Source organism: Sciurus vulgaris (genome assembly GCF_902686455.1).
Source record: "Sciurus vulgaris genome assembly, chromosome: 3".
NCBI lineage: Eukaryota > Metazoa > Chordata > Mammalia > Rodentia > Sciuridae > Sciurus > Sciurus vulgaris.
The window spans coordinates 53,570,809-53,640,718 of record NC_136463.1 but is presented as its reverse complement, the minus strand read 5'-3'; the positions used below and the strand labels follow the sequence as shown (position 1 = coordinate 53,640,718).

Below are 69,910 nucleotides of genomic sequence, written 5' to 3'. Positions count from 1 at the left end.
GCCCTTCCTCATGCTCAGGAAGCAGCCTGTGACTTGGGGCAAAGAGCTGACAAGGGAAAGTTAGGGTGCAGGGGGATGGGTTCTGTTGCCTTCCCACCCCTGCACTTCCTTAGCAATCACCATGTTGTGCCTCATTTCATTCCTGGGCTCTGAGGGAGGTTTTATGTCTCCCTTTCTCATTGGGGTGTCAGATCTGGGAACAGCATGAAAATCAGCCCTGTCCGTCCTTACTGTTAACAGCAGAAGCTTCCTGGATTCCTTTTCAAGTGAGCTGTGCTAGATGAGAGAATTGTTGCTTGCAGAAGTTTTCTCTGACGGGATTTCTGGCTGTGTCTCAGGGATGGCTTGGTGCCAGCCTCAAAACCCAGTCCTCTTGATGTTTCTCCTACCTTAGCTCCCTTTCTGATAGTAGTTGTCACCATCATGCCTAGAACAGAGCCCTTAGTTTTTTTCAAGTACTACCTCTTTGTTCATTTCATTAATGTTTGTTGATTATCTCTTGTGCCAAGCAGCAGTCTGTGATCTAACAGAACTTGAAATAAGCTAAGTGTAGTGGTACACCTGTGATTTCAGTGAGTCAGGAGGCTGAGGCAGGAAGATCACAAACTTGAGACCAGTCTGGACACCTTTGCAAGATCCTGTCTCAGAATATTAAAAAATAATAAAGGGGTGGGGATGTGGCTCAGTGGTAGAGCACCCCTGCATTCCCCATTATTGCCCCAAATGATGATAATACTTGGATATAGCACCACCAGTCTGAACAGGTGTTGGGCATTTTATATGTATCTGAATTAATTCTTAAAAAAATTCAGCCAGGTATTTGATAACCCCTCTCTTTTCTTAGCAAAGAAAGGATTATGATTAACTGAATTGCAAAGAGTTGGTACATAACTTGGAAGCGATGGCCAGGGGGCCATACTCACTCTCCATCTGCTTCCTACCATCCTCCAGTCTTTTGCTGGCAGCTGTTTTCCATTGTCCCTTGTTCCCTTTGCTGATATGTGTAAAGGTCACTTCCTTATGACATTTCTGCTGTACATCATTTGGCCTCCTAAAAAGTTGGGCATCTTGATTAAAGGAGTTTCCTTGAAAGTGGAGACTGGAGTTGAATTAGATTCCTGAGGGCATCAGTGCAGGGAGAGGAGGAAGGCTGGGCACAGATATTAATGATAGGGGATAGTACCTTAAGAGATTGATGATGAGACAATGTAAATGGTAAGTGTGGGGATGTAACTCAGTGGAAGAGCACTGCCATGAGGCTCTGGTTTTGATCCTGACACCCCCTCACCCATGCACACACTGAAAAAAAAAAAAAAAAAGAGGGGGTTATGCATATGGAGAAATAACATCTTTTCATTGTTTTGCAAAGTGACCTGCCCTGAGTTGTATGACTCCTAAGGATCATTTTTGACATTTGACGGTTTCCTTCTGGTTCTGAGAAGGAATATATATTTAACCTTGTAACATTGAATGTGCAGTTTGGGGGCTAATACCAAGGATTAGAGTCTGGTGAGGCGAGAGTTGGACAACCTGTGTGGTAGCCTGCTGATTGGTTCTAATGGGTAAACTTGTGTTTTTAGAGGTGGAGCCATTTTTGGTTTGGATCACCCTGGCCAAGCAAGACCTACGTGCCTCATATGGTCAAGACGAAGATCATTTAGCTTCTCTTTCCTGCTTTCATCCAGTAGGCATACAAACTTGTCCTTGCTGGTACTCACCCAACTCTTGTGTCCCTCCCCCAACCCAGAGTCCTCTAGCAAACCACTATGGGTAGCTCTTTTGTGCTTCTTCTGCCTTCATGGGAAACCACTGTTGAAGCCCCTCCAACTAGTGGCTTTTATCCTCAAACCACATGCCTCACCTTCCCCAGGCAGGGAGCTGAAGTTAGATTTCTCTGTATAATATTTCCAGATTTTTTCTCCACCCACTTCTACTCGATTCTCCTGCCATTCTGCTGTAATCACCATCACCTTGTTTTTTGTTCTGCCCCCATCATTCCCTGTGGGAGAGGCTGCCAGTTGATCCTTAATATCTGTTTTTCCCCTTCTAGAAGTAAAATCTCCAGAATTGTAGCTGGGGATGTGGCTGCTGTGACTAAATTCTGCTTAAAGAAAGAGATGATGTATATGTACAGTTTCCAAGTGTTCTTAAAAGGAGGTGTGTTCTCTTGCTTCCTGCTCTGGAGTGCAGGCCTGATGGTTAGAGGTCCAGCAGCCATATTGGACCATGAGGTAGCTTTGAGAATTGTTGCCATGAAAAGCAGAGTAACAGGGTAGGAGACTTGTTTCTTGACACCGAAGTGGGCCATTCAGGCCTTGGACAGACTACATGTAATGAGTGTAGGAAATGAACTTTTCCCTTGCTTAAGTCCTATTAATTTTGATGCTTTCTATCTCTTACAGACAAACAATCCTACACAAACATTCCTACCACCCACCACTTTTTTTTTTTTTTTATTGTTGAGATGGAACTCATGACCTTAAACATGCTAGATAATGCTCTACCACTGAGTTACATCCCCAATCCTAATTCCCTTTTTCTTCATGTGTATTAGTCCCTAATTCCTATTCTTGCTCTCTACCCTTAATGAACTTCAAGTGTTCTAGAGTATGGCAATGACCAATGCCCTGAACTTTATAGTGACTGCTATTCTGCTTTACCAACCGTCACATCTTGGATTCTGTCATCTCGCAGATCTCTTCCACCTCCAGACTCATTTTATTCAAGCACCTTACATTTGACCATTAACCTCTGTTCTTTCTCTTTGCTGCTTTGAAGTCATCAGGATCTCAAATCCAATACCTACTTCCCCCGAGTCCATTCCTTCTTCCCTTTTCATCCAACTTTCCTTTTCAGTGCTCTTTAACTTGATCCAATATCTTGTCATCATACCCATCTGGCAACATAACCTGTCAGCTCTCTGAAAGCCAGAAAATAGCAAATGGTCTGATAAGTTCATCTTTACCTGCCTTTGGGGAAAATAGAATAAGAAATAGAGATAAAGGATACTAAGTGAACTTTTACAGTAGTGTGCTGTGGAGGGATCTGATGCCCTCAGCTCTCTACACCTGAGATCTAAAAATAAAAACTTGACAAAAATGCCCAAATCACATAAGCAAGTCCTTTCCTTAAGGTATCAGCTGAGTCAGCAACTCAAGTCAAATCACTGGTTAGCTAGGGCTGTGGCAGTAGCACTACGTGCTTCCCTTCTCAGCCTGTTTCTGCTGTCTTCCCAGACCATTGCAATCTTGCACTGACCTATCTCCACAATACAGGGTGAACAATTTTTGCTCCCCACTGTATCCTTTTTTTTTTTTTTTTTTTTTTTTGCGGTGCTAGGGATACCAGGGCCTTGTACTTGTAAGGCAAGCACTGTACCAACTGAGCTATATCCCCAGCCCCTCCACTGTATCCTAACACAGTACCTGGCACCTCCTCCTAGGAGGTCACTGAACAAATAAATATTGAAATTACTGAAAATTGATAAAATTATTTTTCCATAATAAAAGTGAATTTGGGTACAGTGGCACACACCTATAATCCCAGCAACTCAGGAGACTGAGGAAGAAGGAACTCAAATTCAAATCCAGCTACAGCAACTTAGCGAGACCTGTCTCAAAAAGTAAAAAGGACTGGGAATGTACATCAGTGGTGAAGTGCCCTTGGATTTAAACCCCATTTTCTCCCCTGGCCCCCCACAAAAGAGTGAACTTAGAGATTGAGCTTATGGTTTGGTTTTGTACTTCCCCTCAAGCATTTTCCTTTTGACCTCGTTTGTCCAGCCATTCAGTTATGAGTTCTTCCTCAGGTCAAATGAAAGACACTGGACTGGCTTGGGGTGGTGGTGGAGAAACAGAGAATTCATATGTCTCTTCTTTCTTCCTCTTTTTTTTTTTTTTTTTTTTGTACCGATAATTGAACCCAGAGGCACTTTACCTCTGAGCTATATCCTCAGTTCTTTTTGTTTTTTGAGACAGGTCATGCTGAGTTGCTGAGGTTTTTGCTAAATTGCTAGGGCTGACCTTGAATTTGCAATCCTGCTTCAGCCTCCTGAGGAACTGGGAGGAGCTAGGATTACAGAAGCATGCCTGCCTGTTTTCTTAATTTAGCACCTGCCTAGTAGCCAGCAGGACCCTTTAATTTTTTAAAAAGACAGCACAGAACTGAATACACATTAATATTGTTTTGTTTTCCTTCTGTTCCTCATTACTGGAAGGGGCAGCACTGGCAGGTGTGGCAAGGAGGCAGCAGGCAGGTGCTGGGGTAAGTTTTTTTTTTTTTTTTTTTTTTTTTTTTGGTACTGGGGATCGAACTCAGGTACTTAACACTGAGCCACATATTCAGCCCTTTTTAAAATTTTGAAACGGGGCCTCACTAAGTTGCTTAAGGCCTCACTCAATTGCTGAGGCTGGCCTTGAATTTGGGATCCTTCTTCCTCAGCCTCCCAAACACTGGGAATACAGTTGTGTGCCACCATGCCCTGTAGCAGGCAGGTGGTGGGTCCAGAGAGGAAATCTTGTGAACAAGGGGTCCAGATAGGCCCACCTGGTAGGGGCTGCCTTCTTTAGGGAGGTCTCTAGTCAGGAAACCTTTTGCTCTCTATTATGCCAGTCCCTCACTGTGCTTCCCTCCAATTGTGTCTGGGAAACCACACTCAAGACAGAATGGAAAAGTGGCAGAGACTAGAAAGGAAATAGGTGGGTGTCAGACAGCTGTAAGCCTGTCAAAAGGGAATGCTTTGTTGGGTGTGGTGGTACAGGCCTGTAATTCCAGCAATTTGGGAGAATGAAGTGGAAGGATTACAAGTTCAAGGCCAGTCTGGGCAATTTAGTGAGAACCTGTCTCAAAGTGTTGGAGATGTGTGGCTCAGTGGTAGAATGTCCCTGGGTTCAGTTCCCAGTACCAGAAACAAACAAAAAACATCAAACAATGGAGGGGAGGATGTCTCCACCAGAAGCTGGGCCACCAGAGACCCAGGGTCAGGCTAATAGTATCTCCCTGGCACCCAACGTATTCAAGACCCTGTTTGCAGAAACCTAAGAAAGCTTCATTCTGTCATTGGACACTTGGGGGCAGCAAACAGCCAGATGGTGGAGACCCAAGGACTGCTTCAGGGGCGGGGCAGGTGGGGAGGTCTTGGCGGCTAGTCTGAGGCTTCAGAAAATCTCTCCAAGAGAGCAGCCCACTAGGAGTGCCCAATGCCCATGGCATGGGGTCCTCTTACCCCAAGCAGTTGTGGGCTTATTTAGTTCCATCTGCCTGGTCAGGATGGAGCAGCTGACAGACAGGACAACGTGTTAGGAAACCAAGAGGCATCCAGGTAATATTATCAAGGGCCTTGGCCCTGGGGGCACACATGAGGGAGGCAGACTTAGAACAAGTGATTTCAAACACTTCCCTTTTAGGGGAGCTCAGGGCACCTTGGGTGTTCGTAGCAAGGGATATATCCCAGATTTTTGGAATCAGCAAAGGATTCTCCCGGGTGAGCCAAAACCTGAAGGATGAGTAGCAGTTTGTTACATAAAGAAGCAGGGGTAGTGTTCCAGGGAAACAGAACAAATCTACAAAGTCTCAGAGGCGAGAGACATGGTGAGTTAAGGAACTGAACCAAAGTGAGTCTGTCTAGAACAGTAAGTACAAATGGGAAACAGAAGAAGCCAAGTCAGAGACCTAACAGCATGTTATCCTAAGGGGATATCATTCAAAGGGGTTATATAGGGAGTAGACATGACCAGATGTTAGATTTTGAGAAATCACTGTGGCTGCAGAGAAGGCAGAGGATGGTGCTGGGAGACCAGTGAGAAAGCTATTTGGTGTCCAGGTAGAAATAATGCTGACCCAGACCAGGATGGTGGCACTGGAAATGGAGAGAAATGGAAGGATTCGAGAAACCAGAGGAGATAGAATCACTAGGAATCAGATGTGGGGGAGGAGAGGGAGAAACGGAAAGGAACCCACTATGTTGACCAGGCTTCCTACTTGGAACACTGGATACATGATCATTTAATTAACTGTGATAGGGACAATGTTGGGAAGAAGATGATATGCTTTGCTCAGGACATGTTGAATTTGAGGCATTGATGGGACACACATGTGGAGGTATCCAGGACACAGGCAGAAGGGATCTGGGGTGGAGCTGAAGATCTGAGAGGCACAGGAATATGAATGAGGGAGTGTTTAGGGCCTGGCAGCCCAACATTGAAGGGATTGACAGAAAAAGACAAGCCTGAGCAGGAATAGTCACCATTAATTTAGTTTGACCAGCTGAATGACTTTCCACTGCCTGTAGCCCAGGAGAATTGTGGGATGCTCCTGGGAAGATATGAGCCCACTTGCTCTTCTGTTTTCTGCCATGAGTTGAATCAGTACAAGGCTCTCTCCAGAAGCTAAGCAGATATGTACTTCCTCACCTTCAGATTATGAATGGAATAAACTTCTTTACAACAGAAGGGACTAGTGACACAGCCTTGTTCTCCTTTTCTCCACTGGAGTCTTAGCTCAACTGTTACACAGAGACAGACTCCTCCTCTAGATCCTTTTCCAATGTGGTATAGGCAAACTTGCAAACATCTCACCTATGGGAACTTACAAGGAAATGGACTTGGCTAAAAAAAGCAGATGGAAAGAGCTCAAGTATGTGGTGCTTTGGAGACTGGGATGCGTGGGTTTCCAAGAGGGTGGCACCTTCCAAGAGATTCCAAGGGAAAAGACAAGAATAGAGATTCTAGTGTGGGTCATATATTGATGAAACCCCTTCTCACCCTGCCTATGATGGAGATGCCCCTCTCTGAAATTCACAGAATTCTGAAGAGCTATGATGGGACTCTCCACCCTGGCCTTCCTCAGACTCAGTCCAGGCCACCAGGGTTATATTTGCCACCAACACACCATGTCTCCTATTTGAATGTCCAAATTGCTTCCTCCTTCCACTTCTGAAATATGTGTTGATAGATAGGTATGAAATGCGGGAAAGCACATGTTTGTTGATAAGTTACAACTAAGAGTTGCCAGAATTAAGGAAAATACGTAAATCATTCAGGGGAGGTGGGGACATATGCTCTTAGCCAGTTGCAGGCCCAGGGTCCTTATGGTGAAAGTTATAGGTTCCCATACACTGGTGCTAGTTTGAATATAGCTTGTCCCCACCAAAACTAATGATAAACTCTGGTCTCCAGTGCTGCAATATTGGGAAGTGGGGCCTTGCGGCCGATGGTTGAGTCCTGGGGATAGAACCTTTATGAATGGATGAATGTTTTTTGCCCATCTACTCTTACTCTGGTGGGACTGAATTAGTTACTGTAAAAATGGGCTGTCACTGAATGTGGTGGCCCTTGCCTGTAATCCCAGTGGCTTGGGAGGTTGAAACAGGAGGATCGTGAGTTCAAAGCTAGTCTCAGCAACTTAGCAAAGGCCCTGAGCAACTTAGCAAGACCCTGTCTCAAAATAAAAAAGGGCTGGGGATGTGACTGTGGTTAAGCACCCCTGGGTTCAATTCTCAGTAATAATAATTAAAAAAAGGTTGTTATAGAGCAAGTCCACCCCTAGTGTTTTATCTCTTCCATATGAGCCCACTTGCTCTTCTATTTTCTGCCATGAGTTGAATCAGTACAAGGCTCTCTCCAGAAGAGAGAGCCTTATCTGTAGGAGCAGATATGGCTACCCAATCTTGTACTTCCTCACCTTCAGATCTATGAATGGAGTAAACTTCTTTACAAATTATCCACCTTCAGTTACTCTGTAATGGTAATGGAAAATGATCAACTCTGAAAAGAGATGAATGGAAGCGTTGGAGGCACTGGACTGTATTGTTGGGAAGTGGGGAACACAGGGTCAAGTGCTCAATCTTGTGACTTAGTAGCAAGAATAGAGGCCCCTTTTCCCCTTCTCACCACCAAACTCCAGTTCCCTATTTCCATCATTGGCATCTCCATTTCTTTTGGCCAGGCTACCATCTTTGAACCTGCTCTTTTCTTTTCTCCACACCTTATGTATCATCCATAATTTTGTTTCCCTTGCTTATTGCTTATCTGGCTTCATCTCTTCCTCTCCTACCCGTATAGCCTAGCACAGACCTTCATCACTCCATGCATACCACAGTGCAATTCTGGCACTAACCAACTGAAGTTAGTGTCATATCCCATAAGTTAAAGTCTTAGTCTTCTATCAGACTCCCTCAGCCACAAATCTCAGAGGTCCCCAGGTCACTCACTCTTTGAGTGACTATGGGTTCAGGGGTCCCATCAAACTCTGCAGGTTCATAATCCACTAGAATGATTCACAGAACTCAGGGAAGTGCTATATTTATTATTAGAGTTTTATTTTAAAGAATATACATAGGCAAGGTTGAGACAGGTCCCAGGATCTGAACTTCCATATTCTCTTCCCAGGGAATCCAGCATGCATCATTCTCTAGCATTGTCCTCTGGCACATCAATGTGTTCATCATCTGGGAAGTTCCACTGAACTGTCCAAAATTTCTATTGGAGTTTTATTGGGTTGATATTAAGTAGGCTGAAGCTTCCACTGTCTGATCACATGTTTGGTCTTATTGGTGTGGCCTCCCTAATCCTGATTCATTTCCTTAGCATAAACTATGTAGGAGCCCACTGTGAACCATCTCATTAGTATAAACTATCATGGTCCACCCTGAATAACAAAGAACTCCTATAACTTGGGAAATTCCGAAGACTTAGAGTACCTTTTCAGCATCTGGGGACAAAACCAGTCAAATTCTTTATGAGATACCATCTCTTAACTGGTGTTGGTAAATAACCTCCTGTCTCTTAGGCAACTTTCATTTGATAAATACAGGCAAGCCCTATGTAATTTAGTGAGAAGCTAAAGGTGAAAGATAGATGTGGTTCCTGCCCTACTGGACAGGAATACAGTGAGGTACCTGCAATGATGATAGATGTCCACAGGGGGAACAATTAACCCAGAAATGTTTTCTGGAAGGGTGGGAATGTAGCTCAGTAGTAGAGTGTTTGCCCAGCATGCATGAGGCCCTGGGTTCTATTCCCCAGCGCTGCAAAAAAAGAAAAGAAAAGAACAACAAAAACTTTCTTGACATTTGAGGATGTGCTAACCAGAGGGCAAAGCATGTGCCTAGTGGTATGAAAAGGGTTGACTCAATCAAGGCACTGAGGAAAGTTCAAAGTGGCTATTACAAGTCCTGCATGATGGTATAAGCCTATAGTCCCAGCTACCTCGGGAGGCTGAGGCAGGAGGATCCCAAGTTTGAGGAAGGCCTCAGCAATTTAGCAAGGCCCTCAGCAAGACTGTCTAAAAATAAAAAACAAAAGCTCCTTGGGATTTTTGGTGCTGGGGATTGAACCCAGGGCCTTATGCTTGCAAGGCAAGCACTCTACCAACTGAGCTATCTCCCCAGCCCTCCTGGGGATCCTGAACCCAGGAGTTCATATCTCATATTCTGCTTCAGGCCATGGTAAATAGCCCTCCTGCCTCTTAGGCAACATCCATTCAATTAATTTACAGGCCAGGACTAGTGAAACTTATCAGGAAGCCTGGACAACATAGGAGAACCCCATCTCATTTTTTTTTTTTTAAGTGCCTTATAGAATAGAGTAGGAAAGGAGAATTGTGAGATATGGGGGTGGAAAGTTCTAGAAATGGGTGTGGGTAACAGTTATAGAATGACTCCAAAGACAAGGACACACTGGTCTCCCTCAAATAATGCCTTATGATATCAGGCCTTTGGTTAGAAACCTATTGGGTCCACCACTGATTGTCACACGACCCTGGGCATCTCTCTAAGAGAGATTCCTCAGCTGAGGACTAAGCAGGGACCCTAATGTTTATCTCATTACAGGATGTAAACTGTAGCACACCCTAGTTCCCTCCCTCAGGTTGGGATACCTTTAGGATGAAAGAAGCACTATGTTTCACACAATTTTTTATTTTGTTTGTTTGTTTTGCAGTGCTGGGGATTGAATCCAGGGCCTCATGCATGCTATGCAAGTGCTCTACGACTGAGCCACATCCCCAGCCCTTTTTATATTGAGACAGGGTCTCACTAAGTTGCCCTGGTTTGTGATCCTCCGGCCTAAGCCTCCAAGCCACTACAATTATAAGCATGTACCACTGCACCCCACTCAAGTCCATCTCTTAGTGCTCTCAAAGGGAGGGTCTCTGGGACATTTAGTCCCAAAGCAGAAAGCACCAATTGGATGTAAAACATTGAATAAGGGAATATCCAAGGGGTACAGAATCAACCAATTGCAGGTCTATTACAACCAGAGGGCTGAGAGCTGGAAACACAGATCTCTTGAGAAAAGTGGCAGTGGCCATCTTGGTCTATGGAGATTGGTCTATTGGTCTATGGAGTGGCCATCATGCTAGCCACAGTCAGCTGTATCAAGGATTTCACTAACATCTGACTGGTGGTCTGGGAAGAGATAGGCAGAAAGCGTGTCAAAAATTACTTTCAAATTGGGCAGCTAATTGACCCAATTAGATCCCATCTCTTGGGGAGTTTGGATTTGAACACCTTGGGGAGAAGTTGTTGAGAGGGCCAGCAGAGGTAACAGATATCAAGGGACAAGAGGAAATGAAGCCAAGAGAGATTTGCCAAGTTAGGGTGGCCTTCCATTCCAATTCGCCCAGAGGAGATCTGGCTCTGTGCTCCTGTCATTTCTGCTTTCTACTAGTTGGAAGACCCCTGGCTCAAGAGCTCATAGAACTATGGAGGGATAGGGGTCCCCAGCTGCCCAAAATTCTACAGCAGAACATGACACCTACCAGAGACTCAAAATGAGAAAGTTTGTGTGTGTGTGTGTGTGTGTGTGTGTGTGTGTGTGTGTGTAGGGGATCTTTCTCCTCCATCTTCCTAGTCTATGGATAGCACCTGTGTCCAGTGCTCAGACACTGTTAATGATGATGTCCTTGGAAGTCCCTTTCCAAGGACTTCTGATCTGCCTGACTGCTCATAAAACAGCCAGCATGCTAGTGTTGTGCCTGGCAGGGAGGAGGGACAGATGGCAGGCTGGTAGAAATGGGAGGGAGGGACAGAGAGCATGAAGAGGACCTTCTGACCTGGCTCTCTTCCTAATGGCCAGGGTTCTTCTCTCCCTCTGTGGCCTGCAGTGCTCCCCTCTTCTCTACAGCTCCTCATGGAACAAAATTAGTCCACAATCTTTTCCTGGAAACAGATTCAAATTCAACTACATTCATATCATATTAATACCTAAGAGCATTTTAGAGATAAGGAAAAGAGGCTTAGAAAGGAGGCAATACACGCAACTAGAAATGAGAAGTTCAAACTCCTTAGTAGGGCTCTACAAAAACCCTGAATACCTGGCCATGTTCATACCTCGTTGCCAACCCCCTTCCTCCTTGATGCACTTATGTTCTCCAGAACATGCCCTCTTACCTCCAGGTCTTTGCTCCAGTTTCCCTAGCTAGAACACCACTAGGATCCCCCAGTGACTTCTCAAAACTATGCCCGGCACAGTGGTGCACACCTGTAATCCCAGCCACTTGAGAGGCTGAGGCAGGAAGATCTCAAATTTGAGGCCGAACTCAGCAACTTAATGAGGCTCTGACTCAAAACAAACAAAATTTAAAAGGGAGTTGGGGGTGTAGCTCTGGCAGAGCACTTGCCTAGCAAGCCAGAGACCTTGTGTTTGATTCCCAGTACTGCCAAAACAAACAAAAGACTCAAAGTGTGCTCCACTGTTCCTTGTACATCCTCAGTGAGGCAGAATGTGTGTCCCTTCACAAAGGGCAAAGTAAGAGACCAATATACGCATGCCCCTTAGCTCCACTTCATTAGGGCCTAGATGTCCTTGGGATAAGAACTCCCTTGCCTAGTTCTGGACTGGGAAGTAAGTGCATCTAGAACCCCTGAGGGCATGGGTGGTCTCCAGCCATTGACACTAATGGGTTTGTTTAGTCACAACAATATATTATGCAGGTGCTGGTATCAAAGATGAATAGAGAAATTAACTGAGAGGATAAAGTTGAACAAATACTTAAAGAACACTAGAAATCTGTAAAAGAAAAACAAAGGGTTTAATCCGTGCTTCCGTTCAGGTGTATGGAGGAGGAAGGGCTTGCCCCCACCCCGCCTCCAGGCTTTCCAAAGGCGAAAATTTGAGAGGGATTAGATGTATAATCCTTAGGTTGAGTGTCGCTTTCAGGAAGGTGTGCCTGAATCTTAATCAATACCCACACCTGGACCTACTGTTTCCCTAATTCCCAGCATGGGATGTGATCCGGGAATTAGCGGTCTGGTTGGCAGCCCACTCGCAGTCAAGAGACCCTGGGGACACCCTGAAATCATTCTACCCTGACTCGGGAGACCCAGTCTAGACCTGGGCACCTTAGATGAGCAACTGTCCTTAAGGAGAGTCTCAAGCGACACCTTCAAAAGGAAGAGGCTGGCGGATGCAAGCCCCCGATGGTAACAACGAATTCTAAAACAAGACCTGAATTGCGAGCAAGATCCCATCCAGGGTCTTCGGAAGAGCGTGGCTTCAGAGAGCTGCACCGCTAGGCTCCGCCCCCAAAGCGCCGGCACCGATTGGCTAGCGCGGGCACAGGGCGGGGCCAAACCTTAAAGGGTCCAGAAACTAAGCAAGCCCGCAGGAGGTGGTGGCGGCTGCGAAAGCCGGGGAGGTGATGACACGTATCCCCATATGGGTTTTTTTTAAATCTCTCTAGAGCCCATACCCTCATCCCAGGCCCATGGAGCCCTCAAGAAACTACCCATTGTTCGGGGGCGCCTTCTCCTCCATCCTCCCCGCTGGGGCCATTGATGTAAGGTGAGAAAGCCTCGGCGCCCGCCCGTGGAGGCCGACCGGGTGGGTTACGGGAAGTCAGAGTCAACCAGGGTCTGCCTCTCCTCTCTCCAGTGACCTCCGACCGGTCCCAGACAACCAAGAAGTTTTCTGCCATCCAGTGACAGACCAGAGCCTGATCGTGGAACTTCTGGAGCTCCAGGCCCACGTGCGGGGTGAAGCGGCTGCGCGGTGAGGAAGGGGCACCGAGGCTGGCCAATGGGAGGGCCGAAACCGAGGAAGTGGGCGGGGCCTGTGACTGGACGGTTATTCAGGACGCGAACTCCCAAGGGCAATGCGATACCTCCGGAAGTGAGCAAAGCTTTCGTCTTAAAGATGCTGTGGGGTGGGGGTGGGGGCCATTGAGAGATGCCCCCCATCTTGCTCTCCCACCCCAGGTACCATTTTGAGGATGTTGGCGGGGTGCAGGGGGCTAGGGCTGTGCAAGTGGAGTCTGTGCAGCCCCTCAATTTAGAGAACTTGGCCCTGAGGGGCTACTGTCAAGAAGCCTGGGTCCTCTCTGGCAAGCAGCAGGTAGCTAAGGAAAACCAGCAGGTGAGGGCCAGGGAGTTTGGATGTCCTGGAAAGGGGAGGGGTGACCTGAGGAATCCAGGTAAACATCCTGATTCTGATCCTTCCAGGTAGCAAAGGATGTGACACTGAACCAGGCCTTGCTGAGACTGCCCCAGTACCAGACTGATCTCTTGCTCACCTTCAATCAGCCCCCGTAAGGAAGAAAGAAAGGGCCCAAGTCTCATACTTGGAGAATTAAGCTGGGTGGGGTACAGCTGGATATTGGCTGGTGGGGTTCTTCAAGGAAGCAGAATTGGGCCAGAGGTGTGGGGACACAGATACCTGAGTCCTCTGGGGGCAGGAGATGGGAACTGTCTACCTCAATCAGTCCTGAATGATATTCTTTCTCCCTCCATTCCCCCGCCCCTAAGCCCTGACAACAGGTCATCTCTTGGGCCTGGAAATCTGTCACCTCCACCATGGAACCTGGGTGACTTTGAACAGCTGGTGACTAGTCTGACACTTCATGATCCCAACATCTTTGGTCCCCAGTAAAAATGCTAAAGCACTGCACGATGCTACTGAAGACTTAGAGACCCAGTCCTGGGAGGGGGAAAAAAGAGGTTGAATACCTTGTTTTTTTCTTCTTTCTTCCCTGTGCATAAACACAAGACACACCTTCTCTGCAGAAATAAACTTGCTTTATAACCAATATAATTTCTGTGCCTTTGAACTTTACAGGACACCTAGGTCCCCCCAGTTCCCTTTGGTCTTGGAGGGGGAAGTTTAAAGCTGTGCATGGGAGCAGAAGGGACCCAAGGATGGCAGTGGAAAGAGGGAAGCAATATACTTTGAAATGACTGGTTCAGCCCTGAGAAAGGGGTGTGAAGTGTACAGGGGGATAGGTAGGTTGATTTAGAGCAACACCCAAGGAAGGGAGGGAAACTTACTACTTTTGATTCAACCCTGAGAGAACAGATAGAGAACGGGGTTGGCTGCCCCTCTTGGATGGATAAAAAGTCACATGGTCAGTAATCAACAGGACATAGTAGTGGAGGCAGAAGTGTCCAAGAAGTATCAATTTGGTAGAGTGTGGGACAGTAGGTGTTATTTAGTGTATTTATGATAGAGGAAGCGCAGCTGGTCCCAGAAGAAGAGGGAGAGGATGGTGTGGGGGCCAAGGCGGAAGTAGGAGGCACCTATACCCTTGTACATGCCAAAAATGCCCTCTGTCCGGGCTGTCTGCAGAAGAGCATCAAAGATTCCTCGGTACATGAGGCCCTGGAGCATGTTGAAAAGGGAGGGAGAGCACAGGGAAGGAGCTTGTCAGAGTCCACCAGGGGCTTCGCCTCTGCAGCCTGAATTTGAAGCTCTTCCACCTGTACCCACAATCTGCTTCCCCTGCCTCCCCCCGCTTTCCCTGCCTGCCTGCTTCCCAGAGCCCTCCCTTACCTTGCCCTGACTGTCTGTGGGCTGGTTATAGAGCCTTGTGCTGGCCACGTCAAAGGGTGTCATGGCCAGGACTACTGCGATGCCACTCACCATGGCAGCTGCCAGAGCCACCTTCCAGCTCTGGGGAGGAAAGATCTACAGGGGGAGAGATGAAGAGCTTTATCAATCAGCCAATTATTCAACCACTAGGACAGGACAGGCCCTGCCCTGGGGACACAGAGAGCTGGTCACAAAGGGAGCTTCTACTCCACCATAGTACAGTGTGGTAACACTAAGAAGGAGGAAGACCAGCATGCCCTGAGGACTTGGGTATTCACTCTGGGATGAAGTGACAGGAGAATATTGGGAAGAGTCAAGGAGTTGGTGAAACCCTCAAACCCTCCTGCTACTCCCTCACATCTGAAGGTTTTCACCTTCCCTTCTAGGGCCCACCTCCCTTTACCCACCCTCAGCCCCATTCCCTGATGGTCCCACTCCCTTCCCAGGCAGTACCTCCCACTGGCTCAAGAAGTCCTTGGTGGATGAGAAGGTGCACAGCTGGGTGGAGGAACCGATGATAACTCGGGGCAGGCCGCCCAAAGCCCCACGCCACAACCCCACCAGACCATGTTTCTGGCCAATCTCGGTTAGTGCCTGAAACATGCCCTGGTGGGGGGAAGACCATGGGGATGGGGTTCAGTCACCCCCGCATTAGGGATTTCCACCTCCTAACACTGTCAAGTACCAGTCCTTAACTCATACCTGTTGTCTAAACACTCAGTTCCTGTGGGCTTAGAGCCAGAATATGGGCCCTCAGTTGTCTGCTACCCCTTGCCACCCCACAGCAGGGTCTAGGTGTATAGAAGTGAGGATGTTAGCAAATTGGGAGAATGGGCCAAGAGAAACAGGTATAAAAGATTTGAGGAGCAGGAGTACATGAGAATCTGGGTGGGCTCCAAGGGTAGAGGGGCAGAATTGATGGGTTGGACACAGCAGTGGCCAGGGTGAGAGCTGCAGAAAATTGATAGGATGGTTGGGCACTCTAGTGGGTTTGGGGAACCCTCACCTGATGTTTATACTGGTGCCCTACGGCAATTTCCGAGGCTGCCTGTGCCTGTAGGTGTGTCTTCACCTGGAGACGAGAGAGTATCACAGCTTATGCCCTAGTGGCCATGCTCCTGCCTTAGAGACCCAAATACCTGATCCCCCCCCCACATACTTCCTCTAAGGTGTTAAGCAATGAAACCCTTTTAATCTGGTAATTATTGTTTTTCCCACTTAACAAATTGGTCACGAGACTCTGTGTCCCTTGGCTCCAGGCCCTGGGGAGGGATCTTCAAGCACTGTAAGATACCCCACCCCCTCCACATCCTCCTTCCCTTGGGGTTTGGGGTGGTGGGTGGAGAGGTTAGAGGCTGGCAATATTTCCTAAGACTTCGAGTTAGGCAAGACCTGGGAGTCCAGACTCATACCAGCTCCCATTCCCAGTTCAGGTCTCCAGCTACCACATTGACCAGCCTTCCTATCAGACTCTGGCTAAAATGTGCTCTTTGGCTCACAGGATCCATAGGGGTATATATTCAGCTGACTTCAAAGAGGCCATTGTCTTTGAATCTCACACCCAGGGAGTGAACCCAGGTTGACTCTCTTTCTGCAGAACATACAGCCTCCCACTTTCTTAGCTACACTAATCAGGGCCTAGTCCCAGCTGTGTGACCTTGAAACAGTCACTTTCCCTCTCTGGACTTCAGGCTCTTAACCCTTCACCTACATCTGATAAAAGCAAAGGAATAGACTGTGAGATTTTAATTCTGTGATGCTCAGGACCCCTATACTCACTGATGTATGTTTCTCAAATTCCTCCTCTTCCCCTACACAAATCCAAGTTCCATATCAGGTAATATCATAAAATAATAAAAACAGCACTATCGAATGCTTATTGTTTGCCAGAATTTGTACTAGTGTTTTATGTGTGTTATCTCAGATATTTTTCTTCATCAGTCCTTTCAATAATCACACAAAAAGGGCACTACAATAATCCCCCTGTTTTTGCCAGGCTCTGTGGTGCATGCCTGAAATCCCAGCAGCTTGGGAAGCTGAAGCAGGAGGATTGAGAGTTCAAGGCCAGCCTCAGCAACAGCAAGACACTAAGCAACTCAGTGAGACCCTATCTCTAATAAAATACAAAATAGGGCTGGGGATGTGGCTCAGTGGTTGAGTGTCCCTGAGTTCAACCCCAGTACCAAAAAAAAAAAAAAAAAAAAAAAAAAAAGTCCCCATTTTTTTGAATTTTCAAAGCCAGGATTTGAGTAATTTTCAAAGCCAGGATTTGAGTCCCAGAAAGCCTGATTTCAAAACCCATCATATTCATCAACACATTAAATTGAGTCTATTGGATGGGTGTGTATAGGGCAGATCAGAAGGCCCTAAAGCATGCGAACACTTTCCTTATGCCCTTTCCTGTTGGCAAGGGGACAGCACCTTGCCACCTATGCCCCTGTAAAGAACCAAGCTCCCACCCTACACCAAGGGTCTTTCCTGAAGGCCTCAGGAAGGACCATCCCCCTCCTTACCATGTAGATGGGGCTCCCCAAATAGGCTCCCATGACCCCTGCCAGGGCCCCAGCTGCTGCGCTGCGGAAAGGACTGAGGGTGCCTTCAGCGGTATGCAGGTAGCCCCTAGTCTCAGCCAGCCCGTAGGTGCCCAGTCGGATACCATTCATCAGGAACTGGTAGAAAAGTGCAGGGGCCAGGCCCTTCTGCAGGGCAGCCAGGCCGTCCACCTTGCCGATGGTGAAGAAGGCGTGGAAGACGTTTCGGTAGTGACGCTGGTAGGTGCCAGGGGCCTGCAATTCTCCCTGCAACTGCATCCTGGTCTTCACAACCTCCAGGGGATTGGTGAATACACAGGCCCCGCAGGCTGCCAGACCACTCATCAAGAAGTCCATGGTGGGGCAACAATAACCTCAGAAAGGGAGGTCCGAAGTCAGGGGAAGACCTTGGCTTCTGCCAAGGCAGGAATTTAGAGGTCTAGAGTCAAGTGTCAGGGTCAAATGTCAAGAAATCAAGGGTTAGCTGGATTTGGGAGTCAGGAACTGACAAAGAGGGAAGAAAGGAATGTAAGAGAGTCTGGCTAGGAGGTTATGACAGGGCCCTTTGGCCAAGAAATTAGAGGTCAAGGAGGGGCAGAAGTCAGGAGGTGGCAGGAGGGATGCTCAGAATGGCAGGCTATGCTACGCTACGCGGGGCGGGGGCCCGAGTGTAGAGGAGGAAGATGGAAGGAATTGGGAGATGGGAACCTGAGAGGCAGGAAAAAGAAAACCAGCAGGAGGAAAAGGATCCGGGAGAAGATTCGGTGGTCTCCCAGGGACAGCAACGAGAGCTAGGTCAGTAAAGAAGTCGGGACTCCGCACCGGGATGAGCGTCCCAAGGTAGCTACCGGAGCTCGGAGAACCTTCACCGGGGGTACTCTGCCGAGGCCAGCCACCACACACTAGTGACCGGAGCCCTGCCAATCCGGAGCCTCAGAGAGCCGCCGCAGAAAACCTTAGCCAATCAGCCTCGAGCCGGCTCCGCGGCCAATGGGAGGCGCTGTCAGCGAACTGGCCCCCGGAATCGCCGGAGGCGGTTGGAATTAACTCTCCCCAATCCGGCGCCAGGGCCCGGAAGGCGGACTCAGGCTTCTGGAAGGGTGCCCCGGGAACGGAGATTTTGTCACTGGTGGGGAAAAGAGGCTTGACCCGGGTTTCTGGGTGGATGCAGAGGCTGAGCGCTGAGGCAGCAGTACCCCCATGAGATGTTTGGGGCAGCTCCTCTTGTGAGCGAAAGGCTCGCATCTTTTGTCCTCTATCCGGGGTCATGCTCGGGTGGGGCTGCCTAACTGTATCCACGCCCAGCTCAGTTCGGCTGCCAGTGGAGCGCGGAAACTGCCGCCCCGCCTGCGAGGGATGGGACACACCTGCTGGACCGGACCAGTCCTGTGGCTGAATAAAGTGTGTGTAGATTCTAGTGGTAGGGTGCGGCTGGCTGCGGGTGCCGTTGAAGGGAGGCCTGAGGATAGCGAGGCAGCTTGGTCAAATCCTTAAGTTCTTTTAATCCTCACAGCGACCTGGAGGAGAAAGCAGGACAAGCCACGGCAGGAATTTTGATTCCCTTTACGGCAAGGCTTAGGTTACATCTAGTTGGAGATCTTGATTTTCTGGACTCCTGTCCATGCTCGTGAGTCTGGTTAATCGCCAAAAAAGTTCGGAGAGAAGAGACTGGGAAACCTGGGAAAGAGGTGAGAGGGAAGGCGTAGAGAAAGAAGGCAAGGAGACCGAATGTCACCTGAGGTGGGTAGAGGAGCCAGAGGTCTCACCTGTGAGCTACCAGACTTAGAGCCCCTTCTGAATTTTAATTTGGATCTTCCTGTTTACCATCTAGATTACCAAGTTACTTAGCAACTCAGAACCCCCTTGCAAAAAAAGAATGATACCAGAGGAAACCTTAAATTTGTTCTAGGAGCTCGACTTTCCAGGAAAGTCTGGAGTGGGTAGGTTTCCGTGCCTTGTACATCTATTTCCCACTTCTGGAAGCTGTCCTTTCGCCCACCCCCTTTGTGATGGTCTTTGTGATTACTAATCACCTGAGCTCATTTCTTGGCGCATGAAGCATTTCTAATTTAGCCACTCCCATTCTGCTTTGTTCCTCAAACACTTATCCACTTTTCTCATTTTGGCTAGCACTTGTTTCCCTACTTCTTCCTGGGCATAGGTGTGCTTGTTGCTGTAGGGTGTCAGTGCTTCTAGACACTCATATCTAGGGGACCTATGAGCCACGCCTGAGTTGTCTCTACATCCGCCCTGTACTAGTAAGTCATGGAGCCATAGGATGAGGCGGAGGGGTATCTTCTGTGGATGAAAGGTACAGTAGAGCAGATGATGGGCTCTTCACCTCTGCAAGAGGAACCTTGAAAGGTTCTCCAGAAAATCTTCAAGGTATACTACACCAATGCCCCTATTTTCTGGGAGATGAGATGTCATAATTATTTTAAATCTTGAGTTTAACCCTGTGTTTCTTGAAAATGTGGTCTTTGGAGCAGCAGCAATCATAGCAGTGCCTGGGAACTTAAGTGGAAATTTCTAGCCCTATCCTAAACCTCTGGAACCATAAAGTCCGAAGTTAGGACCTGGGCAATCTGTGTTTCAAGTCGTCTGATGTGTGCTGAAGTTTTAGAACCACTGGTTTAAGTTTTTTTCTCTTTTAACACCAGATGACCTAGAGATAGACAGATTTTAAGGTGTAGTTTTTAAAAAGTTAGCTTAATTTTTAGAGCAGTTTTCTGAACATCTTAATTTTCTAAACATTGAACAGAAAAACTGTAATGAATACTATGAATGTTCTCCACGTCCAGTTTTCCCTATTATTAATATCTTACATTAACATATCACATCATTATGATTAGTGAACCAATACTGATACAATATAATAAAATAAGCCAATACAATAATGATACATTATTATTAACTAAAGTTCATAATTTATTCAGGTTTCTCCTGGTTTTGCTTAAAATCTTTTTTCTGTTCCAAGATCCCTTCCATTACATTTATTATTTACTTTCTTGGTACAGGGAGTGAACCCAGGGCTCTGTGCATGCTAGGCAAGTACTCTACCACAGAGCTACATTCCCAGCCCTTTAAAACTTTTAAATTTTGAGACAGAATCTTGCTAAATTACCCAAATTGGCCTTGAACTTGTGATCTTGCCTCAGCCTTTTGAATATCAAGGATTAAAGGAATGTGTTACCAAGCCCATTTTCAAATTACATTTGATTGTCATATCTCCTCAGGATCCTCTTAGCTAATTTCTCAGACTTGTTTTTGATGACATTGACAGTTTTGAGGAGTATTGATGAGGTATTTTATAAACTGTCCTTCTACTGAGGGTTTTTCTCATTGGTCTGGGTTATGGGTTTGGGGCAGGAAGACTACAGAGGTAAACTGCCATTTTCATTATGTATTAGGGATGGTACTTGATATATAATACCAGCAGTACCTATCACTGTTGATATTGACCTTGGTCACGTGGCTGAGGTGGTTTTTGTCAATTTTTCACACTGTATGGATGTTCCCTTACCCCCCATTTCCATACTGTCTCCCTTGGAAGGAAGTCACTATGTACAGCCCACACTAAGGATAGGGATTCATGTTTTTCCTACTAGAAGGTAGAGTATCTACAGAAATATTTGGAATTATGTTATACTCCCATTCCAACATCTCCATTTATTTATCCAAGTATATACTTTTACCAATATGGACTCATGGATGTTCATTTTATATTTTGGGTTAGAATCCAATATTCTTTATTCTTTTGTTCAAATTGTTATAGCTCCTTTGGGAGCTCTTCCATTCCTGCCTGTGTTTGTTTTACTTATCTTCATCAATTTTTTTAATTAACTTTTTTTTAGCTCTACAAGATGTTCCAGCCTCATTTGTATATTCCTACACCAGTCCTACAATCAGCCATTTACCCAGGTCCCTGTGCATACTAGGCAAGTGCTCTACCATCAAGCTACACCCTTCCTTGTTTCCTTTATTGAGGAATGGTGTTATAAACTAAGATCTGAGCAGTCTGGGCAGTAGATGTACTTATTGCTATTAGGATGTCATTGCTTCTGGACACATCTGGGAGAGTGAGGAAATAGATGCACACATACTAACTCATGTATGTACAGAAAAATTAATATTCATACTGTTTGCAACTCTGATCCTACATGGATCACTCTGGCTCCCTTCCTCTCATCTGTACACTTCCACTCTAATAGTGAGAAACCTGGCTTCCATCATTCACTGTTTATTTACTTAATTGTTTAATTCTAGAGTATATGTATAACAGTGTCAGAATTGTTAATACATACCCCTGTGGAAAACAACCTTGTCAACTAGAATACTGTGTTTGTGTGTAGTTCCATTTGTCTCAAAGATATTTGTCTTAAAGACACCATGCATTTCCAGAGTTGCTTAGGTCAGCATCTTCCCCCTAAGTCTTAGGAAAATTAATTTATTATTATTATTATTATTATTTGGTACTGGGGATTGAACCTAGGGCCACTTAACCACTAAACAACATCCCCAGACCTTTTTTTTAAATTTTGAGTCAGCATCTTGCTATATTGCTTAGGGCCTTGCTAAGTTGCTGAGACTGGCCTTGAACTTATGATTCTCCTGCCTCAGTTTCCTTGGTCTCTGGGGTTACAGGTATGTGCCACCATGTCCAGCAATTTCATATAATTGTTATGTAATTTGATTTTTTTTTTTTTTGGCACTAGGGATTGAACCCAGGGGTGCTTAACCACCTAGCCACATCCCCAGCTCTTTTTTATAAATTTTATTAGAGACAGGGTCTCACTGAGTTGCATAGGAACTCACTAAATTGCTGAGGCTGGGTTTGAAGTCTTGATTCTCCTGCCTCAGCCTCCCAAGTCACTGGGATTATAGGCATGCCCCACCACACCTGGCTCTTTTGTCACAGTCTGCATCCCATCCTGGGATCCCTTGACTGCCTAAATTGTTTTTTAAATTTGCATACATTAAAAGATTTACTCTTTGTAAGTTCTGTGGGTTTTGAAAAATGTATAATATATATGTACATATTATGCATTACAGTATTATATAGGATACTATATAATTACAGTATTATACAAACTAGTGTCACCACCCTAAAACATCTCCTCTATTTCACCAACTGAACCTTCCCTGCCAACCACTGATCTTGATCTTTTTCCAGATTGACTTCTATGATTTAGAAATAGGCATTTAACATTCACCTGTGTCTTTTTGTGTTTTGAAAAGTCATTTCTTTTCATCATTGAATAGCATTCCATCATATACATGTGCCATAATTTGTTTATCCATTTATATATTGAAAGATAGCTTGATTGCTTATAGTTTGGGGTATGAATAAAGCTGCTATAAACATTTATATACTGAGTTTAGTCTAGGCATTAAATTTTTGGTTTATTTTTGTTGCTGTTATTTCTTTTTTGATGCTGGGGATTTCCCAGCATGGATGAAGTAGGGATGCCCTAAAGGATCCCCTGTCTGGAGACTAAGGCAAGCCTTGTTGGCACAGGTCTTTGCTAAGACCACAAGGTTTAGGCAGACAGCCTACAACTATCATGGTACCTTAATAGAAATTCTGGAATTAAAAAAATATATATGGCCTTACCATACAATCCAGCAGCTGTATTGTATTCCTGAGTGTTTGCCCAACCAATTTGAAAACTAATGTCTAGGAGCTAGGTATTTAGCTGAGTGGTGAAGCACTTTTTTTTTTTTCCCCACCAGAAATGAATGAAGTATCCTGCCCCCACCCGCTATGGAGGATTGAACCCAGGGGTGCTCTGTCACTGACCTACTACTTTGGCCCTTCTTACTTTTTATTGTGAGACAGGGTCCCACTAAATTGCCCAGGCTGGTCATGAACTTGGCAATCTTCCTGCCTCAGCCTCCAGAGTAGCTGGAATTTTAGGACTGTACCACACATCTAGCAATCTTCATTATTATAGGCTGCTGTCATTTTTTTCCTGGGTGTGAATATTCTCTGACAGATTTGAGAGGAGTTGGAGGGGGACCATAAAGGATCCCAGGTCCCCAAGAGAGGTGATAGTACCACTAGAGGGAAAGGAAGATGCAGAGTGTTGGAGGGTGTCAGGCTGCATTTCTCCCCCTGGGTGCAGATACTGGTGGGTTCATTTTGGCTGCCAGAATCCATACATGAAATGCTCAGACTCCACTTGGTTTGACAGAATCCTCCATGTCTGTTCTCACCTGTACAAATTCCCAGAGCAGGCAGTTTTGCCTTCCTGCCCGCTTCCTGATTTATCCCACATACAGGCAGGCCACCCACCCCATCAGCTTTCCAGACCCATGAGAGAGCCCAGGTGTTCTATGCTCCATGAAGGATTCTTCCTTCATGGACTTCAAGGTCCTGGCCCTCCCAAAGACCATTTGGATTCAACAGTTTGATTTTGAGTAACTCTTGTAAGGGATCCTCCCCATCCCACTCTGATTGTGACAGAAACATAACTCAAATAAGCTTACTAAAAGGGAGCTAATTAAGTGCTGACTTCAGGCCTGCGGGATCAAACACTCAAATCTCTTTCTACCTCTCCCCTGTATTCTTTTATTTTCCCCCTCAGGCCACCTCAGTGATGGCCACCATCAGCTCCAAGTCTAGGTTGCACCAGCTTAGCATCCCCAGTGGAAAGATAATTTTTTGGTTTCAGTTGCTGCATTTGGGGACAGAAGCTGTAGTTCAGTGGAAGAGTGCTTGTCAAACATGTGCAAAGCCTGGGTTTGATCCCCAGCTGTTGGGGGGGAAAAAGAATGTATTACTGTATTTGAGGTAGGAGAAATTTTCTTGGTCATCTTGGAAAATTATCTATTACAGAGAGTAGATTCTCTTTTTCAGTAACTTCAGCAGAAATCCTGTGCGGACGATGCTTAGCCCTGAACCAATCTCTGCAGCTATAGGAGAGAATGTGTTAATTGATGGCTGCTGGGCCATGTATACCCCCAAAATGGGCCACATGGACTTAGATGTTGGAGGGGTAGTTGCCTAAAGGAAAATTGGGCCCAGAAGAGAGAATGGGTGTGGAATTTGTTAAACTATTTCTGTCTACTTGCTAACTCCTGCACAGAAAACCTGAGTCCCTGATTGGCCCTGTCTGGTTGCACATGATGTGGCCTCTCCAGGAGCAAGTGATCTCCAATTTTTTTTTTTTTTTTTTTTTTTGGTACCAGTGATTGAACCCAGGGGCACTTAACCACTGAGCCACATCCCTAGCCCTTTTTGTATTTTATTTAGAGACAGTCTCACTGAGTTGTTTAGAGCCTTGTTAAATTGCTAAGGCTAGCTTTTTTGTTTTCTTAAAAAAATTTTTTTCATACGTGTATACAGGGTAATAATGTTTGTCTCATTCTATTGTCCTTTCCATCCCCACCACCCGACCCCTCCACTCACTCCCCTCTGCATAATCCAAAGTTCCTTCATTCTTTGCTACCCACCCCCAACTATGGATCAGCATCCACTTATCAAAGAAAACATTCTGCCTTTGGTTTTTTGGGATGGGCATATTTCACTTAGCATAATATTCTCTAGTTCCATTCATTTACCTGCAAATGCCGTAATTTCATTATTTTTTAAGGCTGAGGAATATTCCATTGTATATATGTACCACATTTTTTAGAATTCATCTGTTGAAGGGCAGCTAGTTGGTTACATAGGTTAGCTATTGTGAATTGAGTTGCTATAAACACTGATGTGACTGTATCACTGTAGTATGCTGATTTTAAGTTCTTTTGGTATAAACTGAGGGGTGGGTAGCTGGGTCAAATGGAAATGGTGGTTGCATTCCAAGTTTTCTTGGGAATCTCCATACTGTTTTCCAAAGTGGTTGCACTGATCTGCAGTCCCACCAACAATGTATGAGTGTGCCTTTTCCCCCACATCCTCACCAACACTTATTATTTATTGCTTGTATTCTTGATAATTCTGACTGGAGTGAGACGAAATCTTAGAGCAGTTTTGGTTTGCATTTCTCTGATTGCAAGAGATGATGAACATTTTTTCATATTTTTGTTGATTGATTGTATTTCTTCTGTGAAGTGTCTGTTCAGTTCCTTAGCCCATTTATTGATTGGGTTATTTATTTTTTTGGTGTTAAGTTTTTGGAGTTCTTTATATATCCTGGGGATTAGTGCTTGGTCTGATGTGCATATGATAAGGATTTTTTCCATTGTATAGGCTCTCTCTTCACATTATTGATTGTTTCCTTTTTTTTTTTTTTTTTTTTTTTTTTTTTGGTGGTGCTGGGGATTGAACCCAGGGACTTGTGCATGCTAGGTAAGCACTCTACCAACTGAGCTATATTCCCAGTCCTGTTTCCTTTGCTGAAAAAAAGCTTTTTAGTTTGAATCCATCCCATTTATTGATTCTTAATTTTACTTCTTGTGCTTTAGGAGTCTTGTTAAGGAAGTCAGGTCCTAAGCCAACATGGTGGAGATTTGGGCCTACTTTTTCTTCTATTAGGTGCAGGGTCTCTGTTCTAAGAGTGCCTAAGTCTTTGATCCACTTTGAGTTGATTTTTGTGCAGGGTGAGAGATAGAGGTTTAATTTCATTTTGTTACATATGGACTTCCAGTTTTCCCAGCATAATTTTTTGAATAGCCTATCTTTTCTCCAATGTATTTTTTTTGGCACCTTTGTCTAGTATGAGAGAACTGTATTTATATGGGTTTGTCTCTGTGTCTTCTATATTCTACATGTCTTTTTTGGTGCCAATACCATGCTGTTTTTGTTACTATTTTTTGTTACTATTGCTCTGTAGGATAGTTTAAGTCTGGTAGTGTGATGCCTCATGTTTCACTCTTCTTACTAAGGATTGCCTTAGCATTCTGGGTCTCTTATTTTTCCAAATGAATTTCATGATTGCTTTTTCTATTTCTAATTCATTTATGAATTTTAGAAGTTTTCTGATGGAATTTTTTGGATCTTCTAAATATAGAATCATGTTGTAAGCAAATAGTGATAGTTTGAATTCTTTCCCTCTTCATATCATATCCCTTTAATTTCTTTTGTCTGTCTGATGCTCTTGCCAGAGGTTTTTTTTTTTTTTTTTTTTTTTTTTTTTTTTTTTTTTTTTTGCGGTGCTGGGGATGGAATCCAGGGCCTTGTGCTTGCAAGGCAAGCACTCTACCAACTGAACTCTCTCCCCAGCCCCTCTTGCCAGAGTTTTAAGGATGATGTTAAAAAGAAATGGTGAAAGAGGACATCCCTGTCTTGTTCCAGTTTTTAGAGGGAATGCTTTCAGTTTTTCTCCATTTAGGATGATGCTGGCCATGGGCTTAGCATAGATAACTTTTGCAGGTATGTTCCTAGTAACCCTAGTTTTTCTAGTGTTTTGAACATGAAGAGGTGCTGTATTTTGTCAAATGCTTTTTCTGTGTCTATTGAAATAATCATATGATTCTTGTTTTTAAGTCTATTGATGTGATGTGTTACATTTATTGATTTCCATATGTTGAACCTTGCATACCAGGGATGAACCCCACTTGATTATGGTGCATGATCTTTTTAATGTTTTTGTATGCAATTTGCCAGAATTTTATTGAGAATTTTTGTATCTGTGTTCACGAGGGATAATGGTCTGAAGTTTTCTTTCCTTGATGTGTCCTTTGTATGTTTTTGGTATAAGGGTGATACTAGCTTCATAGAATGAGTTTTAAAGGGTTCCCTCCTTTGTATTCATGGAATAACTTGAGGCGTATTGGTGTTAATTCTTTCAAGGTCTTGTAGAACTCCGCTGAGAGTCCATTTGGTCCTGGACTTTTCTTGGTTGGTAGGCTTTTAATGGCATCTTCTATTTCATTGCTTGAAATTAATCTGTTTAAATTGTATATGTCCTCCTGCATCAGTTTGGGTAGATCATATGTCTCTAGAAATTTGTCAATGTCTTCAAGTTTTTCTATTTTGTATAAATATAAATTTTCAAAATAGTTTCTAATTATCATCTGTATTTCAGTAGTATCCATCATGATAATTCCTTTTTCCTCAGGAATTTTAGTAATTTGAGTTTTCTCTCTTTATCTTTGTTAGCGTAGCTAAGGGTTTACCAATTTTATTGATTTTTCTCAAAGAATCGACTTTTTGTTTGTCAATTTTTTCAATTGTTTCTTTTGTTTCAATTTCATTGATTTCAGCTCTGATTTTAATTATTTACTGTTTTCTGCTGCTTTTGAGATTGATTTGTTCTTCTTTTTCTAGGGCTTTGAGATGTAATGTTAGGTTATTTATTTGTTAACTTTTTATTCTTTTAATGTATGAACTCAATGCAATGAACTTTCCTCTTAACACTGCCTTCATAGTGTTCCAGAGATTTTGATATATCGGTATTCTCATTTACCTCTAAGTATTTTTTTATTTCCTCCTTGATTTCTCCTTTTATCCATTTATCATTCAATAGCATGAAATTTAGTCTCCAGGTGTTGGAGTAGCTTCCATTTTTTATTTTATCATTGATTTCCAGTTTCATTCTGTTATGATCTGATAGATTGCAGGGTAATATTTCTATTTTTTTGTATTTGCTGAGAGTTGCTTTGTGGAATAATATATGGTCTGTTTTAGAGAAAGATTCATGTGCTGCTGAGAAGAAAGTGTATTCACTTGATGGTGGATGAAATACACTATATATGTCTGTTAAGTCTAAATCATTGATTGTATTATTTAATTCTGTAGTTTCTTTGCTTAGTTTTTGTTTGGAAGATCTAGCCAGTGGTAAGATGTGTGTTAAAGTCACCCACTGTTATTGTGTTGTGGTCTATTTGATTTTTGACATTGAGAAGGGTTTGTTTGATGTACATATATGCTCCATTGTTTGGGGCATATATATTTACAATTGTTATGCCTTGTTGGTGTATGATTCCTTCAAGCAGTATAAAATGTTCTTCTTTATCCCTTCTGACTAACTTTGGTTTGAAGTCCACTTTGTCTGATATGAGGATGGAAACCCCTGCTTGTTTACACAGTCCATGTGAGTGTTGGTTTGTTTTTTTTTTTCCAATATTTCACCTTCACTCTGTGGCTGTCTTTTCCTAGGAGGTGAGTTTCTTGAAGACAGAATATTGTTAGGTCTTTTTTTAATCCAATATGCCAGTCTGTGTCTTTTGATTGATGAGTTTAGGCCATTAACATTCAGGGTTATTGTTGAGATATGATTTGTACTCCCGGTCATTTTTGTTTATTTTTGGTTTTTCACTTGACTTAGTTTCTCCTTTGATTGACCTTTCCTTTAGTGTAGTTCATTCCTTTGCTGGTTTTCATTTTTTTTCATTTCCTTTTCATGGATTATTTTGCTGAGAATGTTCTGTAGTGCAGGCTTTCTACTTGTGAATTCTTTTAACATTTTTCATCATGGAAGGTTTTTATTTCACCTTAAAATCTGAAGCTTAATTTTGCTGGATATAAAATTCTCAGTTGGCATCCATTTTCTTTCAGAACTTGATATATGTTATTCCAGGACCTCTTGGCACTGAGGGTCTGAGTTGAGAAATCAACTGAGATCCGAATTGGCTTACCCGTATATGTAATTTGATTTTTTTCTCTTGCAGTCTTTAAAATTATCTCTTCATGCTGTATGTTAGTCATTCTCATTATAATGTGCCTTGGTGTGGGTCTGCAGTAATTTTGTACTTTTGAGGTTCTGTAAGCCTCTTGTAGTTAATTTTCCACTTCATTCTTTAGATTTGGGAAGGTTTCTGATATGTCATCAGAAAGATTGTGAATTCCTTTGGTTTATATCTCCATGCCTTCATCTATTCTGATAAATCTTAAATTTGGTCTTTTCATGTTATCCCATATTTCTTAGAAGTTCTGTTCATTATTTCTTACCATCTTCTCTGTGTGGTTGACTTTATTTTCTAGTGTATATATTTTTTCTTCATTGTCTGAGGTTCTGTGTTCCAAGTGGTCTAGTCTGTTTGGTGATACTTTCCATTGAATATTTAATTTGGTTTATTGTTTCCTTCATTTTGAGGATTTCTGCTTGATTCCTTTTTACAATCTCAGCTTCCTTATTGAAGTGACCTTTCCCTTACTGTATTTCCAATAATATCCTTTATTTTGAAAATCAATCTAACTATGTATTTTCTAAACTCCTTCTCTGACATTTCTTTTACTGTGTTGTCTATGGATTCTATTGTTGGAACATCTTGGTTTGTTTTTTTCATGTTGTTTGTGTGTCTTCTAATCAAGCGTTATGGAGATGAGGCAGTAGATATTCTACCCTGTAGTCTTATAGTGTCTCTGAAGGCTTCCAATACCTCACCTTTAAGGGGGAGTCCAATATTAACAGCACTCAATGCAAATGATATACCTGCTTAAATTAAATGACTCCTATTAAGTTGTTTACAATTTTGTCACAATAGACAGAAATGAAGTATTCAATTATTGTCTACAACATAAACAGTAACTTTGCTAGAAGGACTTACCATTTAAATGATGGACAATGAGGGAACAGAAGTAGTGTAAGATGTGATGTTTACGAGGGAGAGGGAGAGAAGATAGAGGTAAAAGTTCATCATAAGAGTGAGGGAGGAATTAATAAAGGTTGGCTGTAAGTATGAGAGAAGTGAGAAAGAGAATCCAGGGAGACAGGTAGGTGAGAGAAAAAAACTATATGGATTTTTTTTAAAAAGTAAAACTATAAGAATATACAACAAAACTGTCATATACTATTTAGACATCCCATTCCTCCATAAATTGATGCAAAAGTATTTGGATTCAAAGAAGGTAAAGGTGTGAGAGAGAGGGTGAAAAGAGAAAAAATAAATAAAGGAGGAAAGTCTCAGGGAAAATTGAATGATTGCTTCTATTGGCTTTCAAAAAAAATTTCAGCTTCCCTTCCCTGCCGATAGGTGAGGTTGTCTAAAGTTTGATGTGAGCTCCAGTTCAGTGGGTTACTGGACTAGTTGGGTGGGTGAGCCAATAGCAAGATGCCCTCACACCCTCTTACAGTCTTCCCATTGGTTGTAGCTGGCCCCTTCCAACTCCGCATACTTCAGGACTCACTGAGCTGAAGAGAGCCCAGTTTTCTCCAGTTTCTTCAACCTGTGCTCCCCACGGGGTTCTGCCCCTAGTCTCCAGCTTTCCACAGCTTGCCAGACCCAGACTGGCCCATGCAAACCCAGTTGCAAACTGATGGACTTGGGCTTCAGCTTCCCCAGGCCCTGTCTTGCTGTAGTCCCAAGATCTCAATGCCCTTTCAATTGCAGAGAGACCACCAGGCATGCGCTCATACAAAAGAGTGATCCTGCAAAGAGGCAGCCAGGTGGCAGCTACTCCTACACGGAACAGAAAGACCTCAGGTGCAACCAGACCTGCAGGTACCCCAATATACCTCCAGGCCCTGGCCTGAGTCCCCAGACCAAGGTGGCCATGTTCCGAGCTGGTGACGACCTGGGCGGCAAACCTGCAGACCTTGGCTGTTGTCCCAAGATGGTGGTAGCCACGTGTAACCAAACCTGCAGGTACTGTGACAATGAATTTCCAGGCAACAGCAGGCAGTATGTGAACAGCTGGTGGTCTGCAGGTGGTCTGCAGGCTAACTGCGGAGGACTGGCAGGTGGACATTGGGTGGTGGGTGCAGGTAAGAGGTGGGCAAATGGCAGATGCTAGGTGGTAGTCAGTGAGCAATTGCACTCAAAAGGCAGGCGATATGTTGACAGACGACGGGTAATCGGGTGATCGTGGGGAACGAATAAGGTAAACAGCAGGGGATCAGTGGGTAGCAATGACTACCTCACAGAGAAACAGTATTTCCTCTACTTGAATCCCGAGAGAGAGACAAGGAATGCAGCCTTCCTCTAGTTCGCCATCTTGGATCTCGCTGAGGCTGGCTTTGAACTTGCTATCCTCCTGCCTCAGCCTCCTGAGCTGCTGGGATTATAGTGTTGGCCACCACGCCTGGCTTCTACTTGTTCTTTATTTTAACTTAAGTTTCCCTTTTACAGCTATCTAGACATGATTACCTTCCCCATCACTGTACTAGTGCTTCCCAGGTTTCCTCTTGGCCTAGCCTCTACCTGATCTTCAAAGAACTAAGTCCCTTTCCTTCTTGAAACTTTTCCCAACCACCAGGTGAGACAGAGTGAGGGTTGAAGCTGCCTGATGTGAATGCAGAGATGAGGCAGACACATGAAGACTCTTCCACCCTTCCAGGAAAGAGTTAAAACCAACCACGTTGAAGTTCCTGGGGTTACCTTGTTAATATTTAAATTGAAATTGAAGACCTTTTGTTCTGTACAAAGATATTCACATTATTATTATTATTATTATTATTATTATTATTATTGAGATTTAACCCACAGTGCTTTACCACTGAGCTACATATCATGCCCTTTGTATTTTTTTGATTCAAGACAGAATCTCGTGAAATTGCCCAGGCTGACCTTGAACATATAATCCTCCTGCCTCAGTCTCCCAAGTCACTGGACTTATAGGTGTGCACCATTATGGGTCACCACAGCACTATTATTATTTATTTACAGTGCTGAGGATCAAACAGAGGGCCTCATGCCTGCTAGGCAAGTGCTCTATCTCTGAGCCACATCCTCAGCCTTGTGATATTATTGGTAATGGCAAAAACTGTAACCATCCCAATGTCCTGCACTAGGGAATGAATCATAATGGCAAAGATTCTTTCAGCAGTAGATGATGGAAACCCAGCTCAGAGTAGTTCAAGCACAAAAGGCAATGTAGTGGCTCAGGATCTGGGAAATTCAACAAATGATTTTGTTGGGCCTCTCTCCATCCCTGGCTCTGCTTCTCTCAGGTGTGGAGCTCATTTTCTCTCCCCATTGACTGCTTTTCTCCATAGCTCTGACTTAACATTGTTCCTGCTTTGTGAGCCTAGAGGAGAGTTTTCTCTTCCTCAGAGGACCGGAAACTTCTCTTTCCCCAGGAAGCTGTCCTGACTTGCACCTCTCTGAGGAATAGAGTACTGCGATTGACTAATCCTCTCAGATGGCCAGTGGGGAGGTGGTTGTGATTGGTGGTCCCACTGGTACACCATGGAGTCAGTGGGGGATGGAAAGTTTCTTAGAAGACCTGGATTCCTTATTGCCAGGATGGCAAAATCTAGTCATTGTAATATTAAATTCCAGCAAAAGGGACAATTTCAAAGACCATATGGCAACATGGAAATGATTATAAACAATGCAGAGAAGGCAGAATATAAAGACTTGAAACTGTGATGGTACCTGAAATGGAAAGGAACCAAAGTAACGCCATTTTGTTCTGACCTGACTCCATTTTGTGCTTGTTTAAATTTCTTTTTTTCGGCCACCTGATAGCTGTATCTATGTTGACAATGTAGTAGGACCTTCCCTCATCCCTGATTATGGCCCTGATGTGTAACAAAACGACTCTGAACTGTATAATAAAAACAATTCTCTGGGGCTGAGGATATAGCTCAGTGGCAAAGCGCTTGCCTAGCACACATGAGGTACTGGGTTCGATCCTTGCCACCACATTAAAAAAAAAAAAAAAAAAAAAAAAGTAAGGGCACACTGTCCATCTACAACTACCAAAAAAAAAAAAAAAAGAAAAAAAAAAAAAAAACAATTCTCTCATGTAACCAAAATATCTGTCACAACAGGGTATTTCTGACCTACATGTGCCTCAATTGTTCTTGTGGTTTTTGTGTTTATAAACTCTATACTTCCAAAATTCAGGTGCTGGGAACTTTTTGAGGGGTCAGCTTGGTCCCAGCCGCTTGCCTGGCATGCTCATGAAAGAACTTTTTTTTTTCCCTTTCAGTTTGGCTCAATATGTGTGGTGGTTTGTAATTCTCCCGCACTCCGCTGTAATAGTACCTTTGGAATATACAAAGAGACATTTTACTTTGTGGGGGTGGCAGAAAGAATGGGTTATTATGTTAAAAACTTTCAATATCTTTGCAAAAACATACAAAAAGTAAAATACTGGGCTGGGGATGTAGCTCATTGGTATAGCACTTGACTGACACATATGCATGAGGCCTTGGGTTTGATACCCAGCACCACTAAAAACAAAAGAAAGAAAGAAAATGTTTGTGCAAAAAATCTGGTACATATTGTACTCTGCATTCTGTGATTTTTCATATTATATATCTTTTCGGGATGTGGTGGGCATAAACACGGAGATTTTTATAGATCTGAAAAGTTGTTTTCATCTTTGCAGTTAGTTGCTTTGAGCAGTGGTCTGACTTTGTCAGAAATGTTAGAATATTCGCACTGTGAACTTTGGGAGTGGGGGAAGTTTCTTCTGAACAGACAGGTAGGTGAAAAGCCTGGGGAGGTGGTGTCTGTCTGGGAGCGGGGGTTAAAGGGAGGAGAACAAGGAGATAAGCTCATACTAGACAGGGACAATAGGTAATGATCCAGGGTTGCCTGCTCCATCCAATTTCTCTTCTCCATTCCACTTTTCTTTCTTTTTTAATGCAGCACTGGGGGTTGAACCCAAGGGCTCACTACCAGAGCCACATCACCAGCCCTTTTTAGGTTTTATTTTAGGGTAAGTTCTCACTAAGTTTTCAAGGCTGGCATCCTGAGTAGCTGAAATTACAGGTATGTGCCACTCTGCCAGGCTCCACTTGTTGTTGCTGGTTTTTTGTTTGTTTGGTTTTTTTTTTTTTTTGGTATTAGGGTTGAACCCAGGGGTGCTTAACCTCGGAGCAACATCCCCAGCCTTTGTGTTCTATTTAGACACAGGATCTCCCTGAGTTGTTTAGGGCCTCGATAAGTTGCCAAGACTGGCTTTGAACTCATGATCCTCCTGCCTCAGCCTTCCGAGCCATTGGAATTACAGGCACATGCCACCACGCCTCGTTCCTCCATTCCACTCTTGAGACCCAACACCCCGATTCAGACCTGGAGTAGTTCATGAAGTACCCAGTGCCATCCATGTTAGCAGTTTGAAACCAGCACTTTCTGGTTAGTTATTTTTTTTTAATATTACGTTTTTAAGTAGCAGATCACAGGAAGATACTCCCATTTCAGTAAAAATAAAATAAAACAGGATTTGTTTGGTTACACACATGTATCTAGTTTTCTTGGTGGGGTCTCTTACACTAGGAGAAAAGTTTTTCTCTCCCTGGACAAAAGCATCTAGAGATTAGGGCTGGGAAGTTGGATGCTTGGTCCTTGTTTTAGTCAGCTTTTTCGTTGCCGTGACCAAAACACTTGACAAGAAAAATTTTAGAGAAGGAAATTTATTTTGGGGCTCATGATTTCAGAGATCCTAGACATAAGTGGCCAACTACATTCCTTGGGGCAGAGGAAAGCACCTGGGAACATGGCACCAGAAAGCAGAAAGAGATTCCACTTGCCAGGGACAAAATTTCTTCCACAAAGGTACACCCCAATGACCTACCTCCTCTAGTCACACCCTACCTGCCTTCAGTCACCACCAAATTAATCCCTCTCAGAGAATTAATTCACTGATTGAGATAAAGTTCTCATAATCCATTTCACCTCTAAACCCTCTTGTGTTGTCTAACATGAGCTTTTGAGAGACACTTCACATTTAAACCATAACAGCCCTGTGTGTGTGTGTGATGAGAAACTAGTGGGATCAATACAATTATGTAAGTAATATGTAAAAGGAGTAGCAGGTTATGGGGAACATTTCATTTACTTTGGTTCAATTAATCAAACATAAGCCTCAAGAAGCTTACTTTTTTTTTTTTTCTTTTTCTTTTTTTTTTTTTTTTGGTACTAGGGATTGAACCTAGAGGTACAGTACCACTGAGCTACATCGTCAGCTCTCTTTATTTTTATTCTTTTTAAAAAATTTAAGACAAGTCCTCCCTAAGTTGCTCAGAGCCTTGCTCAGTTGTCTAGGCTGGCTTGAAATTGAGATCCTCCTTCCAAGTTGCTGGAATTACAGGCATGCCCTACCATATGTAGCTCAGGAAGCTTACTTTCTAATGTGAGAAGGTAATTTACTTGTGAGGCTGAGGCAAAAGGATCACAACTTTGAGGTCAGCCTTGGCCCCTTAGAGACCCTGTCTCAAAATAAAATAAAGGGGGCTGGGGGTGTAACTCAGTTGTAGAGCACTTGCCTAGCATGCATAAGACATTGGATTCAATCCCAGTACTGCAAAAAATAAAATAAGAATAATAACAATAATAATTCAGTCTTCATTATAAATATGACATGTAAGTACACAATGTGGGATATTATAAAGTATAATTGCTATGGAGGGGGAGAGAAGATCAAGAATGTGTTATGAGCTGAGCACAGTGTTGCATGCTTGTAATCCCAGTGACACAGGAGGTTGAGGCAGGAGGATCCAAGTTCAAGGCCAGCACTTGGCAACTTAGTGAGAACCTGTCTCAAAATAAAAATAAAAAAGATTTGTGATATAGCTCAGTGGTAAAGCATTCAAAAAATTTAAAAAGTGGGGCTGGGGTTGTTAATCAGTGCCAGAGCACTTGGCTAGCATGTGTGAGACACTGGGTTCAATTCTTAGCTTCTTATATAAAGAAATAAAATAAAGGTCCACTGATAACTAAAAAAAATGTCTTAAAAAATCTTAAAAAGAATAAAATAAAGCAGAGGATGTAGCTCAGTGGTGCAGTACCTCTGGGTTCAATCCCTAGTACCAAAAAAAAAAAAAAAAAAAAAAGAAAGAAAGAAAAAAAAGATAGTAATCTTCCTAGAGGTATTGTCCTAATCTATTTTGTTCAGAGATGTGTCTCAAAGTTCTGGACCGCACACACACACACACACACACACACATACCAAAAAAAATGTGGTATGAGATTGCAGATTATATTGTGTGTGTGTGTGTGTGTGTGTGTGTGTGTGAGAGAGAGAGAGAGAGAGAGATATGCTGGGGATGTGGGGATGAAACCCAGGGTCTCACAAATGCTAGGTAAGTATTCTACTACCAAACAATATACCTAACCCCATTGCATGTTTAAAGAGTGGAGGTGTCATGTGTAACTAAAAAGAACAAATAAAAAATTTTTTAAAAAGAATGAATGGGACTGGCCTCATTGAGAGTGTGTCCTTTGATTACTTGGAGGTGAAGGAATTGTCCATGGGGATGTCCTGGAAAGGAGATTTCCAGGCAGAGGGCACTGCTGGTGCAAAGGCCCTGAGGTAGGAGTATATCTGAGAGCAAAGTTGAGGGGATGGGTAGCTTTTGTAATAGGCTCTTTTGGGGCACTAGAAAGACTTGGGGCTTTTACTTAGAGAAAAGGACCTAAAACACATTTTCACACCGACTTTCTGGATTTTCTTCTTAGTGCCTCATTTGCAGCGTGCATGTGAGTGTATATATGAGGTCTGACAAGTGCAGGCACTTGGGTGTGGTCACAGGCCTCCAGAGTTCATAACTGGCCCTTGGCTCTTCCTCCCACCACCCTACTTTTCATGCTGAGGTGTGGTTCATTTCACCACCTCAGTTGTTTTTATTACACACCCCAACCCTGGGAACTCAGTTTCTCAACCACAGAGAAAATTAGAGGTGAGAGGGACCCCCTCCCAGCCCGCCTTCCCCATCAGAGGCACTGACTCCTGGCCATCAACATGAAAGTTTCACAGAGGGAAAGGGAGTCAGGGACCAGAGAATGGTGAGCGGCAGGGGTCCCAACAAATGTCACACCTACCAGGAGGAGTAGAGATGTCCCATCTTCCTTTCCACCTCTTGCCTCTGGGCCCCTCTCCCTCCTACACACACACACACACACACACACACACACACACGCACACACACGCACACACACACACACACACACACACACACACACACACGCCTGACACAATGGCTGGGTGGGGCTGAGGAACTGGCTTCCTCTGCGGAGATCGAAATCTGGGCCCTTAGCTCCTGCCCCAGAAACAGGATCGGACACTTAGAGACCTCAGCCCTTGGAGAACTCTGTATTCTTGTTCCAATGGGCAGATAGTACAGGCTGAAAATAGAAAATACTCCTAAAGATAAAGGTAAATCATGGGGAGCCCCTGCAGAGTTAAGGGTCCCTTGCTGTGAAATAGTGGGCTGGTTCACATGCAGGGGCTAGGTTGGAAGCTAAAGAGACAGGCGGTAGAGCAAGTCATGGGAGAGATGGTTAGACACGCTGTGGAAGGACACACACACACCATCCTTTAGCTGAGACAGAGGCATGCTGTTCTGCCAGCCCAGCCCCTGAGCCATCGCCACCCCATCCTCACCCCATCCTCACCCCACCCCTGTCCACCTGGGCCCTGGGAGCCCCTGTGCACCCAGCAAAGCTGATGGGATGTGCACACATGGAGCAGACTGTTCCCTAGCCTGTTTCAGCCCTTCTCCAGACCTGTTAACCTGCGACACCCTGGATACTGGGATCCTCGGTCTCCCAGAGCCGAGTGTGCGCATGTGGAGTGTGGTGTGGTTGGTCGGTGTGTGGGGGGGGTGTCCGGTTGGGAGGTTGGGAGGAGGATCCGATTCCTGTTTCCTGCCCCTACTCACTCAGCCCTGGGAGGTGACTGAGAGTGGAGGGGACTCAAGGGTGAGTGCTTGGGGCCCCCCAACTACCTCGTCCCTTCAAGAGGCCTGAGTGGGGAGAGGGGAAGAAAGTAAATGCAGGAGCCTAAAGGGACTGGGGAGTGGGATCCCTGAGGTGGGGCAGGGGTTGGGGAGGAGTTGGCCAGCTCTTGAGGCTACTGTGAGGGTCACCTTGCTAAGTGACTTCCTGCCAGAATGCAGAGGCCCCTGAACACAAAGCTCACAGCCCCCAGCCCCCATTCTATATCAGTTCTAGAGAACCTGCTGTGGGGCCTGGAGGGCTGTGACTTCTGCTGACTCCTGAAGGGGAGTCTGGGCTCCCCTGTGCCCCAGTTCTGACTCTGCAATCTTCTCGGAACTGCAGCCTCCTTGCCTAAGAGAGGAAGAGAAGTTCAGGCCCCATAGTCCTGGTTCTGCTGGTCCTATCCTTTCTCTCATCTCTGGCCGCCTCCTCAGGCATCCTGGCAAGACCCAGTCCTTCAGTGGAGCCTCTCTCTGTGACCAGCCCCAGGGAGTGGGTGGGCAGGGATGAGAGGATAGGAGACAGAGAGACCCTGCAGGGGCCTCCTGGTCTCCTGGGGTCAGAGACTCCAGGAATCTTCATGGCAGGAAAAGGAGACTAAAAATAATCCGGAAAGGGAGAGTCCGGAGAGAGGAACTGGGAAATGGGGGGTGGAGGGCCTGTCGGAGCAGGGAAACAGTGATGCATCTCTCATAGCCCAGGCAGCGGTGTGCACACATGCGCCTGTGTGCGCACACAACACACACTCCATCCAGACAGCATGGAACACTCATACACCTTCACACCCCTATCTCATACGCTTATATCATGCACTCCTTAACAGACCACACACCATCTACCCCACCCTTTCACTGTACACCTGCCTACACTCACCACACACCATGCAGCCCCCACTTTCACAGCAGCAGATTGGGAACACCCTTAAACTACACTCAAACCTCCATGACTCACTCTGATATACAGTTGATCAGGCAGACACATAGTAACTGTAATGGTTCCCTGGTTCCCTGCATCACGCTTCCTCATCCTGGGTCTCTATCTAGCCACTGCCCCCTACTGTTTCCTTTGGCCTGACTGTGGCAGTAGAAGTCAAAAAATTGAAGCCAAGTACAGTAGCACACATCTGTACTCTCAGCTACTCAGGAGGCTGAGGCAGGAGACTTGCCAAGTTCAAAGTCAGCCTTGGCAATTTTGTGAGAACCTGTCTCACATAAAAATTTTTAAATGCTAGGAATGTAGCTCAGTGGTAGACTACTTGCCTAGCATGTGCAAGACCCTAGGTTCAATCCTCAGCTCTGCAAAAATAAATAAATAAATTCATTAATTAAAAAAATGAAGAGCTGGTCATGGTGACACATACCTATAATCCCAGTAACTATGGAGGCTGAGGCAGGAGGCTCACAAGTCTGAGGACAGCATCAGCAATTTAGTGAGGCCCTAAGCAACTTAGCAAGACCCTGTCTCAAAATAAAATATATAAAAAGGACTGGGGATGGGGCTCAGTAGTTAAGTGCTCCAGGGCTCAATCACTGCTATCGAAATAAATATTTTTTTAAAATTAAAAAAAAAATTTAAATAAAGAGAAATAGGACTAAGAAAGGTTGCCCAGAGGGTCCAGGGGCAGAATGAGAAGGAGGGGTAGGAGATGGAGAAGAGAGAAGGCAGTGCAAATGGGCAGAAAGGAGAGGAAAAACACCACCCAGCCTTTCCTCCTGACCCCAAATCATGGCTTCACATGGTCCCAGTCTACCCACCTAGGGTACACTAAAGGGTTCTCTTCCTCTGTCCTCTTCAGGGGATGACTCCAGCAGATCACCCCACTCCTTTGAAGAGCTCAGAGAAAGATGTCGGCCCAGTCCCTTCCTGCAGCAACACCCCCTACACAGAAGCCCCCGAGGATCATCCGACCCCGGCCCCCTTCTCGCCCCCGGGCTCCCCACTCCCCGGGGCCTCCCCACAATGGCTCCTCTCCACAAGCACTTCCCCGAACCTCCAGTGAGGCCCCAATGTGCACCCCTATTTTCTGGGAGCCCCCAGTTGCATCCCTCAAACCCCCTGCCCTTCTGCCTCCCTCAGCTTCTAGAGCCAGCCTTGATTCCCAGACTTCCCCAGATTCACCTTCCAGCACTCCCAGTCCAGTGTCCCGGAGATCCATCTCTCCAGAACCCTCTCCCTCGTCTCCAGTCCCCCCACCTAAGCCCTCTGGGTCACCCCACACAACTCTGCCCCTGCTCCCAGGGACTGGAGCCCTGACGCAGGATGGCTCTGCCTCCGCCCCTGGCACTGTGCGGAGACTGGCAGGCAGGTTTGAATGGGGAGCTGAAGGCAAGACACACGCCACGGGCTCCCTTGAGCGGGTTTCCCAAGGGGGAACAGATGTGAATGGGGAGAGAGAGGCTCCTCAAGTCATCCTGTCCGGGAATGGGTCCCAGGAGAACGGCGCTCTGGGTAAGCATATTGTTACAGCTCATCTTTGTTTTCAATGATGAAGACTGGGAAATTTCAAGGGCCAGTTTTTCAAAAATAGATTTTGTGTTTGGAAAATCGGGTTTGTACATTTCTGGAGGTTTGAACACAGCGTGGCAGAGATCTATAAATGCCAGGGTTGGACCTTGATGTTGAGAGGAACCCCTCGGGTGGGCCAGCCAGGCCCCAAGGTCTTTCTCCTTAGGGTATCCCATCTGCCACAGATGCTGCCCTTGCCTGCCCTCCATGCTGCCCCTGTGTCTGCCACATAGCCCGACCTGGCCTGGAGCTCCGATGGGTGCCGGTGGGGAGCCCTGAAGATGGCCCCAGGGCCCCCTGTCGTGCCTCCCCGCTGCGGACCTCCCGCTCCCGCCCTAACCCTCCAAGCATCAGTCACCCTGCAGTGGTCCTCACTTCTTATCGTTCCACTGCTGAACGCAAGCTCCTGCCACCTCTCAAACCCCCTAAACCAACTCGGGTCAGACAGGATACCACCATCTCTGGGGAACCTCCACAGCCAGATCTTGATCTACCTTCTGAAGATGGAATCCAAACAGGTACAGGGTGTCTCTGTGTGTAGGACTTCTGTGCTTTGAAGGGGCAGGGTAGAAATGGATTGGTCTAAAACCAATCAGCTACTGACCCAACAGGCCCTGGGATTTTTATTCTTCTACCAGCTGCTGCTCTGGGCTGATGGGAGTTGTAGTTTTTATAGCAACAGTCTCTACTAGGGCTGGGGTCAGGAGTCCTGGGCTAGGGGTCTTGGAGGTTTGATGTGTTCACTCTGGGTTCTTTCTCCAGTGGAGAGTCCTGATGAAGCTCCTCAGAATGCTCTTCCTACAGCCATGGAGGGAAGGTACAGGATTCTCTGCCCTTACTCCCCACTCCTCTCCCTACTGTTTTCCACATGAGGGCAAGCTAACCTTCAGGTCCAGGTAAATCCCAACTCTATAAAAGAGGAAGGAAGAGGGCTAGGGCTCTAGAGACAGGCAGCCCAGTTTTCTTATCCCAGCTCTGTCCCCTACTAGTTATGTGACTTTATACGAATTCTCAGCCTTTCTGGGTCTCAGCATTTTCACTCAGGAAATGGGCATAAGAATACCCCAGCTACTCCATGGGATCATTGGGGTATATTGCTAAAGAGCTGGACCATAGTAAGTTCTCCATTTTAATTGTTTCCTCCCTTTGAATCTCTATTGTGATTGTTGTCCATCTGGCAACCATCTCTTCTATGTTATCTGGGCTTGTTAATCATCTTAGATTTACTGTCATTATCAGAGGCAATTCAGGTCCATTCATTTATTCATCAATCATTTACTAGTGTGGTTTTGAGAGATTGGCACTGGTGCCAGAACAGGGGAGGCAGAACTGCAGGTAGTGGTAGGCAGGTATAAGGGATAGATTTGACCATGTGGAGTTTCACTGAGGCACAAAAAGAACCTTCCAGACAATGGTTGTAGGGCTGGGTGTATGGTCCAGTGGTAGAGTGCCTGCCTGACGTGCTCAGGCCTTGGGTTCACTCTCTTGCACTGCAAAAAATAAATAAATAAATAAATATCAATTAGACTATAGTTTCTTATGTGAAAGGGCTGGAGACAGATTTGGAAGTCTCTGGTACATCCTGAGATAACAGGAATGGATGCCCCCCTTAGTTCAGGGCCTCCCTTACATCAGGTATATAAAACATTTGGGGAACCACCAGGATCCCTACCTACAACATGCATTTGGTTTGTGCATCATCACTTCCAGTGTCATGTGAATAGCACCCATGGAGCTGTGGCCTTGGGGACTCCTATAGCTTTTTCTTTCCACAGGGAGGAGGAGGGCCTAGAGGGACTGAAGGAACAGAACTGGGAGCTGCCCCTGCAGGATGGTGAGCATCTCTGGGTCTGGGGGTCACTTTTGTGACCATCTGCTTAAGCAGTAGGGAAAGGGGCTCTGGAGTTCCCTGATGTGCTCTGTCTGTGTTCCAGAACCTCTATACCAGACCTACCGAGCAGCCGTGCTGTCAGAGGAGCTGTGGGGGGTTGGTGAGGATGGGGGTCCGTCTCCAGCAAATCCTGGAGAACCTTCCACCTTCACACGGCCCCCTGGACCTCGAAACACCCTGTGGCAAGAGCTTCCAGCTGTGAGAGCCAGTGGCCTCCTGGAGACCCTCAGTCCCCAAGAGAGGCGCATGCAGGAGGTGGGCACACTTAAGATGGGACTGGGTGGGCTGTCACAGGGGAGGAGGATGACCTGGGTCCTAGACTGGTTATAAGTGGAACTTTGCACTATGGCTCTGTCCTTCCCAGAGCCTGTTTGAGGTAGTGACGTCTGAGGCCTCCTACCTGCGCTCCCTGAGGCTGCTGACTGATACCTTTGTGCTGAGCCAGGCACTTCGGGACACACTTACCCCTCGGGATCACCACACACTCTTCTCCAATGTGCAGCGAGTCCAGGGCGTCAGTGAGCGGTCAGTGGAATCCTGTCTTCCCAGGAATCCTGGCCTGGGGCTGTGAGCACCTGCTTAGCTTTGACCCTACCAGGTCCTTCCTTCCATGGACCCAGGAAGTACCTGAAGACCCAGCTGTCCTCACCCCTCCAATGCTTGCTCCCCCGACTCCTTCAGGTTTCTAGGAACGTTACTGTCCCGTGTGCGTTCTTCTCCTCACATCAGTGACCTGTGTGATGTGGTGCATGCCCATGCAGTGGGTCCTTTCTCAGTGTATGTGGACTATGTGCGGAATCAACAGTATCAGGAGGAGACCTACAGTCGCCTAATGTGAGTAGGGTAGTCCTCCGGACTCCATGGGAGATATGTTCTCAGACCCCCAGTGGGTGCCTGAAATAGTAGTACTGACCCCTACATATACTATGTTTTTCCTATACCTACATACCTATGATAAAGTTTAATTTATAAATTAGGCACAGTAAGAGATTAATAACACAATGGAAAAATTATAGCAATATACTGTAATAAAATTGCCAACATCACTTCCCTGGCACTTTTTTTGCCACTAAGTGTTACTTGGAAGCAGTGCAATGCCTCCACAGTCAATCCGATAACTGGGACAGTTACTAAGTGACTAATGGATAACTGGGACAGTTACTAAGTGACTAAAGGGTCGTGTATAGGATGTGGATACACTGGACAAAGGGATGATTCAAGTTCCAGGTGGAATGGAGTGGAATGGCTTGAGATTTTATCACATTACTTAGAAAAGCACATAGTTTAAAACTTATGAATTGTTTGCTTCTGCAATTTTCTATTTACTATTTTCTGACTGAAGTTGACTTTGGATAATTGAAATCGTGGAAAGTAAAACCATGAATAAAGGGGAACTATTGTATCCCAGAGGTATGGGAGGAAGCTGCAGGGAGCAGCTCTGAGGCCAGAGTGACTGAGGGATCAGGGCCTTGCTCCTGGTAGCAGTCACTAGCCAGCTGGGTCTGCTTTTGCAGGGACACAAACATTCGATTCTCTGCGGAGTTGCGTAGGCTGCAGAGCCTCCCCAAGTGTGAGCGGCTTCCACTACCATCCTTCCTGCTGCTACCTTTCCAGCGGATCACCCGGCTCCGCATGTTGCTGCAGGTACCTTTTCTAAAACCCACCAGCCCACTGAAGGACTTTCTCAAGAGTCTCTGAACTGGTCATCACCATTTCCTACCCCCAAATCACTCCTAATCTGGGTCTCTCAGTTCAGGACCCACCAAGCCATACCTGGCGATACCAGAATGCCTAAGGGAGCAGAATAAGTGCAAGAAAAGGGCCTTTGACTGGAGACATGAGTTCTAGACTAACCTCTGCCCAGTCTCTAACTAGTTGATATCACCTCCCAAGGGGCAAAAATTGGTTCTCTGGGGGATGAAAATAAAATCTTAAATATTCCAAATGGTTGTTGTGTTTCATAATGGTATATAAGCAGATTTACAGAATGTTTGTAGAATTAAATTTTCTTTTGGTAGGGAAGACTGGGGTGGTAGCTCAGTGGTAGAGTGCATGTCTAGCATGCTCAAGATTCTGGGTTCAATCCCCAACACTGAAGTTAAATAAATAAAAAGTAGAATTTGTGATGGGTAGGACATGTAGGGGAAAAATGTCTTAAAATCCTTCCTTTTTTCCTGAGGAGAAAAAAGAAGGTTGAGAAATACTCTTCTAGGGCTAGGGAGACAGCTCAGTGGTAAAGCACTTGCCTAGCATTCATGAGACCCTGGTTCAACCCCTGTCACCACATTAAAAAAAAAAATAAAAAATAAACAACAAAAAAAGATTTTTTTAAAAACCACAATTACTTTTCTATTGCAAAGTAGAGATTCCTTTCTAACCAGATCACTTAATATAGAGATCTTAATGTGAATAGTCCCCAACTACATAATCATATTTTTTATGTCTTTGTTTTTTGCAGGCCTGGGGATCAAACTCAGGGGCTTGTGCCTGCTAGGAAAGTGCTATACCACCAAACTATTCCTTCAGCCTATATTCTTTGTCTTATTCAGCTTTATCTATCCTTAGTACAGATAACACAAAAATAAAAATGATACCAATCATAATATCTTAATGACTATTGAGTTGTGGTTCTAGGTATAGTTCTTAGTGCTATAGACCTGTTTAACATCACTGACAACTGTGTGGGAGCAGTAACTATTATTTACCCTACCTTATAGAAGAGGAAGCTGAGGCACAGTTTCAATAACTTGCCCTAGGTCATGCAGAAATAAGCGATGGAGCCGAAATTGAAATCTAGGCACTCTTAACTACCCTGCTATATTGTTTGCACTCAGAGTGTGGTTAATAATTATTAAAATAATAGCAACCCTCTTTTATCAGACTTTTTTTGGGGGGGTACTGGGGATTAAACACAGAGGCGTTTAACCACTGAGCCACATCGGCAACCCTTTTACATATTTTATTTAGAGACAGGATCTCTTTGAGATGCTTAGGGCCTCCTAAGTTGGCGTGGCTGGCTTTGAACTTCATGATCCCCCTGCCTCAGCCTCCCCAGCCTCTGGAATTACAGGCGTGCGCCACTGTGCTTGGCTTTTTTTTCAGCTTTTACTATATGCCAAGCTTGTGTTATATTACCTCCTTAACAATGCCATTGATATGTTATGTAGGTATTTGCATTTTACAAATGGGGAAACAGGCTCAGAGAGGTGACATGACTTGCTCAGGTTTTTGCTGCTGGTGAGCTGTGAGCCTGATACTTGTTCCCATAGCCCTGTGAACCCCAAACTTAGCATTTCTCCAAGCCAGTCAGGTTCCTTTGAGTCGTGGCCCCTCTGAATCCCAGAACCACTGGGCAGTGGGCCCAGTTACCCTTCCTCCTTATCCCCAGAATATCCTGCGCCAGACAGAGGAGGGGTCCAGCCGCCAGGAGAATGCTCAGAAGGCCTTGGGTGCTGTCAGTAAGGTGGGCAGGAGGAAGAGGGGGAGAGGTGACCAAGTGGGAGGGAAAGGTGGGAAGGAGCAGGGGCCCGGTTGCTGCAGTGGGTGACTCAGCTCCGCTCACTCAGATTATTGAGCGTTGCAGTGCTGAGGTGGGGCGCATGAAGCAGACTGAGGAGCTGATCCGACTCACCCAAAGGCTGCGCTTCCACAAAGTCAAGGTTAGTGCCTGCCCAGATCCTCTATCTTGCCTTTCCCCAGGGTGCTGCGAAGCTAAAACCTCCTTTGTTTTCTCTCAGGCTCTGCCCCTAGTCTCCTGGTCGCGGCGCCTGGAGTTGCAGGGGGAGCTGACAGAGTTAGGGTGCAGGAGAGGGGGTGTGCTCTTCACCTCCCGACCCCGCTTCACCCCGCTCTGCCTGCTGCTCTTTAGTGACCTGTTGCTCATCACTCAGCCCAAGAGGTGGGTCCTGAGGGGAGGGAGCCCAGACTGGAATGCAGAGGAGGCCTCCAGCGGGATTCCTGCTCTCCTTCTGAACACCCTTTTTCCTGGGCAGTGGGCAGCGGCTACAGGTTCTGGACTATGCCCATCGCTCCCTGGTGCAGGCCCAGCAGGTTCCAGACCCATCTGGTCCCCCTACCTTCCGCCTCTCCCTTCTCAGCAACCACCAGGGACGCCCCACCCATCGGCTACTCCAAGCTTCCTCCCTGTGAGTTGTCTCCAGAAAACATTCTTGGGGACTGGGGGTGTAGCTCAGTGGTAGAGCACTTGCCTAGCATGCACAAGGCCCTGGGTTCAAACTCCAGCATCAAAAACAAATAAACAGAAAACATCCTTGGGGCTCTCCTCCTCTGACCTCTCAGACCCCACCAATCCATTCCCCATTTTTTCACCTCTATGACTTCTGTCTCACCACCAGGAGGATCTCCTGGGCCAACTGACCCCTCCCTTTATCCCCACCAGATCAGACATGCAGCGCTGGTTGGGAGCCTTCCCTACCCCAGGCCCTCTTCCTTGCTCCCCAGACACCATCTATGAGGACTGTGGTGAGTGTCTCCTACAGGGGAAGAGGGAAGGAAAAATGAGCCTTAAGGGAAATATTGGGGAGAAGCTAAAAAGAATCTGGATCCCACTGTATGCTCTCTACCAGAGTGTTCCCAGGAACTGTGTTCAGAGCCATCTACACCTGCCAAAAGTGAGGGACAGATGCTGGAATCCAGAGCTCCCTCCAAGCAACTGCACAAGAGCCCCGAAGGTGAGAGACTCTTTGAATTACTCATTCAATCCATGTGCATTAAACATGTACAAAGGCCCACTCCTACCCTGCTGGAGCACGTGTTCTTTTTCTTTCTTTTTTTCTTTTGCCGTGCTGGGGATTGAGCCCAGGGCCTTACATATGTTAAGCAAGTGCGCTACCACTGAGTTATATTCCCAGTCCTGGAACATGTATGCTAATGGAGGAGGCAGACAATAAAGAATAAACATGATAAATAAGTAAATAATGTGGAGCATGTTGGAGGTGGTTAGTGCAATGGTTAAAAAAAAAAAAAAAAAAAAAAAAAAAGGAAAAGGAAAAGAGTAAGGAGGCCAGGAGTTCCAGGGTTAACAGAGTTACAGTTTCAAATAGGGAGGCTGAGGTGGACCTCAGTGAGGAGGCAACATATGAGCTTGATGCACATGAGTAATTCAGACTCATGATCAGGAGGAATAGTGTCCCCGTTGGAGGAAATAGGCAGTGACAAGACCCTATGGCCTGCTGTTGTGATGGAGGAAGGGTAAGGAGGCCAGAGTGGCTAGAGGGGGCCAGAAAAGGGGAAAGGAACAAATGAAATTAGAAACAGAGACCATATCTTGCCAGTCCTTGTAGGTCCCTGTAAGAACTCCATGTTTTACTCTAAGTGGCATGAGGCGCTCCTACAGGACTCAACAGAGGAATGACCCAGACCCTCTCTGAAACTGCTGTCACTCGCAGAGCAGCATCTGATGATGATGTCCTTTCTGCCGATGATCCAGGCTTCTCCACTAATTCCCCTACCCACCTTGACCCCCAAAGCCTGAGATCCTGTGGAGCCTCCTTTCTTCCTCACCTGCCCTCTGAACCCACCCCACTTGAGCCCCTGTTTCTCTTTTCCCAGGCTGGCTAAAGGGGCTTCCTGGGGCCTTCCCTGCCCAGTTGGTATGTGAAGTCACAGGAGAACAAGAAAGGAGGAAGCATCTTCGTCAGCACCAGAGGATTCTTGAGGCTGTTGGACCCTCTTCAGGCACCCCCAGTACCCCCGCACCCTGATGCAAGCTGGGATGGGGCACAGGTTGGGGTGCTGGCAGCGCACATGGAGAGGACAAAGCTAGTCCAACCATCCATTGGATTAATTGTCAGTGGAAACACTACCTCTAGTGGCAACCAATGGGAGCTGAGCATCAGGACTGGGCAGCCAATGAAACAAGGCTGTTTGAGCCCATAGCAATAAGAAAGAATAAGGATGGCTTGAATGTGTTGCTAATGGAGACAGAGGCTTAGTACAGAGCAGTCAGTGGGTACTGAGCTGACTGAGCCCCTTGCCAACAAGTATCTCTGCTATGCTCACAGACGAGGAGGACCATGCTGGTCAATGCAGTTAAAAAAGGAGTGCATTAAAGATCAAATCCCATAGCCAATAGGGATGAGCATGGACCCATCCAGCCAAAGAAGACGGGGATCTGAGCTGAATCATTCAGTGGTCACCCTACTTGGTTCTACAGCAACCACTGGTTCTGCCTTTTGAGTCTGGGAAATACTAGATTCCATTCCTGGGGTACCTCCTGTGTGCTCTCAAGCCAGTTCCTCTCTTCTAGGAGAATCCAGAATATGCATCTCAGAGAATGTATGTGTATGAGCATGTGAGCAACTGTGTATATGTATAGGAAAGGCCATTCTGCTGAACATGTGTGTGTGTGTGTGTGTGTGTGTGTGTGTGTGTGTGTGTGTGGTAGCTATCCTTCTGTGACTGAATGCTCCGTTTCTTTCCTCACCTTGCATTTTTCCTTTTATTCTCTCCAAGAAAGACATTAGGTCTGAGTCCCAGAAGAGCTGAGTGAGTCAGAGGCAGAGCTTGGGGAGGCCAAGGAACAGAAGATGGCCAGTAGCTTGGACTCAAGGTCCCCTGAAGTCCTTCTCCTTGCTCCAAATACTGGCCAAATAATTCCTGCCTGCATTTCCCCCAACTTGAACTATCATGTCAGCCAGCCTCAGCCTTAGCCTGCACTATGATTTAGGTCCCAGGTTTGGGTGATGAAATGGGAGCTGTGGATCACAGGCCTGCTGCAAGTCTCTTGGTCTTCTCACTTCCATCCTGATCCTCTCACAGAAAGAGGGATGAACAGTGGCGTGAGACTGGAGAACTAGTGGTGCTGCCCAACCCAAGCAGAGCACCTGCTTCCAGCTGAGGAGCTGCCTCCATGATACCCGAGGAGGTGAAGGCTGGAGACAGCAAAACAGGCAGTTGCTGGCTAGTCGGGGCCCAGGCCTGGGACACAGCCTTCCCTGCACTAGACCATTACACCTTCCCTTCAGCTCATGCATGGTAACTGGCCCAGGACAGAAATTGCCATGTCAACCCCAAGAGGTACAGGGACACTGGAGATTTGGAGGGACTTAGAGGGAGAAGGGCACTGGCATTTAGCGTGTCTGTGACTTTGAGATTCACCTAACCTGGTGCCTGTTGTATGGAATAAATGTTGGTGGAGTTATATAGAGGCTTTACCAGGGCAGTGTGTGCTTAAAGGAGCAACGACCTACAAACATGGTTTTATAAGGGGGAGCGGACCTGGCTGGAAACGTGTCAACAGCAGGCATCTGTTCCTCTGGAATTGGGGCTCAGAGACCAGGTGCAAGTCCTGAATGTGTTGGTTCACTCATAGCTCCTGAGACATCTAAGGTGGCAGTGATGGTGGCAGCAATAGCAGTGATTTGAAGGGCTGCTGCAGGTTAGGGAAGAAGTCTGGGTAAAACCAGGCATGATTGGGGCTCTGGAAGGGAATGAAGATGCAAGGAGAAGGCCAAAAGGAGAAGGGAGTTGACAATAAAGGCTTCTTACTGAGCAGCCAAGCATCTCTGCGTGATTCAGTTCTGTACCTCTTTATGTTCCATGCACTGTTTCAGGATCTGAAGAGACAGATGATGAAGACATGATCCTCATCCCCAGGGTCCTACATGGGGGCAGGGGGACAATTACCAAGTCAACAAATAAATAAACAAGATAAAATAATGTAGTAGTCATGCTATGAAGAAAGTACAGTAAGGACTGTGACACAGAATTGTGTGTGTGGCAGTTGGGGTGGCTTTAAGAAGACCCTGGAGTAGATGACATTTGAGCTAAGACTCAGATGACAAGAAGGAAGCAAACACGGAAATATCTGGGGAAGATGGCAACAAGGGGATTATAGGCCAGGCGCAGAAGGTAGAGGGAGTGGGGATGGAACTGATGCATGTACTCCTTCAAGTTCCCTGATGGCGCGAGTCTCTCCCCACCCCTCTTGCTCTTGGGCATGAATTAGAGACAAACATACTCAAGAGACAGTCGGACAGTCCAGGGGCAGACACATGTGCCCCACATACTTTCCCTCCTGGCCTTTCACTTCTTACTGAAGTCCTACACTAAGGAAATACCCATGCTCCAATTCAGAAGTTCTGATGTGAGATAACGGGAACACAGGGACCAGTTAAGACTTATTTTGGAGACATCAAGGCACATAAAATATAACCATTTGTTCCAAGAGACTGAATAAACAGGGGAGAAGGGAAATCGACATGTTTCCTGTCTTCCTAGAGTTGGTTTCTTTTATCTCAGAGCACCCTTTTCATTTTGGGATGTCATGAGTATGTCTGGAATCTGCCCATCTGTTCGTGAGACCTGAAGGGCCTGAAGCACAGCTATATGGGAAAGGAGCAGATATGGGAGAATGAGAACCCCAGTGAGAAGAGGTTAGATGGAAAGCAGAAAGGGGATGAGGTAGGGAAGAGGAAGAATGATGGAGGTGCCGGGATATGGCTGTTACAAGTCCTGGTAGTAGGTTACTTGACTCATCCTGAATTCTCTCCCTCCTCGCATCACTCTCCCACTCTCTGCCAGGCATTGGCTTCAGGATTGAACCCAAGGACGCTCAACCACTGAGCCACTTCCTCAGTCCTTTTTATTTTTAAAATTTGAGATAGGGTCTCATTAGGTTGCGTACAGCCTCGTTAAGTTGCTGAGGCTGGCTTCGAGACTGCGATCCGCCTGCCTCAGCCTCCGGAGCTGCCGGGATTACAGGTGTATGGCATCATGCCCAGCACACTGGCTTCTTGATCACGGTTATGTACAGCCTCCCGGGTGATAATCATTTTCTCCTTCCAGCCCACTTCCTTTCCAGAGCCCTACAGCGTGGTTGATTCTCAGGCCATCCCTGAAAGCTTCTCCCCTCTTCTCCCGCCTTATTTGCGAGGCTCATTTCCCCCTTAAACTGCAAAGGTAATTGCGGTTCTGGTTCTCCAGGTTGGCCAGGATACTAGGCAGGCGCGCCATTCCAGAGCAGAAATACTTCTTTTTCTACAGCTCCACCACGAATTTGATGGACTCCTGCAGGCGGGGCCCGAGCTAACTTCCTAGCACGCCTTCTCCAAACCGTGGTCGCTGTAGCCAACGGGATCCCAAGAACGCCTCGGTCCAGACCAAATTGAGCTGAACGCCCCTCAGCACCATCAACAGTCTACCCTCCGGGGCGTGGCCAGGCTTACCTAACTCCGCCCCTTGTACATGACCCCGCCTCTAGCCTTGGCCCCGCCTTCCCGAGGGCAGCCCTCCAAATCTCTGAGCATCACCTGACCCACGGCGCTAAGAGCGCGGGTATTGAAGGCACCGCAGCCAGGTCCCTAGCACATCTTTCGGCCGGACTCTGTCGCCTGGTTCTCAGTGCTCGTTTCTTAATGACGCAGGGTCGAGGGCGGTGGTGACCCAACCCTCGAAAGAATTCTTAAGGAATTGAGGCGCAAGCATTTCCTTTCCAGACTGCAGCGCGCCAACACCCCTCGACCCGCTACTCACGACTCGCGGAACAGTCAGCGGTCGCCCAGGTGATTCTGAGGTCCAGGGGCTGACGTTTAACTGATCGATCCTGCTGGGATCGGCTTCGAAGCCCACCCGGTCAATTTTGCGCTCAGCTCTCGCGCTGTCGGACGCAGGATTTTAGCATTTTACTTCGATTTCTGCACGCACCTTCGCCACTGGATATTGAGTCGTGGTACTGGTACTGCTCCATTTCCAGCCCAGTTCTGAAGTTCCATCTCCTCCCTGCTCCACTTTCCCGCCCCCCGTAATCTGCACCCCTCCACTTTCCCCAGATCTCTGGAATCACCCTTCCCCCTCTTCCCTTCGGAAGGCCTATCCCACTTTGTCCCCTATTAGAAATCTGAAGTTGCTCTTCTAGGGAAGGAGTTGGGGTCGAGTCCAGATTTTGTGGGGCCAGTTTCCAGAAAGAGTGGAAAATATGGATTAAAATTGAATATGAATGTTTTATTGAGAGCGATTAAAGAAATATTAAAGCATATTCTTTTAAAATAACCAAAAAATACAAAAAACAACCTAAAAACCAGAAAAATAAAATAATTTAATGAATTTCTTAACATATCTCCAATATTTTTCTCCTGTGATTCTTGGCAGCATATTGTCATTGCCACTTCATATGACAGTGATTTTATACAGAAAGGATAATTTAGCTTTTCTTCTAGCATGATGATTGAAGTGTATTTATAATAGATATTTTAGATAGGTTTATTTCAAATTCTCCTCTTTCTTCTTTTTTAGTATTAGGGGTGCTCTATCACAGAGCTACTCCCCAGCCCCACTCCCCCCTTTTTTTTGAGACAGGGACACACTAAGTAGCTGAGGCTGGACTACAACTTGCCAGCCTCCTGCCTCAGATTTCCGAGTTGGCAGGATTACAGGAGTGTTGCCACCTGCCTGGCTTCACTATTTTTTATAGATCACAGCATATACATTTTTATGAATTTTGTCAGATTTTGGAACAAATCTATCAAGTTTTACATATGATTTCTTACAATTTCAGGGCATTTCAAGTTTCATGTGCAGCTACTCATTTTATATGCTTTCAGAACTAGCAGTTCTCATGACCCAATCTTTCCATAGATATTCTAACGACGTGTGAGTTTTGTGTCCAATCATAAAGAAAGTCAAACATTTTCCAGTGAGTTTGCTTAAACAAGTAGCTTGTCTAATATTAGTCACGGTCTTATACGCAGCCCAGTTGTACCAGGACAGTGAGAAAGGTTGCTGGGAGACCAAAGAAAATGCCCAGAGATGATGTATGTGGCATAAGGCTTTTTTTGAGAAATGTATATGGGGAAGGTCCAGTGACAATAAGCAGAACAGATAGCACCTCTCTCCCTCACTGTGCTTTGCCAGACTGTGTCCCTTCTTTCTTATGGTGTTTTGTCCAGTGGAGGCAGACTGGATAAGTGACATTTATCCTTTTCACAGTGCTCTCAGTTCCATACCAGTCACCCTGAGAGACGGGTTTCATATGTTAGACTGTAGAAGCAGTGAAATTATCATCATTAGCTTGCTTGTATGACCAGCATCCCAAGGAGCAACTGTCCTGGTGTAGCTTTCTAAAGATCACACTAACTTGCTCTCATTCCCAGGGTACATAAGAGAAAGCCAGTATCCGTCAAGATAATATATATCTGGATGTTCTGGCCCAGGTTCTCATTATTCCCTTAACTCAGCTAGGTTTTTGGAAAACACAGGGAGCATTCATAGACATAGTGCTTTACTGTCCCCTTTTTCTTTAATGGTGATACAGCCACACAGAGTCCTAATTGATTCAGCTAATCCACAATAAACATTCTCCTCAGTAATTCCAGAGTTGTCATTTACCTGCCTGGCCCTTCGTCTACATACTTTCTTGTTTGAAGTTTGTGGATCATTCAGTGAATTTCCAAATTGTAGGATGCAAATATAAAATGTGTAAAGCTACCTCAAAGTCTGCTTGCTGGTTAGAATATGCAACTTTGCCAAAACACGGATCAGTTTGTTCATGATCATGGCTTTTCCTTTTATTTTAAAACTAGACTGGACACTTAGAATACCAGGGTGCAAATACACTGGTTGTACATTGATTTTATCCTCTCAGCCTTATAGCCACAGGCTCATAGCTTTACCATTCACTTTGTACTTGGATTTTGTAAAAAGGGCCCAGGGCTTGGGTCAGTCATTTTGAGCTTAGGTCACATGTTCACCCTTTTATAGTCCCCACTGGAACCACAATGATGAGTTTTCAGGGGTCAATATACAGGAGATAAGCAAATAGAGATAAACAAAACATGATTATTACAGATGAAGATGTTTGTCAAACATGGCTTTGTTTTTCTGATCAAATTAGTTTTTTTTTTTTTTTTTTGCCCAGGGATTGAACCCAGGGATGTTTAACCATTTAGCCATATCCCCAGTCCCTTTTTTGTATTTTATTTAGAGACAGGGTCTCACTCAGTCCCTTAGGGCCTCACTAAGTTGTTGAGACTGGCTTTGAACTCTCGATCCTCCTGCCTCAGCCTCCCCAGCTGCTGGGATTATAGGCATGGGCCACCTTGCCCAGCTCAAATGAACTTTTTAATAACTCACCCCTGAATTGCTTTGTCACAGGGGAGTTTTTACTATGTGGCAGAGGACAGGTAAAAAACACAGACCCTCCACAGGTGAGCAGATGGCCAAAACAGAACCCAGATGAGGCTGGCTCACATCTTATTACTCTTCCCAAGCCCACTTTGTCATTTATTGGTGCCACCAATGGAATGGTTCTAATTTTTATTCTGGGAAGATGGCAGGTTCTCTCTTGGTGACAGGTGCAGGCATGTGACCTGTTAAACAGTTAACTAATTATATGTGATTAGAAGGGATGTGTTTCCATTCCAGGTCGAAGCTTTAAAGGTCAAAACTTGATTTGCACACTCTTTTCCCCTTTGACTTGGCAACAACTGGTAATAGTCCAGATGGCACCTTTTCCATCAACCTAAGTTCTGGAATGCGGACAGCATGCAGAAGAGCCCCAAGGCAATAAACAGTGATGTGGAGCTTGAGAAACAAAGAAACAAAGAAAGCTTGCTGTTCTAAGCTATTGAGATCTGGAGGTTTTTTTGTTTTTTTTGTTTTTTTTTTTTTTTGCTTTTTTTTTTTTTTGGTGGTTGTTTTTGTTTGTTTTTGGTTACTCAGCACTGCCTACGCTGGGAAAATGAATGGTTGGATGTCCTGTCTCCTGACGGGGATCCTTCTAATGAGAAATCTCTCAGCAGCATAGGATGTTCAGATGGTTAAGGAGCCAAATTGAAAATTAGGTGCCCATTACAAAGGCTTTTAAGAGGAGGAAGAAGAGTTGGCCCTAAAACACACAAATGTCTATGAGATAGGGCATAAGATAGAGCACCACCATGTGGATCAATAGAGATCAGAGTGCGCTTGGAAATTGTGGGAACAGGGAAATTCAATGTTTGGCAATATGGAAGGCTTCATTCAGAAGATGGTGAGTGAGTTCGCCTTGGAGCTATGGTGGCCTTTCATGGAGCTGTCACTCCATGGGGCACTTATTGGGCAATCTGCCAAACATTTCATCTTGATGACTGTCTTTCGCACCTAAAGATGGGTTCCCAGAAGTCATATTCTGCTTCAGAATGACCTTGACCCCGAAACAGATTGAATTTGGTGATTCCCCTCTAAAGTTGAGGACAACTTTCTCATGCTGAGAGTGGAAGCTAAGGGGCTGAACCAAGGAAATTAAAAATGGCGATTGTCTTCTACACTACTATGTCTAGCACTGGATAATTATATCTTTATATGTATATTTCCTGCCTTTTGACTGCTGCCTCTTGTCCTTTAAAACTTTGCTCACCTTCAGAGATTTTTGAAGATGGAACTTTTGAAACAATAAGTTTCTTCTATCTTCCTTCAAATCTGGCTTTGAATAAAGCCTATTTTCCTACCAATTTGATTCCAAATATTTCTGGAGCAACAAGAGGTATAGCCTAGCTCCTTCTACTGGGGGATATTGGTACTGCAGGTTAACAACCCCTACCCGTGGCTGATTGGTCCAGGAATGTACAACTGCTCCAAGCAGAGCCAATCAGTGTCCTTCCGTGAGAATTTGGGATTGGAACTAAGAAATACTCTTAGTTTCAGCTCTTTGAACAGAACCAATGTGAAAATTTAGGAGTAACAGAAAAATGAAACAGACACAAAGATGTTGTATATAAGAAATGGAAGCCAGGCCTAGTGGCATGCACCTGTTATCTCAGCTATTCAGGACTCTGAGGCAGAAAGATCGCTTAAACCCAGGAGTTCAAGTCCATTTGGAAACATAGTAAGACCAGGAAAAAATGAAGTAAAGAGAAAAAGGAAGAAAGAAAAATGGAAAGAAATTTCTTCTTTGAGGTTGACTGCATCTCCCTTCATATTCTGTATCAGAAACTTCTGTACACTTTGCAGAAGAATTAATCTCAAACCACAAATTTAGATGTGCAAAACATTATTCAATTCTCTTTCTTATAACTGAGCTTAATGTTTGAGTTAGAACCCTCATTCCATCATGATAATAGTGGAAGACAAAACATACTACTCCTCACCCTCACTTATTAGAGTTTGGGCACCATGTGTCAGTGTGTCTCCCAGGGCCCTGGTCAACTGTCTTCCCAGATTATACTAACATTGATTCTGTCCATGGATCACTTTGGTTCTGCTGGCCCTGTGCTGCTTCATGTTATATTCAGACCATGAGGGTATTCTGGGAAACTGCCCAAGTTCCTAAATTTGCCCAGATACCATAATCATTCTTTCCTGGGGACTTTCAGCTTCCCTGAAAATGCTGCAAGGAGCAAGTCCTTGTGTCTCTTTGTCCTCTCCTCTACTCTGGGAATTCCTTTCATCCTTGGGTGAGTATCCCCACTTTTCTGGCCATGGTTTCCCTTTTCCACTCTGCTGATATTCTAGGACACTTTGAATATCCAGAGCTCTTGAGTGAGACTGTCCAGATTCTAGTGCTGGCTCTAACACTTGCAAGCTCTGTGACCTTGAGCAAATTGCTTGGTTTCTTTGTTTCTGCTTTCAAAACAAACAGCGGTCATGATAGTTCTCACCTGTCTTCATTTGGATTTCCCCAAGAGCCAACCCCAAGATAAAGATTTGAGTGCAAGAAGTTACTGGGGAGGTGATCCCCATGACACATTTATAAAAGAGGTAAGGAAGTGAAACAAGGCAGGGAAGAAAGTCAATAGAGGCTATCAAACCAGTTACTACCAGGGCAATTGGAACTTAATCCCAGCTGGGACCCCTGGTGACAGTAAAGAGTAAGGTTGGGCAAACTATGGCTGGGTCATAAAGCAAGTTGTTATATATTGGAGCAACCATTCCTTTCTATGCACATATGGTCTGTGACAACTTTCACAATATGTTAGCCGAGAGAGTAATTATAATAGAGACTGTATGACTTACAAAGCCTAAACTATGTATGATCTGGACCTTTGCAGAAAATGTTTGCTGTTCCTGCTACAGGACGTGCATCAGAGTTATCCCAACCTAGGGGTAAGGAAGTTAGGGAATTTATCTACCAGCTCTCCCACTACCATTAGTTGAGGGATATCACCCTACTTCTTGACTCTCCTCTCCTCTCCTCCTTTTACCTTTCAGTTTACCTCTTCTAGGTTTTTGGTTGGGTATTGTTAAGGCTGCTGTTTACTTTTGAAGCTATAATTAAGTTTTCCGTGTTTTGTCTATCTGTTGACTCTAAGAGTCTAAACTAAGTGAATAGTGTTTACATTACATATTGTGACAATATAAATATCTTCCATTGCCAAGTTGCTAATCACTAAGATTACATTTCTTTTCTTGAACTTAATTACTTTTTTCTCTTTACTTTTTTTTTTTTTTTTTTTTTTTTTTTTTTGGTGGTGGTGGTACTAGAAATTGAACCCAGGAATGCTCTACACTGAACTATACTCCTAGTCCATTTTATTTTTTATTTTGAGACAGGGTCTAGCTAAGTTGCCAAGGCTGGCCTCAAACTTTCAATGCTTCTTCCTCCTGGAAAGAGCATGTGCTACCATACCCAACCTTTAATTAACTTTGAAAAACAGTATTTGATATATTCATACAATTACATGAAATCTATGTTACCTAAAAATTATAATGAATCCCTGTGGACCTATCACCTAAGTCAGGAAGTAGATTATTATCAGTAATATACATTTGCTAGAGTAACCTTCCCTGTCCCACTCTGCTTCCCATGAGAAGTCACCATTGTATGATATTTTGTGTTTCTTATTCCATTGTATTATTATTTTGCTACTGAGGATGTAGCCCCCGGGTGCTCTACCACTGAGTTACACCCCCAGCCTTTTTAATTTTTTGTTTTAAGATAGGATCTCACTAAATTGCTGAGGCTGGCCTTGCAACTCAAGATCAACTCTGACTCCTAAATTGCTGGGATTACAGTTTTACATCACTGTGCCCACTGCTTTTTAAAAAATATCATGCAATTGTAAGTTTATGTCTGCTTAAACTATGTTTTGTTTAGTTGTACTTGTTTATGAGCTTTGTAAAAAAGTGGTATTCTATTAATTATAGTGTAATTTTCCAGGATAACATTCTTTAGAAAATATTATATTTCTTAGATTCTTCCATGTTGTGTGTTACTGTGAAAACTGGTTGTTGCTACTAAAGATGCTTAGAAAACTCCAGGAAAAACTGAAAAGAATTCAAGAAAGGAAATAATCTTGATGATCTCTGGTTCTGTGTGAGTGACTTTCCCAAGGAGTGCAGCATCCCCTCTTCCAGTCTTGTCTCCAACTCCTCCCATCTTCAGGGTTCAGCTGCCTGACTCAGTGCCCCAACCAAGGTTGATTGTTCTTCTATTCTTTTTCCTTTCTTTCTTTCTTTCTTTCTTTCTTTCTTTCTTTCTTTCTTTCTTTCTTTCTTTCTTTCTTTCTTTCTTTTTTTCTTTTTTTTTCTTTCTTTCTTTCTGTGTGTGTAGGATTGAACCCGGGGCACTTAACCACTGAGCCACATCCCCAACTTTTCAAATATTTTATTTAGTGACAGGGTCTCGCTAAATTGCTTATGGCCTTGCTAAGTTGTGCCAAAGCTGGTTTGAACTTTCAATCTTCCTACTTCAGCCTCCTGAGCCATTGGGAGTATATGCGTGCATCTCTGTGTCTGGCACAAGGCTAATTGATATAAGGATGCCACTTGACCCTGACAGAGATGGAGAATGTTTGGATGTGGAACTGAGAAGTCCGTACTCTGGCAGTCATAGGTGTCAGATGCACAGCTCTTGACTTGAGGACCATATTTCCCACTGTGTGCTCAAGAGTAGAGAGGCAGGCTGGTCTACAGAAAAGGAGCAAAACACTTAGGGAGGGGAAGACACCAGGATCTGAATCTAAGATTCCAACAGTTTCTGGGGTCCTAATGCACATGTGACCTTGGGATTCAGAATTAACTCTCACTTTGAATAAACTAACTTGAATTCCACTTCATTGTTCGCAGCCACTAGTATGTAATGACACCTGCCAGGAATTATCCTTTATGCTTTTTTTTTTTTTTTTTTTTTTTTATACCAGGGATTGAACCCAGGGGTTCTTGACCATGGAGCCACATCCCCAGCCCTTTTTTATATTTTATTTAGAGACAGAGTCTCACTGAGTTGTTTAGGGCATTGCTAAGTTACTGAGACTGGCTTTGAACTTGCAATCCTCCTGCCTCAGCCTCCTGAGCTGCTGGAATTATAGGCGTGCACCACTGTGTCCAGATTATGCTTTTGCTCCTTCCCTGTTTGTTAGTGAAGATTGAAAAACAACTAAAAATCACACACACACACACACACACACACACACACACACACACAGTCTTGCTAAGTTGCCAACATGGCCTTGAACTTGCAATCCTCCTGTCAAAACCACCCAAGTCACTAGGATTACAGGTGTGTGCCACCATGCCTGGCTAAAAATGATAATTTAACAGTAATAAGTACACTTACTGGGAATTTACTATGAACTAGTGTGTGCTTTTTGTTTATTATCTCATTTGATACTCAAACCAAGTCTATGAGACAAGTATTATTGTCCTTATCTAATAGGTGAGTAAATTTAGTCATAAAAAAGCTGTATGACATCTAGGTTCACAAAACTATTAAGAGGAAGATCCATTCTTTATACCTCTGCTAATGGACACCAAAGCCTGTGTTCTTAACCATGTATATCATTGTTTCCAGGAAGGAAACCAGCTCTGGCAGAGTTTAAACTCATTTTCCAAATTCGAAAGGCTCTTGAGAGTTGCAGAGGCTATCTGTGGTCTGGAAGCCACTACTATTAGATTGTCATGGGTGACTTATTTATTTTCCTATAATTTAAAGGGGAGGTTAGAAGAGTATTCTCAGTCTACACTACACCTCCAAACCCCTCTTCATCCTATATTTTCCCTATTATGGTGCTGAGAAAAAAAGAAGGGAAGTAAAGAGGTACAGAGAAGAAGGAAGGGGTTGGTGACTGTTGATTATAAGTGAGTAAAGATGGGAGGAGGGAAAGGGGTTGAGGAAAGTTTGTGGGAAGGTTGGTGATATTTGAAAGAAGCATCCAAAGAACAATGGAGGGAGGATGTTTTCCTGGGGACATGTTCCTTCTTCCTCCCCTGCTCTATCTGTGAGCATTTGGAATTGGGGTTAGGGCAGAAGAAATAGGAAGCTAAAAGTAGATCCTCAGAGACTATTGCCTTAGTGAAGAGAGACAGAAGCCAAGAAAGACCTTAGATCCACCATTCTGGGCTGGGCTTGAGGAGCAGAGTTTTGAGAAAGGATTAGAGTTGAAGCCATGGTCCCCTCCCCCACCTCACTGCTCCCCTGGAATATTCCATGGCAGTTAGGGGCCCTGTCCTGCTGAATGACTTGGGGGCCTTTTCTTGGATCTGGAGCTCAAATTCCTAATAAGAGGCCCCCCATTCTTTCCTAGACCCTAGCCCCTGTGTTGTTAACTGTCTGCCTGATGAAAATATTCAGAAAATGAAGGACAAGTAAGTCCAGCAAGGGAAGAGGGAGATGGGGTAGAGAAGAAAAGGGATACAAAAGAAGTGGGCAGAGTCTCTGTGGTCAAAGGAGAAGGAGACCAACATCTGAGGCCTGGAAAGGAAGGGAAAGACTGGGAGGCAGGAGTGGAGGTGAGCGTGGGGCAACAAGAAAGGATGCAGACTGCCAGACCTCTGTCCTTTCTCCCAGGAGTAAAAGGAGATTGTCCACGGATCAACGCCGGAACTCCATATTACCCTGGAAATGGAGAGTTGCACATAGCTCCCGCTGGATGGCACAGGTGGCAGCCTCAGAGCTCAGTCTAGTGGCCTTCATCTTCCTGCTGGTCATGCTCTTCTCCAAGAAATGGTTATATACCCCTGGGAGCCGCTTCTATAAGCACTATCCCAAGGATATAAACAACAGAATCCACACCTCAGTCCATGTCATGTCCCAGGGACTCGTGCATACCTGCATATCCAGGAGCTGTTCCCAATTAGAGGATGAGAAAGGTGAGTTCCGCGTCCCCCACCCTGCGCCTGCCTGCCGTTAACCTATGTGGTTAACTGACTATTCTTGTCCCCTTTCTCCAGTCATTTTCACTCATTGACCTGCAAGATGGCTCCTCTGTCTTTAAAACCTCCGAGGATTATTTTCCCCCTCCACCTTGGAAAAATCAATTTGCTTGACCCCAGGGAAAATGTCACTGCTTTAGATAAGATCGAGAGTCAGGTCTGTGCTTATATAAATGTTGTGGGAGTGTGGACTCAACACTTATAAATCACTTATGAATCATGTATTTCACCAAGGAGGGCTTGGAGGTGGGGATCTGTTTCTTCTAACCTGGCATAATCAGAGCTTTTAGAGGCCTCCCTGGAATGTTCTCTCCCACTCCCTGGTCCCAGGCACTTTTCTTCTGCCTCAGGCCTTGTTCCTCTGGGCCCACTCTGGATCTCAAGAACTTTCCTTTTTCTATGTATGACTTTCTTGTTCTTTTCTTCCCTGAATTATTCTACCTGCTTCATCCCTTACTTTTTAAAAATACCTTTATTTTATTTATTTATTTATTTACTTTTATGTGGTGCTGAGGATCAAACCCAAGTGCTAGGCAAGTGCTCTGCCTCTGATCTATAACTGTAGTCCGTATCCCTTACTTTTTATTTTATTTTTATTTTTATTTTTTTAAAGGTTACTCATATTTAAAAAAAAATTTTTTTTTAGTTGTTGATGAACCTTTATTTATTTATATGCGGTGCTGAGAATTGAATCCAGCCTCACACATGCTAGGCAAGCGCTTTACCACTGAGCTGTAACCCCAGCCCTCATCCCTTACTTTTTAAATTTTATTATTATTATTATTATTATTATTATTATTATTATTATTATTTTGGTACTAGGGATTAAATCCAGAGGTGCTTAACCACTGAGCCATATCTCCAGTCCTTTTTGTTTTTCATTTATTTTGAGACAGGATTTCACTAAATTGTTTAGGGCATTGCTGAATTGCTAAGGCTGACTTCAAACTTGCCTTCCTCCTGCCTCAGCCTTCCAAGGAGCTGCAAGTACAGGGGTGTGTCACCATGCCTGGCTTCATCCCTTACTCTTTCAAGTCTCGTGCCGACCCCTCACTCTTAGGAACTGAGCTTCCTTTCTCAGCTTGGGGATGACCAGAACTTTCGATACCTACTTCTATTTGTTCATTCCCCTTAACATTAAAAAACAAACAAACAAACAAAAAAAAAGTATACGGTTATTATTTTCTTCTATTGTGAAAGCAAAACTTTTTATAATAATAAATTTGGGGAAACAAAAATCATATTCACATCTATTCCATTTGTCCAATTAAATCCTCACTCAGTTGTAAAAGATAGAAATTATTATCCTTACTTTATAGAGAAGAAAATTGGATCTTGAACTATCTTGTTCAGGCTCATACAGTTATTAGGTGAATCACATGAAATAGCAATATTTGACTACTGCTCACTTACCAAAAGCAATTTCATATGGATGAACTTGATAAAGGCATGTATAGAATTATAAGTCAAACGTGCTTTGTTTTAAAGCTCATGGAAAGACCTTGCTCTGTGGTACTATGCAAAGATGCTCAGAGGGCCCTTTTTTTTTTTATTGAAAAAATTTCAATGGCTTTTGCATAGTTGTATTTATTCTTCATCAACAATTTTATATTATTTAAAATGTTGTCTTCCTAATACATAATCATCCTTACTATAAGTGATTATAATATTTAATCAATTTATCATCATTTACTTAGCTATCTTATCTTCCTATTCTTAGAAAGTTTATTTCCAGTTTCTTTTTTTCTTAATTTGCATACCAAGTCTCTGTTTTTCCAATTTCAATTTCTTTTTTTTAGAAAAAAAAAGGAGTAGGCTGGAGTACAGCTCAGTGGTAGAGTATTTTCCCAACATGCACCAGGCCCTGGGTTCAATCCCCAATACAAATAAATAAATAAATAAATAAGTAAATAAATAAAAGTACAAAGGACTAGAAATGAAGCTCAGTGGTGAAGGGCCCCTGGGTTCGATCCTCAGTAACTCCCCACCCTCTTCAAAAGTATTACATGCTTGAGTATTCCTTATCTGAAATGCTTAGGACCAGAAGTGTTTCCAAATTTTATTTTTTTAGGATTTTGTACATAATGAGGTTTTTTTTTTTTTTTTTTTTTTTTTTTTAACTGGGTATTGAACCCAGGAGTGCTTAACCAGGAAACCACATCCCCAGCCCTTTTTAAAATTTTTATTTAGAGACAAGGTCTCCCTGAGTTGCTTAGGGCCTTGCTAAGTTGCTGAGTCTGGTTTTGAGCTAGCAATCCTCCTCAGCCTCCTGAGCTGCTGGGTTTACAGGCGTGCACCACTACGCCCAGCCATAATGAGATTTAAAGAAAGGACCCAAGTCCAAACACCAAATTCATTTATGTTTCATGTACATTTTATACACATGGCATGAAGATAATTTTATATAATATATTTAATGTGCTTAAATTTTGAATGTGACCCATGACATGAGGGCAGTGTAGAATTTTCCACTTGTGTTGTCATGTCAGCACTCAAACAGTTTCAGATTTTGGAGCATATTGGATTTCAAATTAGGAATGTTCAACCTGTATGGCAATTTATGCTTCTACTAACATGTGAGAGTGCTTGATTCATTGTATCTTTGCCAGTCAGGACTAACTAGAAATATATACAAATGTAATTCTTTTCTTATTGAAAACAGTAGCAGTTATTGTGAGAAATGCAGAAAAGTTTAAGAAAAAATAAAAATCAACTCAAACTTCCTCACATAGATGTACATTACAGTGGACATTGTAATGGATTTCCTTAATTGCAACCACTCAACAGGTTTTGTTCTGGAAACCCCACTTTGGTTGTAAGCACTTACTCATGTCATTGAGTAATTATCATATAACCTTAATTTAAAAATTTATTTGATTAGGTAATATATGAACAGAGTAACATTTCAAAAAACAGAGAAGATTATATAGCCAAGTGTGCCACCTACCTCTGGCAGTCAATCTCCCCTCTCCCCCAGTTTCTCACATGTCTTCCTAGAGATGTTCTAGTCAGGGACAAATGTCTATCATGTCACCTTTTGTGTGTGTGTGTGTGTGTGTGTGTGTTGAGGATGGACCTCAGGGTCTTGCACGTACTAGGTAAGTATGCTACTGCTGAGCTACACCCCAGTTCTCATGCCACCATTTTTAGTGAATACACAATAATTCAATATATGGGAACACTGTGATTTATTATCCAGATCTCTTGAAAATCTGGGAGCTTGTCGGACACATCTCTGCACAGATCTCTATACTTAGATTTGGGTGATTATTCCTTAACATAGATTCTCAGAAGTGTGGCTGGGTCAAAGTGTCTTAACAATTCAGAATTATTTTGATATTCCGTACCAGAAGGCTCACCAGAAATGCTACCTACCAGCAGTACATCAGAGTGCCTCTTTTCTCCTTATAGTCTCCTATACTAGGTATTATCAATTTTATTTATTTTGTAATTAAAAAAGTTTGTGTATATGTGTGTGTGTGTGTGTGCTAGAGATTGAACCCAAGGTGATTTACCACTGAGATACATTCCCAGCACTTTAAAAAATTTTGTTATTTTTATTTATTTTATTTTATTTATTTATTTTTTAGTTTGAATATCCATAATATATTTTCACATATATTCTCATGCATGTTATTATGTATGAATTATATACATTCATATATATATATGAATATATATATATATGAATTCATATATATATATATGAATGTACCCTAATGGCAACCAAATTCCTGCTCATACATTTTCAGCTACATAATCATAAACTATAACTCAAACTAATCATAAATATCATCTCAAAAGAAAAATAACTATATAGAAATTTATATCCACTTAAATATTTTCATGAACATATTTTTGTGTGTGTGTGGTACTCAGGATTGAACCCAGGGACTTGTGCATGCAAGGCAAGCACTCTACCAACCAAGCCATATTTGCAGCCTTTTCATGTATAGTTTTATATACGTATTCATATTTATATTCCTATATATGGATAAAAATGTTTAAACCCTAAACTAACCATAAGTATTTTTCTACATTTGTCCGTACCTACCAATACACCTCAGAGAAACAAATAATATAAACATAACATATAAACATAAACATATACATATAAGCCGTAATATTTTGCATGAATATTTGGGGAAATAAGTATTTGGGGAAATAAGTTCATAAATTCACATAAAAACCAGCACTTTTTAAAAAACTTAAATTTTGAGACCAGGTTTCACTAGGTTGCTTAGGATCTCACAAAGTTGCTGAGACTGGCCTATGAATTTATGATTCTCCTACTTCAACCTATAGAGTCACTGGATTATAGATATGTGCCACTGTGCCTGTATCAACTTTATTTTGATGTTTACCAGTTCAGTAGTTTTTAAAAACCATGTTTGTCGATTTATGTTGAGTCTCACATTTACTGACATATGCATTTAAAGTTAAAATTTTTCCATTTTTTTCTATTGAGTTATTCATTTTCACATGGTGGGAATTATTAAGCAATATCCATATCAAGAATCTTGGCTTGTGGGCTGGCGATGTAGCCCAGTGCTAGAGCATTTTCCTAGTATGCCTCAGGTCCTGAGTTCAATCCCTAGTAAGGTGGGATGGAAATCTTGGCCTACTTAATAAGTGTAAGCATGATTCTGTTGTTATCACAAATGTGCATTTCTTTGGTTATAAATGGAACTGAACAGAAAACAAACAGTTCATTTGATTATATTTTATCTTTAATGAATCCTGAACTCATTCTGTTTTGTTTTCCTCAGACACTTTTCAAATGTGGACAAATCAGCCAGTCTTTGGGGTGGCCAAGATAACCTTCATCTTGGCCCTGGTGATAGGCTTCATGCTCACCATCTGGTTGCACCTGCCATACCTGCTAGGTCTTCTGAGAATGCCTGCCTTCGGCTTGATTGGGACCATCATGAGCTTCTGTGAAGGTGCCCCCCAGCTCTGAAAAAGGTCCTTAGTCCTCCTGACCCATGTCTTCCTGGGTACTTCTCCCTTCTTTGGGTGTGGTATGGAACTTTTGGGGTGATGGGAAAAGAGAACCGAGAGCTAAGTTAGATCATTTCCCAGTTACTGGAGAGATGGAGTTGGAAGGGTTGATTCCTGTGAGCCTGGGGGTGGGGAGTTGAGTGAAGTGCTGTGGACTGTGTGGTGATGGGAGTTGTAGTTTGTGGCTGTAGCTCAGCTGCTGGGGAAGAATCCTCTGTGGATTCTTAAATGAATAAGACCTCTCTATTTCTGCCTCACAGTTACCCTCATTTTCTCTGTCCTCCTGTTGTTCCCTGTTAACCTCTGGATCTTCGAGGTAAAGAAGAATTTGTCTGTTCCTCTTGGTTGGAGCTATTTCATTGGTTGGCTGGTGTTTATCCTATATGTCACTTGTGGTGAGTGGCCAGGAGAGCTCTGGGGGAAGGAGAGGATGTGGGTGGGTCAGGGCAGAGAAAGTGTGGAGGGAAGGGGCAGGCAATCCTCAGGGACAAGTTCTGAGGGAACCTCACCCTTCTTGTCACTCTTCTTCCCACTCTCCAATTTCCCTTCCCCAATCCCCTGTCCTTTCCCAGGAATCCTTTGCTATTTGAACCACAGAACTTTCTGGAGAGTGATTCTGAACAATTCCTCTCGCATCATGTTCTCCCATAGTAGTTCCAGGTCAGAGCAAGACCTTCTGAATGATCAGACTGTCTCAGACATCAACCAAAAGGAAGTCCTGGGTCCTGAGCAAAAGAATTAGACATCTGCAAAGTTATCCATTCACTGAAATCCTTCTTTGTGACCATTCCCCAAACTCTTGAATAAGTTGACCCTTGATGTTGTAAGAAATGTGAAAAGGAAGATTTGGGGCCAGCTCTGCACTCCTTTTTCTTGTCCCTGCCTTACCTGTAGCTTGGGTGATATGAAATAAATAATCCATCTCTTCTTTATCATGTCTGGTTGTTGTTGAGATGAACTAGAGGAGGGAAAGAAAGGAAGAAAAAAAAAGTTGGTTTCCCAATTCTTCCTGCCTAGGAACCTTCTAACACTCTTCAGTTCCGAAATCTGCCCAACCTCCTCTATATAGCATACCTGTACATAGGCAAACACCTTTTTTTTGTTGTTGTTGTTACTAGATATTGAACCCATTAGTACCATACCACTGAGCTACAGTTCCAGTTCTTTTTATGTTTTTTTATTTTGAGATTGGGTCTTGATAAGTTGCGCAAGCTAGCCTTGAATTTGTGATTCTCCTGCCTTAATCTCCCAAACTCCTGGGATTACAGATGTGCACCATTGCACTTGGGAGCAAGCACCTCTTGAGACCTAAACCTCTTTATACTTTGTTACCTCTATCCCAACATTTGCTATTAGTGGGTAGAAGGAGATACAGCTGATGAGGAGAGATATATCACTTATGAACTTGTTTGTTTATTCATGGTATTCAAAAGCAAAATGGCCCTAAGGTAAGAGGTAGGTTAAATAATGAAAGCTCAGTAGAAAATGTGGTTGTACTGCACAGGTGGTCAGCTCAGATGACTGCTCTGGGCAGAAATCCCACCCTCTGGTGTGCAGCTCAGATGCCTGAACTCCCAGAGATCTATGCCCTGGATACCATACAGCTACCGTCCAACACAACTGCTCCACTCTGTCTGCTATAGTCCTCTACTCAAGACTCCCTGTCCTCTACTCCATAACAACAGGAACAAAACAGACCCAAAGAAAAGTCGCACATATAAATAAACCCAGTTTCACAAAGGCAGGCAACATTCAGCTGGGGCAGTGCTGGTGGTTTCCGTCAGAATTTGATCATCTTGCTCAGAGGTCAGCCTCCCAGAAGATTATGCTTTTGTACCTTTATGGTAAATCTTGAAATCAGAGTGTAAATCCTCTAACTTTGTTTTTCTTTTTCATTCTCTTTCTTGCTGCCTCCCTTTTCTTTCTTCACTAAGTTGCCCAGGTTGGCCTTCAATTTGCAATCCTACTGCCTCAGCCTTCTGAGTGGCTGGGATTACAGGCAGGCATCACCATGTCCAGCTTTGTTTTTCTTTTTCAGGGTTGCTTTTGGGTATTCTGGATTTTTGTATTTTCATATTACTGTTAAATTTAGCTTGTATATCTATTTTCAAAAGTCTACTGAAATTTCAATAGGGATAGTGTTGAGTCTATCAATGCAGAAAGAGTGCTATCATACTGATATTTAAATCTTCCAATTCATGAACACAGCATCTCTCTCCATTTATTTAGGTCTTTTAAAACTTCTTTCAGGATTGGGTAATGTGGCACATGCCTATAATGCCAACTACTCAGAAGGCTGAGGTAGAAGGATTACAAGTTCAAGGCCAGCCTCAGCTACTTAGGAAGACCTTGTCTCAAAATAAAGGACTTGGAATATAGTTCAGTTCAATCCCAGTAAGAAAAAAACAACAATGTTTTACAATTTCCAGTAGAAAGGTCTTACACATCTTTCATTAGATTTATTCTTAGGCATTGACTTTTTATACTATTGTAAATGCCATTAATGTTTACTTTTATAATTGATAATCACTAACATATAGAAAATACAACTGATTTTTTAATATCAAATTGGCATCCTGCAACACTTAATTTTACATCACTTCTAATATATAAACTTTCAAGATTCAATGAAGCTAAAAAAAGATGCTATAAGGCTTTCTATACATACAGTCATGTGACCTGTGAATGATGGTTTGACTTTGTTCCCCGTACTCACGCTGTTTGCTTCTTTTTCTTAAATTGTGTGTGTGTGTGTGTGTGTGTGTGTGTGTGTGTGTGTGTGTGTGTGTGTTGTGGTCCCATGGTTTTGGACATGCCAGTCAAGCACTCTACCACCAAGTTACATCCCCAGATCTTCTTATGTTGTTTTATTGGCTAGTGCTACAATGTTGAATAGACCTGATAAGAATTGATACCCTTACCTTGTTCCTGATCTTACGGGAGTAGGGTTTAATGTTACATCAATAAATATGATGTTAGTTGTAGGATTTTTGTAGATATCCTTTATTGAACTGAGGAAACCCCCTTCTAATCTTAGTTTGCCAAATGTTTTATATTTTAAAATCATAAATGGATATTGAATTTTGTCAGATGCTTTTTCTGCATCTAGTGAGATAATCATATAGTTGTTCTTTTTTCTTTTGCAAATATGATGTATTTTTTGCAAATTCTTTTACAAATGTGTTTATAAGTCAAACTAAACTACTTTCCTGGGGGTAAAACTTCCTTGGTCAGTCTTTTTTTTTTTTTTTTTTTTCCTGGACTCAAAGAGTCCTCCCACCCGAGTGCTGGGGCTACAGATGTGCCTCATAGGGCTTGGCTTATTAAACAGTCTTTAAAATCAATTTTCGGATTCCACTCCAGGACATTTACATTCTCCCGCAAAAGCAAACCCCAGTCCCTGTCAATGTGAGTTTTACTTCTTCAAATAGCTGCCTGCTCAGTTTTCTTCTGTTTTCTCCATACTATGTCCACTTACATACACAAAATAGGTTGCTTTATAAATCCTCTTGGTGAAGTTAGTGTTTTTACTTCTTTTTTTTTTCTTTCTTTTTTTTATTGTAAACAAATGGGATATATGTTGTTCCTCTGTTTGTACA

At 44.1% G+C, this 69,910-nt stretch overlaps 5 protein-coding genes across 7 annotated transcripts in view; 4 read left to right on the top strand and 1 right to left on the bottom strand.

Annotated features, from left to right (window-relative positions):
• PFAS (phosphoribosylformylglycinamidine synthase) overlaps window positions 1-696 on the top strand; it is a 15,646-nt gene extending 14,950 nt beyond the window's left edge. For all 3 annotated transcript variants that reach the window (XM_079131169.1, XM_079131171.1, XM_079131170.1), the window contains exon 28: window positions 1-696. This exon is cut by the window's left edge and continues 518 nt beyond it. The gene's annotated coding sequence lies outside the window, so the exon portion shown is untranslated.
• Window positions 697-12,687: 11,991 nt separating this feature from the next.
• RANGRF (RAN guanine nucleotide release factor) lies at window positions 12,688-14,006 on the top strand. The gene is made up of 5 exons (XM_079133083.1): window positions 12,688-12,782; window positions 12,873-12,989; window positions 13,196-13,352; window positions 13,439-13,524; window positions 13,742-14,006. The coding sequence occupies exons 1-5, from the start codon at window positions 12,706-12,708 to the stop codon at window positions 13,863-13,865; spliced, it is 561 nt and encodes a 186-aa protein (XP_078989209.1). The 5' UTR covers window positions 12,688-12,705; the 3' UTR covers window positions 13,866-14,006.
• A 9-nt stretch (window positions 14,007-14,015) lies between these two features.
• Window positions 14,016-18,232, bottom strand: SLC25A35 (solute carrier family 25 member 35). Its single transcript, XM_079133082.1, has 5 exons — window positions 17,315-18,232; window positions 15,808-15,873; window positions 15,255-15,407; window positions 14,763-14,897; window positions 14,016-14,591 (listed from the first exon to the last, which is right to left on the bottom strand). Exons 1-5 carry the CDS (start codon window positions 17,687-17,689, stop codon window positions 14,418-14,420), a joined length of 903 nt encoding a protein of 300 aa, XP_078989208.1. The 5' UTR covers window positions 17,690-18,232; the 3' UTR covers window positions 14,016-14,417.
• A 19,529-nt stretch (window positions 18,233-37,761) lies between these two features.
• Window positions 37,762-51,574, top strand: ARHGEF15 (Rho guanine nucleotide exchange factor 15). The gene is made up of 16 exons (XM_079134773.1): window positions 37,762-37,813; window positions 39,627-40,279; window positions 40,522-40,854; window positions 41,099-41,153; window positions 42,112-42,170; window positions 42,271-42,482; window positions 42,592-42,752; window positions 42,909-43,061; window positions 43,742-43,871; window positions 45,616-45,690; window positions 45,794-45,886; window positions 45,965-46,125; window positions 46,220-46,372; window positions 46,627-46,709; window positions 46,814-46,918; window positions 47,799-51,574. Exons 2-16 carry the CDS (start codon window positions 39,676-39,678, stop codon window positions 47,948-47,950), a joined length of 2,529 nt encoding a protein of 842 aa, XP_078990899.1. The 5' UTR covers window positions 37,762-37,813; window positions 39,627-39,675; the 3' UTR covers window positions 47,951-51,574.
• On the top strand, window positions 49,099-67,053 carry ODF4 (outer dense fiber of sperm tails 4; the record flags this gene model as incomplete). The annotated part of the gene is made up of 6 exons (XM_079130355.1): window positions 49,099-49,223; window positions 51,614-51,751; window positions 60,946-61,247; window positions 66,080-66,253; window positions 66,572-66,706; window positions 66,884-67,053. 6 exons carry the CDS (start codon window positions 49,099-49,101, stop codon window positions 67,051-67,053), a joined length of 1,044 nt encoding a protein of 347 aa, XP_078986481.1.
• Window positions 67,054-69,910: the final 2,857 nt, after the last annotated feature.

Bases quoted from the DNA above. Each gene is read 5' to 3' on its own strand.
- RANGRF (XM_079133083.1), top strand. From the start codon at position 12,706: ATGGAGCCCTCAAGAAACTACCCATTGTTCGGGGGCGCCTTCTCCTCC. The intron at 12,783-12,872 runs GTGAGAAAGCCT...TCCTCTCTCCAG, and splicing joins GCTGGGGCCATTGATGTAAG to TGACCTCCGACCGGTCCCAG. The intron at 13,353-13,438 runs GTGAGGGCCAGG...TGATCCTTCCAG, and splicing joins TAGCTAAGGAAAACCAGCAG to GTAGCAAAGGATGTGACACT.
- SLC25A35 (XM_079133082.1), bottom strand. From the start codon at position 17,689: ATGGACTTCTTGATGAGTGGTCTGGCAGCCTGCGGGGCCTGTGTATTC. The intron at 15,408-15,807 runs GTGAGGGTTCCC...TCCCCCCACCAG, and splicing joins GGCACCAGTATAAACATCAG to GGCATGTTTCAGGCACTAAC. The intron at 14,592-14,762 runs GTAAGGGAGGGC...AACATGCTCCAG, and splicing joins CCACAGACAGTCAGGGCAAG to GGCCTCATGTACCGAGGAAT.
- ARHGEF15 (XM_079134773.1), top strand. From the start codon at position 39,676: ATGTCGGCCCAGTCCCTTCCTGCAGCAACACCCCCTACACAGAAGCCC. The intron at 46,373-46,626 runs GTGAGTTGTCTC...TATCCCCACCAG, and splicing joins CTACTCCAAGCTTCCTCCCT to ATCAGACATGCAGCGCTGGT. The intron at 46,710-46,813 runs GTGAGTGTCTCC...GCTCTCTACCAG, and splicing joins CACCATCTATGAGGACTGTG to AGTGTTCCCAGGAACTGTGT.